The 65,364-nt window shown below is 30.8% G+C and overlaps 3 protein-coding genes across 8 annotated transcripts; all 3 read right to left on the bottom strand.

Moving 5' to 3' along the window:
- Positions 1-23,619: 23,619 nt before the first annotated feature.
- On the bottom strand, positions 23,620-43,997 carry LOC136028139 (uncharacterized). 6 transcript variants are annotated; one of them, XM_065705797.1, is made up of 3 exons: positions 43,387-43,947; positions 35,996-36,054; positions 23,620-30,250 (listed from the first exon to the last, which is right to left on the bottom strand). In XM_065705797.1, the coding sequence occupies exon 3, from the start codon at positions 29,051-29,053 to the stop codon at positions 25,871-25,873; it is 3,183 nt and encodes a 1,060-aa protein (XP_065561869.1). In that variant the 5' UTR covers positions 29,054-30,250; positions 35,996-36,054; positions 43,387-43,947; the 3' UTR covers positions 23,620-25,870. The 6 variants fall into 6 exon arrangements, 4 of the variants coding, with proteins under 4 accessions (XP_065561869.1, XP_065561868.1, XP_065561870.1 ...); XR_010617750.1 differs by lacking the exon at positions 23,620-30,250 and adding an exon at positions 32,629-33,462 and having other exon boundaries at positions 43,387-43,973; XM_065705796.1 differs by lacking the exon at positions 35,996-36,054 and having other exon boundaries at positions 23,620-33,462.
- On the bottom strand, positions 30,347-31,063 carry LOC136028513 (protein angel homolog 2-like). The gene has a single exon (XM_065706356.1). The coding sequence runs from the start codon at positions 31,061-31,063 to the stop codon at positions 30,347-30,349; it is 717 nt and encodes a 238-aa protein (XP_065562428.1).
- Positions 43,998-60,465: 16,468 nt separating the features above from the next.
- Positions 60,466-61,182, bottom strand: LOC136028512 (protein angel homolog 2-like). The gene has a single exon (XM_065706355.1). It carries the CDS (start codon positions 61,180-61,182, stop codon positions 60,466-60,468), a length of 717 nt encoding a protein of 238 aa, XP_065562427.1.
- Positions 61,183-65,364: the final 4,182 nt, after the last annotated feature.

Genomic DNA, 65,364 nt, shown 5'->3' with positions numbered 1-65,364 from the left:
GATTAAAGGCTCTTTTCCTATTTCAAAAGTTTTAGTTTTCGAGGGTAATAGCTACGTATGTTGAAAAATGAAGATATTAGACTATTTTATGATTGCAAACGGTAAAAAATGTGATTAAAGGCTCTTTTCCAATTTCAAAAGTTTTAGTTTTCGAGGGTAATAGCTACATATGTTGAAAAAATGAAGATATTAGACTATTTTATGATTGCAAATGGTAAAGAATGTGATTAAAGGCTCTTTTCCTATGTCAAAAGTTTTAGTTTTCGAGGGTAATAGCTACGTATGTTGAAAAAATGAAGATATTAGACATTTTATGATTGCACATGGTAAAGAATGAGATTAAAGGATCTTTTCCTATTTCAAAAGTTTTAGTTTTCGAGGGTAATAGCTACGTATGTTGAAAAAATGAAGATATTAGACTATTTTATGATTGCAAATGGTAAAGAATGTGATTAAAGGCTCTTTTCCTATTTAAAAAGTTTTAGTTTTCAAGGGTAATAGCTACGTATGTTGAAAAAATGAAGATATTAGACTATATTATGATTGCAAATGGTAAAGAATGTGATTAATGGCTCTTTTCCTATTTCAAAAGTTTTAGTTTTCGAGGGTAATAGCTATGTCTGTGGAAAAAATGAAGATATTAGACTATTTTATGATTGCACATGGTAAAGAATGTGATTAAAGGCTCTTTTTCCATTTCAAAAGGTTTAGTTTTCGAGGGTAATAGCTACGTATGTTGAAAAAATGAAGATATTAGACTATTTTATGATTGCAAATGGTAAAGAATCAGATTAAAGGCTCTTTTCCTATGTCAAAAGTTTTAGTTTTCGAGGGTAATAGCTACGTATGATGAAAAAATGAAGATATTAGACAATTTTATGATTGCACATGGTAAAGAATGTGATTAAAGGCTCTTTTCCTATTTCAAAAGTTTTAGTTTTCGAGGGTAATAGCTACGTATGTTGAAAAAATGAAGATATTAGACTATTTTATGATTGCACATGGTAAAGAATGTGATTAAAGGCTCTTTTCCTATTTCAAAAGTTTTAGTTTTCGAGGGTAATAGCTAGGTCTGTGGAAAAAATGAAGATATTAGACTATTTTATGATTGCAAATGGTAAAGAATGTGATTAAAGGCTCTTTTCCTATTTCAAAAGTTTTAGTTTTCGAGGGTAATAGCTACGTATGTAGAAAAAATGAAGATATTAGACAATTTTATGATTGCAAATGGTAAAGAATGTGATTAAAGGCTCTTTTCCTATTTTAAAAGTTTTAGTTTTCGAGGGTAATAGCTACGTATGTTGAAAAAATGAAGATATTAGACTATTTTATGATTGCAAATGGTAAAGAATGTGATTAAAGGCTTTTTTCCTATGTCAAAAGTTTCAGTTTTAGAGGGTAATAGCTACGTATGTTGAAAAAATGAAGATATTAGACTATTTTATGATTGCATATGGTAAAGAATGTGATTAAAGGCTCTTTTCCTATTTCAAAAGTTTTAGTTTTCGAGGGTAATAGCTATGTATGTTGAAAAAATGAAGATATTAGACTATTTTATGATTGCAAATGGTAAAGAATGTGATTAAAGGCTCTTTTCCTATGTCAAAGTTTTAGTTTTCGAGGGTAATAGCTACGTATGTTGAAAAAATGAAGATATTAGACTATTTTATGATTGCAAACGGTAAAAAATGTGATTAAAGGCTCTTTTCCAATGTCAAAAGTTTTAGTTTTCGAGGGTAATAGCTACATATGTTGAAAAAATGAAGATATTAGGCTATTTTATGATTGCAAATGGTAAGAATGTGATTAAAGGCTCTTTTCCTATGTCAAAAGTTTTAGTTTTTGAGGGTAATAGCTACGTATGTTGAAAAAATGAAGATATTAGACAATTTTATGATTGCACATGGTAAAGAATGTGATTAAAGGATCTTTTCCTATTTCAAAAGTTTTAGTTTTCGAGGGTAATAGCTACGTATGTTGAAAAAATGAAGATATTAGACAATTTTATGATTGCACATGGTAAAGAATGGGATTAAAGGCTCTTTTCCTATGTCAAAAGTTTTAGTTTTCGAGGGTAATAGCTACGTATGTTGAAAAAATGAAGATATTTGACTATTTTATGATTGCAAATGGTAAAGAATGTGATTAATGGCTCTTTTCCTATTTTAAAAGTTTTAGTTTTCGAGGGTAATAGCTATGTCTGTGGAAAAAATGAAGATATTAGACTATTTTATGATTGCACATGGTAAAGAATGTGATTAAAGGCTCTTTTTCCATTTCAAAAGGTTTAGTTTTCGAGGGTAATAGCTACGTATGTTGAAAAAATGAAGATATTAGACTAATTTATGATTGCAAATGGTAAAGAATAAGATTAAAGGCTCTTTTCCTATGTCAAAAGTTTTAGTTTTCGAGGGTAATAGCTACGTATGTTGAAAAAATGAAGATATTAGACAATTTTATGATTGCACATGGTAAAGACTGTGATTAAAGGCTCTTTTCCTATTTCAAAAGTTTTAGTTTTCGAGGGTAATAGCTACGTATGTTGAAAAAATGAAGATATTAGACTATTTTATGATTGCAAATGGTGAAGAATGTGATTAAAGGCTCTTTTCCTATGTCAAAAGTTTTAGTTTTCGAGGGTAATAGCTACGTATGTTGAAAAAATGAAGATATTGCACTATTTTATGATTGCAATTGTAAAGAATGTGATTAAAGGCTTTTTTCCTATTTCAAAAGTTTTATTTTTCGAGGGTAATAGCTACGTATGTTGAAAAAATGAAGATATTAGACAATTTTATGATTGAAAATGGTAAAGAATGTGATTAAAGGCTCTTTTCCTATTTTAGAAGTTTTAGTTTTCGAGGGTAATAGCTACGTATGTTGAAAAAATGAAGATATTAGACTATTTTATGATTGCAAATGGTAAAGAATGTGATTAAAGGCTCTTTTCCTATTTAAAAAGTTTTAGTTTTCAAGGGTAATAGCTACGTATGTTGAAAAAATGAAGATATTAGACTATTTTATGATTGCAGATGGTAAAGAATGTGATTAAAGGCTCTTTTCCTATGTCAAAGGTTTTAGTTTTCGTGGATAATAGCTACGTATGTTGAAAAAATGAAGATATTAGACTATTTTATGATTTCAAATGGTAAAGAATGTGATTCAAGGCTCTTTTCCTATTTCAAAAGTTTTAGTTTTCGAGGGTAAGAGCTTTGTCTGTGGAAAAATGAAGATATTAGACAATTTTATGATTGCACATGGTAAAGAATGTGATTAAAGGCTCTTTTCCTATTTCAAAAGTTTTAGTTTTCGAGGGTAATAGCTACGTATGTTGAAAAAATGAAGATATTAGACTATTTTATGATTGCAAATGGTAAAGAATAAGATTAAAGGCTCTTTTCCTATGTCAAAAGTTTTAGTTTTCGAGGGTAATAGCTACGTATGTTGAAAAAATGAAGATATTAGACAATTTTATGATTGCACATGGTAAAGAATGTGATTAAAGGCTCTTTTCCTATTTCAAAAGTTTTAGTTTTCGAGGGTAATAGCTACGTATGTTGAAAAAATGAAGATATTAGACTATTTTATGATTGCACATGGTAAAGAATGTGATTAAAGGCTCTTTTCCTATTTCAAAAGTTTAGTTTTCGAGGGTAATAGCTAGGTCTGTGGAAAAAATGAAGATATTAGACTATTTTATGATTGCAAATGGTAAAGATTGTGATTAAAGGCTCTTTTCCTATTTCAAAAGTTTTAGTTTTCGAGGGCAATAGCTACGTATGTAAGAAAAAAAGAAGATATTAGACAATTTTATGATTGCAAATGGTAAAGAATGTGATTAAAAGCTCTTTTCCTATTTTAAAAGTTTTAGTTTTCGAGGTAATAGCTACGTATGTTGAAAAAATGAAGATATTAGACTATTTTATGATTGCAAATGGTAAAGAATGTGATTAAAGGCTTTTTTCCTATGTCAAAAGTTTCAGTTTTCGAGGGTAATAGCTACGTATGTTGAAAAAATGAAGATATTAGACTATTTTATGATTGCATATGGTAAAGAATGTGATTAAAGGCTCTTTTCCTATTTCAAAAGTTTTAGTTTTCGAGGGTAATAGCTATGTATGTTGAAAAAATGAAGATATTAGACTATTTTATGATTGCAAATGGTAAAGAATGTGATTAAAGGCTCTTTTCCTATTTCAAAAGTTTTACTTTTCGAGGGTAATAGCTACGTATGTTGAAAAAATGAAGATATTAGACAATTTTATGATTGCACATGGTAAAGAATGTGATTAAAGGCTCTTTTCCTATTTCAAAAGTTTTTGTTTTCGAGGGTAATAGCTACGTATGTTGAAAAAATGAAGATATTAGACTATTTTATGATTGCAAATGGTAAAGAATGTGATTAAAGGCTCTTTTCCTATGTCAAAAATTTTAGTTTTCGAGGGTAATAGCTACGTATGTTGAAAAAATGAAGATATTAGACTATTTTATGATTGCAAATGGTAAAGAATGTGATTAAAGGCTCCTTTCCTATGTCAAAAGTTTAGTTTCCGAGGGTAATAGCTACGTATGTTGAAAAAATGAAGATGTTAAGACAATTTTATGATTGCATATGGTAAAGAATGTGATTAAAGGCTCTTTTCCTATTTCAAAAGTTTTAGTTTTCGAGGGTAATAGCTACGTATGTTGAAAAAATTAAGATATTAGACTATTTTATGATTGCAAATGGCAAAGGATGTGATTAAAGGCTCTTTTCCTATTTCAAAAGTTTTAGTTTTCGAGGGTAATAGCTACGTATGTTGAAAAAATGAAGATATTAGACTATTTTATGATTGCACATGGTAAAGAATGTGATTAAAGGCTCTTTCCTATGTCAAAAGTTTTAGTTTTCGAGGGTAATAGCTACGTATGTTGAAAAAATGAAGATATTAGACTATTTTATGATTGCAAATGGTAAAGAATGTTATTAAAGGCTCTTTTCCTATGTCAAAAGTTTAGTTTCCGAGGGTAATTAGCTACGTATGTTGAAAAAATGAAGATGTTAAGACAATTTTATGATTGCACATGGTAAAGAATGTGATTAAAGGCTCTTTTCCTATTTCAAAAGTTTTAGTTTTCGAGGGTAATAGCTACGTATGTTGAAAAAATTAAGATATTAGACTATTTTATGATTGCAAATGGCAAAGGATGTGATTAAAGGCTCTTTTCCTATTTCAAAAGTTTTAGTTTTCGAGGGTAATAGCTACGTATGTTGAAAAAATGAAGATATTAGACTATTTTATGATTGCACACGGTAAAGAATGTGATTAAAGGCTCTTTTCCTATGTCAAAAGTTTTAGTTTTCGAGGGTAATAGCTACGTATGTTGAAAAAATGAAGATATTAGACTATTTTATGATTGCAAATGGTAAAGAATGTGATTAAAGGCTCTTTTCCTATTTCAAAAGTTTTAGTTTTCGAGGGTAATAGCTTTGTCTGTGAAAAAATTAAGATATTAGACAATTTTACGATTGCACATGGTAAAGAATGTGATTAAAGGCTCTTTTCCTATATCAAAAGTTTTAGTTTTCGAGGGTAATAGCTACGTATGTTGAAAAAATGAAGATATTAGACTATTTTATGATTGCAAATGGTAAAGAATGTGATTAAAGGCTCTTTTCCTATGTCAAAAGTTTTAGTTTCCGAGGGTAATAGCTACGTATGTTGAAAAAATGAAGATGTTAAGACAATTTTATGATTGCACATGGTAAAGAATGTGATTAAAGGCTCTTTTCCTATTTCAAAAGTTTTAGTTTTCGAGGGTAATAGCTACGTATGTTGAAAAAATTAAGATATTAGACTATTTTATGATTGCAAATGGCAAAGGATGTGATTAAAGGCTCTTTCCTATTTCAAAAGTTTTAGTTTTCGAGGGTAATAGCTACGTATGTTGAAAAAATGAAGATATTAGACTATTTTATGATTGCACATGGTAAAGAATGTGATTAAAGGCTCTTTTCCTATATCAAAAGTTTTAGTTTCGAGGGTAATAACTACGTATGTTGAAAAAATGAAGATATTAGACTATTTTATGATTGCACATGGTAAAGAATGTGATTAAAGCTCTTTTCCTAAGTCAAAAGTTTTAGTTTTCGAGGGTAATAGCTACTTATGTTGAAAAAATGAAGATATTGACTATTTTAGGATTGCAAATGGTAAAGAATGTGATTAAAGGCTCTTTTACTATTTCAAAAGTTTTAGTTTTCGGGGTAAGAGCTACGTATGTTGAAAAAATGAAGATATTAGACTATTTTATGATTGCAAATGGTAAAGAATGTGATTAAAGGCTCTTTTCCTATGTCAAAAGTTTTAGTTTTCGAGGGTAATAGCTACGTATGTTGAAAAAATGAAGATATTAGACTATTTTATGATTGCACATGGTAAAGAATGTGATTAAAGGCTCTTTTCCTATGTCAAAAGTTTTAGTTTTCGAGGGTAATAGCTACGTATGTTGAAAAAATGAAGATATTAGACTATTTTATGATTGCAAATGGTAGAGAATGTGATTAAAGGCTCTTTTCCTATTCAAAAGTTTTAGTTTTCGAGGGTAATAGCTTTGTCTGTGGAAAAAATTAAGATATTAGACAATTTTATGATTGCACATGGTAAAGAATGTGATTAAAGGCTCTTTTCCTATATCAAAAGTTTTAGTTTCGAGGGTAATAGCTACGTATGTTGAAAAAATGAAGATATTAGACTATTTTATGATTGCACATGGTAAAGAATGTGATTAAAGCTCTTTTCCTAAGTCAAAAGTTTTAGTTTTCGAGGGTAATAGCTACTTATGTTGAAGAAATGAAGATATTGACTATTTTAGGATTGCAAATGTAAAGAATGTGATTAAAGGCTCTTTTACTATTTCAAAAGTTTTAGTTTTCTGGGGTAAGAGCTACGTATGTTGAAAAAATGAAGAGATTAGACTATTTTATGATTACAAATCGTAAAGAATGTGATTAAAGCTCTTTTCCTATGTCAAAAGTTTTAGTTTTCGAGGGTAATAGCTACGTATGTTGAAAAAATGAAGATATTAGACTATTTTATGATTGCAAAGGGTAAAGAATGTGATTAATGCTCTTTTCCTATTTCAAAAGTTTTAGTTTTCGAGGGTAATAGCTAAGTATGTTGAAAAAATGAAGATATTAGACTATTTTATGATTGCAAATGGTAAAGAATGTGATTAAAGGCTCTTTTCCTATGTCAAAAGTTTTAGTTTTCGAGGGTAATAGCTACGTATGTTGAAAAAAATGAAGATATTAGACTATTTTATGATTGCACATGGTAAAGAATGTGATTAAAGGCTCTTTTCCTATTTCAAAAGTTTTAGTTTTCGGGGGTAAGAGCTACGTATGTTGAAAAAATGAAGATATTAGACTATTTTATGATTGCAAATGGTAAAGAATGTGATTAAAGGCTCTTTTCCTATGTCAAAAGCTTTAGTTTTCGAGGGTAATAGCTACGTATGTTGAAAAAATGAAGATATTAGACTATATTATGATTGCAAATGGTAAAGAATGTGATTAATGGCTCTTTTCTATTTCAAAAGTTTTAGTTTTCGAGGGTAATAGCTATGTCTGTGGAAAAAATGAAGATATTAGACTATTTTATGATTGCACATGGTAAAGAATGTGATTAAAGGCTCTTTTGTCCATTTCAAAAGGTTTAGTTTTCGAGGGTAATAGCTACGTATGTTGAAAAAATGAAGATATTAGACTATTTTATGATTGCAAATGGTAAAGAATAAGATTAAAGGCTCTTTTCCTATGTCAAAAGTTTTAGTTTTCGAGGGTAATAGCTACGTATGATGAAAAAATGAAGATATTAGACAATTTTATGATTGCACATGGTAAAGAATGTGATTAAAGGCTCTTTTCCTATTTCAAAAGTTTTAGTTTTCGAGGGTAATAGCTACGTATGTTGGAAAAATGAAGATATTAGACTATTTTATGATTGCACATGGTAAAGAATGTAATTAAAGGCTCTTTTCCTATTTCAAAAGTTTTAGTTTTCGAGGGTAATAGCTAGGTCTGAGGAAAAATGAAGATATTAGACTATTTTATGATTGCAAATGGTAAAGAATGTGATTAAAGGCTCTTTTCCTATTTCAAAAGTTTTAGTTTTCGAGGGTAATAGCTACGTATGTAGAAAAAATTAAGATATTAGACAATTTTATGATTGCAAATGGTAAAGAATGTGATTAAAGGCTCTTTTCCTATTTTAAAAGTTTTAGTTTTCGAGGGTAATAGCTACGTATGTTGAAAAAATGAAGATATTAGACTATTTTATGATTGCAAATGGTAAAGAATGTGATTAAAGGCTTTTTTTCCTATGTCAAAAGTTTCAGTTTTCAAGGGTAATAGCTACGTATGTTGAAAAAATGAAGATATTAGACTATTTTATGATTGCATATGGTAAAGAATGTGATTAAAGGCTCTTTTCCTATTTCAAAAGTTTTAGTTTTCGAGGGTAATAGCTATGTATGTTGAAAAAATGAAGATATTAGACTATTTTATGATTGCAAATGGTAAAGAATGTGATTAAAGGCTCTTTTCCTATTTCAAAAGTTTTAGTTTTCGAGGGTAATAGCTACGTATGTTGAAAAAATGAAGATATTAGACTATTTTATGATTGCAAACGGTAACAAATGTGATTAAAGGCTCTTTTCCAATGTCAAAAGTTTTAGTTTTCGAGGGTAATAGCTACATATTTTGAAAAAATGAAGATATTAGACTATTTTATGATTGCAAATGGTAAAGAATGTGATTAAAGGCTCTTTTCCTATTTCAAAAGTTTTAGTTTTCGAGGGTAATAGCTACGTATGTAGAAAAAATTAAGATATTAGACAATTTTATGATTGCAAATGGTAAAGAATGTGATTAAAGGCTCTTTTCCTATTTTAAAAGTTTTAGTTTTCGAGGGTAATAGCTACGTATGTTGAAAAAATGAAGATATTAGACTATTTTATGATTGCAAATGGTAAAGAATGTGATTAAAGGCTTTTTTCCTATGTCAAAAGTTTCAGTTTTCGAGGGTAATAGCTACGTATGTTGAAAAAATGAAGATATTAGACTATTTTATGATTGCATATGGTAAAGAATGTGATTAAAGGCTCTTTTCCTATTTCAAAAGTTTTAGTTTTCGAGGGTAATAGCTATGTATGTTGAAAAAATGAAGATATTAGACTATTTTATGATTGCAAATGGTAAAGAATGTGATTAAAGGCTCTTTTCCTATTTCAAAAGTTTTAGTTTTCGAGGGTAATAGCTACGTATGTTGAAAAAATGAAGATATTAGACTATTTTATGATTGCAAACGGTAACAAATGTGATTAAAGGCTCTTTTCCAATGTCAAAAGTTTTAGTTTTCGAGGGTAATAGCTACATATTTTGAAAAAATGAAGATATTAGACTATTTTATGATTGCAAATGGTAAAGAATGTGATTAAAGGCTCTTTTCCTATGTCAAAAGTTTTAGTTTTCGAGGGTAATAGCTACGTATGTTGAAAAAATGAAGATATTAGACAATTTTATAATTGCACATGGTAAAGAATGGGATTAAAGGCTCTTTTCCTATGTCAAAAGTTTTAGTTTTCGAGGGTAATAGCTACGTATGTTGAAAAAATGAAAATATTAGACTATTTTATGATTGCAAATGGTAAAGAATGTGATTAATGGCTCTTTTCCTATTTCAAAAGTTTTAGTTTTCGAGGGTAATAGCTATGTCTGTGGAAAAAATGAAGATATTAGACTATTTTATGATTGTACATGGTAAAGAATGTGATCAAAGGCTCTTTTTCGATTTCAAAAGGTTTAGTTTTCGAGGGTAATAGCTACGTATGTTGAAAAAATGAAGATATTAGACTATTTTATGATTGCAAATGGTAAAGAATAAGATTAAAGGCTCTTTTCCTATGTCAAAAGTTTTAGTTTTCGAGGGTAATAGCTACGTATGTTGAAAAAATGAAGATATTGGACTATTTTATGATTGCAAATGGTAAAGAATGTGATTAAAGGCTCTTTTCCTATTTCAAAAGTTTTAGTTTTCGAGGGTAATAGCTACGTATGTTGAAAAAATGAAGATATTAGACAATTTTATGATTGCAAAATGGTAAAGAATGTGATTAAAGGCTCTTTTCCTATTTTAAAAGTTTTAGTTTTCGAGGGTAATAGCTACGTATGTTGAAAAAATGAAGATATTAGACTATTTTATGATTGCAAATGGTAAAGAATGTGATTAAAGGCTCTTTTCCTATTTAAAAGTTTTAGTTTTCGAGGGTAATAGCTACGTATGTTGAAAAAATGAAGATATTAGACTATTTTATGATTGCAAATGGTAAAGAATGTGATTAAAGGCTCTTTTCCTATTCAAAAGTTTTAGTTTTCGAGGGTAATAGCTACGTATGTTGAAAAAATGAAGATATTAGACTATTTTATGATTGCACATGGTAAAGAATGTGATTAAAGGCTCTTTTCCTATTTCAAAAGTTTTAGTTTTCGAGGGTAATAGCTACGTATGTTGAAAAAATGAAGATATTAGACTATATTATGATTGCAAATGGTAAAGAATGTGATTAAAGGCTCTTTTCCTATTTCAAAAGTTTTAGTTTTCGAGGGTAATAGCTATGTCTGTGGAAAAAATGAAGATATTAGACTATTTTATGATTGCACATGGTAAAGAATGTGATTAAAGGCTCTTTTCCTATTTCAAAAGTTTAGTTTTCGAGGGTAATAGCTACGTATGTTGAAAAAATGAAGATATTAGACTATTTTATGATTGCAAATGGTAAAGAATGATTAAAGGCTCTTTTCCTATGTCAAAAGTTTTAGTTTTCGAGGGTAATAGCTACGTATGTGAAAAAATGAAGATATTAGACTATTTTATGATTGCACATGGTAAAGAATGTGATTAAAGGCTCTTTTCCTATTTCAAAAGTTTTAGTTTTCGAGGGTAATAGCTACGTATGTTGAAAAAATGAAGATATTAGACTATTTTATGATTGCAATGGTAAAGAATGTGATTAAAGGCTCTTTTCCTATTTCAAAAGTTTTAGTTTTCGAGGGTAATAGCTACGTATGTGAAAAATGAAGATATTAGACTATTTTATGATTGCAAACGGTAAAGAATGTGATTAAAGGCTCTTTTCCTATGTCAAAAGTTTTAGTTTTCGAGGGTAATAGCTACGTATGTTGAAAAAATGAAGATATTAGACTATTTTATGATTGCAAATGGTAAAGAATGTGATTAAAGGCTCTTTTCCTATGTCAAAAGTTTTAGTTTTCGAGGGTAATAGCTACGTATGTTGAAAAAATGAAGATATTAGACTATTTTATGATTGCAATGGTAAAGAATGTGATTAAAGGCTCTTTTCCTATTTCAAAAGTTTTAGTTTTCGAGGGTAATAGCTACGTATGTTGAAAAAATGAAGATATTAGACAATTTTATGATTGCACATGGTAAAGAATGTGATTAAAGGCTCTTTTCCTATGTCAAAAGTTTTAGTTTTCGAGGGTAATAGCTACGTATGTTGAAAAAATGAAGATATTAGACTATTTTATGATTGCAATGGTAAAGAATGTGATTAAAGGCTCTTTTCCTATTTCAAAAGTTTTAGTTTTCGAGGGTAATAGCTACGTATGTTGAAAAAATGAAGATATTAGACTATTTTATGATTGCAATGGTAAAGAATGTGATTAAAGGCTCTTTTCCATTTCAAAAGTTTTAGTTTTCGAGGGTAATAGCTACGTATGTTGAAAAAATGAAGATATTAGACTATTTTATGATTGCAAATGGTAAAGAATGTGATTAAAGGCTCTTTTCCTATTCAAAAGTTTTAGTTTTCGAGGGTAATAGCTACGTATGTTGAAAAAATGAAGATATTAGACTATTTTATGATTGCACATGGTAAAGAATGTGATTAAAGGCTCTTTTCCTATTTCAAAAGTTTTAGTTTTCGAGGGTAATAGCTACGTATGTTGAAAAAATGAAGATATTAGACTATTTTATGATTGCAAATGGTAAAGAATGTGATTAAAGGCTCTTTTCCTATTTCAAAAGTTTTAGTTTTCGAGGGTAATAGCTACGTATGTTGAAAAAATGAAGATATTAGACTATTTTATGATTGCAAATGGTAAAGAATGTGATTAAAGGCTCTTTTCCTATTTCAAAAGTTTTAGTTTTCGAGGGTAATAGCTACGTATGTTGAAAAAATGAAGATATTAGACTATTTTATGATTGCAAATGGTAAAGAATGTGATTAAAGGCTCTTTTCCTATGTCAAAAGTTTTAGTTTTCGAGGGTAATAGCTACGTATGTTGAAAAAATGAAGATATTAGACTATTTTATGATTGCAAATGGTAAAGAATGTGATTAAAGGCTCTTTTCCTATTTCAAAAGTTTTAGTTTTCGAGGGTAATAGCTACGTATGTTGAAAAAATGAAGATATTAGACTATTTTATGATTGCAAATGGTAAAGAATGTGATTAAAGGCTCTTTTCCTATTTCAAAAGTTTTAGTTTTCGAGGGTAATAGCTACGTATGTTGAAAAAATGAAGATATTAGACTATTTTATGATTGCAAATGGTAAAGAATGTGATTAAAGGCTCTTTTCCTATTTCAAAAGTTTTAGTTTTCGAGGGTAATAGCTACGTATGTTGAAAAATGAAGATATTAGACTATTTTATGATTGCAAATGGTAAAGAATGTGATTAAAGGCTCTTTTCCTATTTCAAAAGTTTTAGTTTTCGAGGGTAATAGCTACGTATGTTGAAAAAATGAAGATATTAGACTATTTTATGATTGCAAATGGTAAAGAATGTGATTAAAGGCTCTTTTCCTATTTCAAAAGTTTTAGTTTTCGAGGGTAATAGCTACGTATGTTGAAAAAATGAAGATATTAGACTATTTTATGATTGCAAATGGTAAAGAATGTGATTAAAGGCTCTTTTCCTATGTCAAAAGTTTTAGTTTTCGAGGGTAATAGCTACGTATGTGGAAAAAATGAAGATATTAGACTATTTTATGATTGCAAATGGTAAAGAATGTGATTAAAGGCTCTTTTCCTATTTCAAAAGTTTTAGTTTTCGAGGGTAATAGCTACGTATGTTGAAAAAATGAAGATATTAGACTATTTTATGATTGCACATGGTAAAGAATGTGATTAAAGGCTCTTTTCCTATTTCAAAAGTTTTAGTTTCGAGGGTAATAGCTACGTATGTTGAAAAAATGAAGATATTAGACTATTTTATGATTGCAAATGGTAAAGAATGTGATTAAAGGCTCTTTTCCTATTTCAAAAGTTTTAGTTTTCGGGGGTAATAGCTACGTATGTTGAAAAATGAAGATATTAGACTATTTTATGATTGCAAATGGTAAAGAATGTGATTAAAGGCTCTTTTCCTATTTTACAAGTTTTAGTTTCGAGGGTAATAGCTACGTATGTTGAAAAAATGAAGATATTAGACTATTTTATGATTGCACATGGTAAAGAATGTGATTAAAATCTCTTTTCCTATTTCAAAAGTTTTAGTTTTCGAGGGTAATAGCTACCTATGTTGAAAAAATGAAGATATTAGACTATTTTATGATTGCAAATGGTAAAGAATGTGATTAAAGGCTCTTTTCCTATTTCAAAAGTTTTAGTTTTCGAGGGTAATAGCTACGTATGTTGAAAAAATGAAGATATTAGACAATTTTATGATTGCACATGGTAAAGAATGTGATTAAAGGCTCTTTTCCTATTTCAAAAGTTTTAGTTTTCGAGGGTAATAGCTACGTATGTTGAAAAAATGAAGATATTAGACTATTTTATGATTGCAAATGGTAAAGAATGTGATTAAAGGCTCTTTTCCTATGTCAAAAGTTTTAGTTTTTCGAGGTAATAACTACGTATGTTGAAAAAATGAAGATATTAGACAATTTTATGATTGCACATGGTAAAGAATGTGATTAAAGGCTCTTTTCCTATTTCAAAAGTTTTAGTTTTCGAGGGTAATAGCTACGTATGTTGAAAAAATGAAGATATTAGACTATTTTATGATTGCAAATGGTAAAGAATGTGATTAAAGGCTCTTTTCCTATTTCAAAAGTTTTAGTTTTCGAGGGTAATAGCTACGTATGTTGAAAAAATGAAGATATTAGTAATTTTTGATTGCACATGGTAAAGAATGTGATTAAAGGCTCTTTTCCTATTTCAAAAGTTTTAGTTTTCGAGGGTAATAGCTACATATGTTGAAAAAATGAAGATATTAGACAATTTTATGATTGCACATGGTAAAGAATGTGATTAAAGGCTCTTTTCCTATTTCAAAAGTTTTAGTTTTCGAGGGTAATAGCTACGTATGTTGAAAAAATGAAGATATTAGACTATTTTATGATTGCAAATGGTAAAGAATGTGATTAAAGGCTCTTTTCCTATTTCAAAAGTTTTAGTTTTCGAGGGTAATAGCTACGTATGTTGAAAAAATGAAGATATTAGACTATTTTATGATTGCAAATGGTAAAGAATGTGATTAAAGGCTCTTTTCCATTTCAAAAGTTTTAGTTTTCGAGGGTAATAGCTACGTATGTTGAAAAAATGAAGATATTAGACTATTTTATGATTGCAAATGGTAAAGAATGTGATTAAAGGCTCTTTTCCTATGTCAAAAGTTTTAGTTTTCGAGGGTAATAGCTACGTATGTTGAAAAAATGAAGATATTAGACTATTTTATGATTGCAAATGGTAAAGAATGTGATTAAAGGCTCTTTTCCTATTTCAAAAGTTTTAGTTTTCGAGGGTAATAGCTACGTATGTTGAAAAAATGAAGATATTAGACTATTTTATGATTGCAAATGGTAAAGAATGTGATTAAAGGCTCTTTTCCTATTTCAAAAGTTTTAGTTTTCGAGGGTAATAGCTACGTATGTTGAAAAAATGAAGATATTAGACTATTTTATGATTGCAAATGGTAAAGAATGTGATTAAAGGCTCTTTTCCTATGTCAAAAGTTTTAGTTTTCGAGGGTAATAGCTACGTATGTTGAAAAAATGAAGATATTAGACAATTTTATGATTGCACATGGTAAAGAATGTGATTAAAGGCTCTTTTCCTATTTCAAAAGTTTTAGTTTTCGAGGGTAATAGCTACGTATGTTGAAAAAATGAAGATATTAGACTTTTTATGATTGCACATGGTAAAGAATGTGATTAAAGGCTCTTTTCCTATTTCAAAAGTTTTAGTTTTCGAGGGTAATAGCTACGTATGTTGAAAAAATGAAGATATTAGACTATTTTATGATTGCAAATGGTAAAGAATGTGATTAAAGGCTCTTTTCCTATTTCAAAAGTTTTAGTTTTCGAGGGTAATAGCTACGTATGTTGAAAAAATGAAGATATTAGACTATTTTATGATTGCAAATGGTAAAGAATGTGATTAAAGGCTCTTTTCCTATGTCAAAAGTTTTAGTTTTCGAGGGTAATAGCTACGTATGTTGAAAAAATGAAGATATTAGACTATTTTATGATTGCAAATGGTAAAGAATGTGATTAAAGGCTCTTTTCCTATTTCAAAAGTTTTAGTTTTCGAGGGTAATAGCTACGTATGTTGAAAAAATGAAGATATTAGACTATTTTATGATTGCAAATGGTAAAGAATGTGATTAAAGGCTCTTTTCCTATTTCAAAAGTTTTAGTTTTCGAGGGTAATAGCTACGTATGTTGAAAAAATGAAGATATTAGACTATTTTATGATTGCAAATGGTAAAGAATGTGATTAAAGGCTCTTTTCCTATTTCAAAAGTTTTAGTTTTCGAGGGTAATAGCTACGTATGTTGAAAAAATGAAGATATTAGACAATTTTATGATTGCAAATGGTAAAGAATGTGATTAAAGGCTCTTTTCCTATTTCAAAAGTTTTAGTTTTCGAGGGTAATAGCTACGTATGTTGAAAAAATGAAGATATTAGACTATTTTATGATTGCAAATGGTAAAGAATGTGATTAAAGGCTCTTTTCCTATTTCAAAAGTTTTAGTTTTCGAGGGTAATAGCTACGTATGTTGAAAAAATGAAGATATTAGACTATTTTATGATTGCAAATGGTAAAGAATGTGATTAAAGGCTCTTTTCCTATTTCAAAAGTTTTAGTTTTCGAGGGTAATAGCTACGTATGTTGAAAAAATGAAGATATTAGACTATTTTATGATTGCAAATGGTAAAGAATGTGATTAAAGGCTCTTTTCCTATTTCAAAAGTTTTAGTTTTCGAGGGTAATAGCTACGTATGTTGAAAAAATGAAGATATTAGACTATTTTATGATTGCACATGGTAAAGAATGTGATTAAAGGCTCTTTTCCTATTTCAAAAGTTTTAGTTTTCGAGGGTAATAGCTACGTATGTTGAAAAAATGAAGATATTAGACTATTTTATGATTGCAAATGGTAAAGAATGTGATTAAAGGCTCTTTTCCTATTTCAAAAGTTTTAGTTTTCGGGGGTAATAGCTACGTATGTTGAAAAATGAAGATATTAGACTATTTTATGATTGCAAATGGTAAAGAATGTGATTAAAGGCTCTTTTCCTATTTCAAAAGTTTTAGTTTTCGAGGGTAATAGCTACGTATGTTGAAAAAATGAAGATATTAGACAATTTTATGATTGCACATGGTAAAGAATGTGATTAAAGGCTCTTTTCCTATTTCAAAAGTTTTAGTTTCGAGGGTAATAGCTACGTATGTTGAAAAAATGAAGATATTAGACAATTTTTGATTGCACATGGTAAAGAATGTGATTAAAGGCTCTTTTCCTATTTCAAAAGTTTTAGTTTTCGAGGGTAATAGCTACGTATGTTGAAAAAATGAAGATATTAGACAATTTTATGATTGCACATGGTAAAGAATGTGATTAAAGGCTCTTTTCCTATTTCAAAAGTTTTAGTTTTCGAGGGTAATAGCTACGTATGTTGAAAAAATGAAGATATTAGACTATTTTATGATTGCAAATGGTAAAGAATGTGATTAAAGGCTCTTTTCCTATTTCAAAAGTTTTATTTTCGAGGTAATAGCTACGTATGTTGAAAAAATGAAGATATTAGACAATTTTATGATTGCACATGGTAAAGAATGTGATTAAAGGCTCTTTTCCTATTTCAAAAGTTTTAGTTTTCGAGGGTAATAGCTACGTATGTTGAAAAAATGAAGATATTAGACAATTTTATGATTGCACATGGTAAAGAATGTGATTAAAGGCTCTTTTCCTATTTCAAAAGTTTTAGTTTTCGAGGGTAATAGCTACGTATGTTGAAAAAATGAAGATATTAGACAATTTTATGATTGCACATGGTAAAGAATGTGATTAAAGGCTCTTTTCCTATTTCAAAAGTTTTAGTTTTCGAGGGTAATAGCTACGTATGTTGAAAAAATGAAGATATTAGACAATTTTATGATTGCACATGGTAAAGAATGTGATTAAAGGCTCTTTTCCTATTTCAAAAGTTTTAGTTTTCGAGGGTAATAGCTACGTATGTTGAAAAAATGAAGATATTAGACTATTTTATGATTGCAAATGGTAAAGAATGTGATTAAAGGCTCTTTTCCTATTTCAAAAGTTTTAGTTTTCGAGGGTAATAGCTACGTATGTTGCAAAAATGAAGATATTAGACTATTTTATGATTGCAAATGGTACAGAATGTGATTAAAGGCTCTTTTCCTATTTTACAAGTTTTAGTTTTCCGAGGGTAATAGCTACGTATGTTGAAAAAATGAAGATATTAGACAATTTTATGATTGCACATGGTAAAGAATGTGATTAAAATCTCTTTTCCTATTTCAAAAGTTTTACTTCTCGAGGGTAATAGCTACCTATGTTGAAAAAATGAAGATATTAGTCAATTTTTGATTGCACATGGTAAAGAATGTGATTAAAGGCTCTTTTCCTATTTCAAAAGTTTTAGTTTTCGAGGGTAATAGCTACGTATGTTGAAAAAATGAAGATATTAGACAATTTTATGATTGCACATGATAAAGAATGTGATTAAAGGCTCTTTTCCTATTTCAAAAGTTTTAGTTTTCGAGGGTAATAGCTACGTATGTTGAAAAAATGAAGATATTAGACTATTTTATGATTGCAAATGGTAAAGAATGTGATTAAAGGCTCTTTTCCTATGTCAAAAGTTTTATTTTTCGATGGTAATAACTACGTATGTTGAAAAAATGAAGATATTAGACAATTTTATGATTGCACATGGTAAAGAATGTGATTAAAGGCTCTTTTCCTATTTCAAAAGTTTTAGTTTTCGAGGGTAATAGCTACGTATGTTGAAAAAATGAAGATATTAGACTATTTTATGATTGCACATGGTAAAGAATGTGATTAAAGTCAATTTCCTATTTCAAAAGTTTTAGTTTTCGAGGGTAATAGCTACCTATGTTGAAAAAATGAAGATATTAGTCAATTTTTTGATTGCACATGGTAAAGAATGTGATTAAAGGCTCTTTTCCTATTTCAAAAGTTTTAGTTTTCGAGGGTAATAGCTACATATGTTGAAAAAATGAAGATATTAGACAATTTTATGATTGCACATGGTAAAGAATGTGATTAAAGGCTCTTTTCCTATTTCAAAAGTTTTAGTTTTCGAGGGTAATAGCTACGTATGTTGAAAAAATGAAGATATTAGACTATTTTATGATTACAAATGGTAAAGAATGTGATTAAAGGCTCTTTTCCTATTTCAAAAGTTTTAGTTTTCGAGGGTAATAGCTACGTATGTTGAAAAAATGAAGATATTAGACTATTTTATGATTGCACATGGTAAAGAATGTGATTAAAGGCTCTTTTCCTATTTCAAAAATTTAGTTTTCGAGGGTAATAGCTACGTATGTTGAAAAAATGAAGATATTAGACTATTTTATGATTGCAAAAGGTAAAGAATGTGATTAAAGGCTCTTTTCCTATTCAAAAGTTTTAGTTTTCGAGGGTAATAGCTACGTATGTTGAAAAAATGAAGATATTAGACAATTTTATGATTGCACATGGTAAAGAATGTGATTAAAGGCTCTTTTCCTATTTCAAAAGTTTTAGTTTTCGAGGGTAATAGCTACGTATGTTGAAAAAATGAAGATATTAGACTATTTTATGATTGCAAATGGTAAAGAATGTGATTAAAGGCTCTTTTCCTATTTCAAAAGTTTTAGTTTTCGAGGGTAATAGCTACGTATGTTGAAAAAATGAAGATATTAGACTATTTTATGATTGCAAATGGTAAAGAATGTGATTAAAGGCTCTTTTCCTATGTCAAAAGTTTTATTTTCGAGGGTAATAGCTACGTATGTTGAAAAAATGAAGATATTAGACAATTTTATGATTGCACATGGTAAAGAATGTGATTAAAGGCTCTTTTCCTATTTCAAAAGTTTTAGTTTTCGAGGGTAATAGCTACGTATGTTGAAAAAATGAAGATATTAGACTATTTTATGATTGCACATGGTAAAGAATGTGATTAAAGGCTCTTTTCCTATTTCAAAAGTTTTAGTTTTCGAGGGTAATAGCTACGTATGTTGAAAAAATGAAGATATTAGACTATTTTATGATTGCAAATGGTAAAGAATGTGATTAAAGGCTCTTTTCCTATGTTCAAAAGTTTTAGTTTTCGAGGGTAATAGCTACGTATGTTGAAAAAATGAAGATATTAGACTATTTTATGATTGCAAATGGTAAAGAATGTGATTAAAGGCTCTTTTCCTATTTCAAAAGTTTTAGTTTTCGAGGGTAATAGCTACGTATGTTGAAAAAATGAAGATATTAGACTATTTTATGATTGCAAATGGTAAAGAATGTGATTAAAGGCTCTTTTCCTGTTTCAAAAGTTTTAGTTTTCGAGGGTAATAGCTACGTATGTTGAAAAAATGAAGATATTAGACTATTTTATGATTGCACATGGTAAAGAATGTGATTAAAGGCTCTTTTCCTATTTCAAAAGTTTTAGTTTTCGAGGGTAATAGCTACGTATGTTGAAAAAATGAAGATATTAGACTATTTTATGATTGCAAATGGTAAAGAATGTGATTAAAGGCTCTTTTCCTATTTCAAAAGTTTTAGTTTTCGAGGGTAATAGCTATGTTGTGGAAAAAATGAAGATATTAGACTATTTTATGATTGCAAATGGTAAAGAATGTGATTAAAGGCTCTTTTCCTATGTCAAAAGTTTTAGTTTTCGAGGGTAATAGCTACGTATGTTGAAAAAATGAAGATATTAGACTATTTTATGATTGCACATGGTAAAGAATGTGATTAAAGGCTCTTTTCCTATTTCAAAAGTTTTAGTTTTCGAGGGTAATAGCTACGTATGTTGAAAAAATGAAGATATTAGACTATTTTATGATTGCACATGGTAAAGAATGTGATTAAAGGCTCTTTTTCTATTTCAAAAGTTTTAGTTTTCGAGGGTAATAGCTACGTATGTTGAAAAAATGAAGATATTAGACTATTTTATGATTGCAAATGGTAAAGAATGTGATTAAAGGCTCTTTTCCTATTTCAAAAGTTTTAGTTTTCGGGGGTAATAGCTACGTATGTTGCAAAAATGAAGATATTAGACTATTTTATGATTGCAAATGGTACAGAATGTGATTAAAGGCTCTTTTCCTATTTTACAAGTTTTAGTTTCCGAGGGTAATAGCTACGTATGTTGAAAAAATGAAGATATTAGACAATTTTATGATTGCACATGGTAAAGAATGTGATTAAAATCTCTTTTCCTATTTCAAAAGTTTTACTTCTCGAGGGTAATAGCTACCTATGTTGAAAAAATGAAGATATTAGTCAATTTTTTGATTGCACATGGTAAAGAATGTGATTAAAGGCTCTTTTCCTATTTCAAAAGTTTTAGTTTTCGAGGGTAATAGCTACGTATGTTGAACAAATGAAGATATTAGACAATTTTATGATTGCACATGATAAAGAATGTGATTAAAGGCTCTTTTCCTATTTCAAAAGTTTTAGTTTTCGAGGGTAATAGCTACGTATGTTGAAAAAATGAAGATATTAGACTATTTTATGATTGCAAATGGTAAAGAATGTGATTAAAGGCTCTTTTCCTATGTCAAAAGTTTTATTTTTCGATGGTAATAACTACGTATGTTGAAAAAATGAAGATATTAGACAATTTTATGATTGCACATGGTAAAGAATGTGATTAAAGGCTCTTTTCCTATTTCAAAAGTTTTAGTTTTCGAGGGTAATAGCTACGTATGTTAAAAAAATGAAGATATTAGACAATTTTATGATTGCATATGGTAAAGAATGTGATTAAAGTCTCTTTTCCTATTTCAAAAGTTTTAGTTTTCGAGGGTAATAGCTACCTATGTTGAAAAAATGAAGATATTAGTCAATTTTTTGATTGCACATGGTAAAGAATGTGATTAAAGGCTCTTTTCCTATTTCAAAAGTTTTAGTTTTCGAGGGTAATAGCTACATATGTTGAAAAAATGAAGATATTAGACAATTTTATGATTGCACATGGTAAAGAATGTGATTAAAGGCTCTTTTCCTATTTCAAAAGTTTTAGTTTTCGAGGGTAATAGCTACGTGTGTTGAAAAAATGAAGATATTAGACTATTTTATGATTGCAAATGGTAAAGAATGTGATTAAAGGCTCTTTTCCTGTTTCAAAAGTTTTAGTTTTCGAGGGTAATAGCTACGTATGTTGAAAAAATGAAGATATTAGACTATTTTATGATTGCAAATGGTAAAGAATGTGATTAAAGGCTCTTTTCCTATTTCAAAAGTTTTAGTTTTCGAGGGTAATAGCTACGTATGTTGAAAAAATGAAGATATTAGACTATTTTATGATTGCAAATGGTAAAGAATGTGATTAAAGGCTCTTTTCCTGTTTCAAAAGTTTTAGTTTTCGAGGGTAATAGCTACGTATGTTGAAAAAAATGAAGATATTAGACTATTTTATGATTGCACATGGTAAAGAATGTGATTAAAGGCTCTTTTCCTATTTCAAAAGTTTTAGTTTTCGGGGGTAAGAGCTACGTATGTTGAAAAAATGAAGATATTAGACTATTTTATGATTGCAAATGGTAAAGAATGTGATTAAAGGCTCTTTTCCTATTTCAAAAGTTTTAGTTTTCGAGGGTAATAGCTATGTCTGTGGAAAAAATGAAGATATTAGACTATTTTATGATTGCACATGGTAAAGAATGTGATTAAAGGCTCTTTTTCCATTTCAAAAGGTTTAGTTTTCGAGGGTAATAGCTACGTATGTTGAAAAAATGAAGATATTAGACTATTTTATGATTGCAAATGGTAAAGAATAAGATTAAAGGCTCTTTTCCTATGTCAAAAGTTTTAGTTTTCGAGGGTAATAGCTACGTATGTTGAAAAAATGAAGATATTAGACAATTTTATGATTGCACATGGTAAAGAATGTGATTAAAGGCTCTTTTCCTATTTCAAAAGTTTTAGTTTTCGAGGGTAATAGCTACGTATGTTGAAAAAATGAAGATATTAGACTATTTTATGATTGCACATGGTAAAGAATGTGATTAAAGGCTCTTTTCCTATTTCAAAAGTTTTAGTTTTCGAGGGTATATAGCTAGGTCTGTGGAAAAAATGAAGATATTAGACTATTTTATGATTGCAAATGGTAAAGAATGTGTTTAAAGGCTGTTTTCCTATTTCAAAAGTTTTAGTTTTCGAGGGCAATAGCTACGTATGTAGAAAAAATGAAGATATTAGACAATTTTATGATTGCAAATTGTAAAGAATGTGATTAAAGGCTCTTTTTCCATTTCAAAAGGTTTAGTTTTCGAGGGTAATAGCTACGTATGTTGAAAAAATGAAGATATTAGACTATTTTATGATTGCAAATGGTAAAGAATAAGATTAAAGGCTCTTTTCCTATGTCAAAAGTTTTAGTTTTCGAGGGTAATAGCTACGTATGTTGAAAAAATGAAGATATTAGACAATTTTATGATTGCACATGGTAAAGAATGTGATTAAAGGCTCTTTTCCTATGTCAAAAGTTTTAGTTTTCGAGGGTAATAGCAACGTATGTTGAAAAAATGAAGATATTAGACTATTTTATGATTGCACATGGTAAAGAATGTGATTAAAGGCTCTTTTCCTATTTCAAAAGTTTTAGTTTTCGAGGGTAATAGCTACGTATGTTGAAAAAATGAAGATATTAGACTATTTTATGATTGTAAATGGTAAAGAATCTGATTAAAGGCTCTTTTCCTATTTCAAAAGTTTTAGTTTTCGGGGGTAATAGCTACGTATGTTGCAAAAATGAAGATATTAGACTATTTTATGATTGCAAATGGTGTTACGGGGGGGGGTTTCTTATGAAATTTGTTCGACTTCTTATAGTTTTACTGGTTGCTTATAAGGTTTGCTTGATTTCGTATATGGTTTAAGTTGTTTGTAATATGGGAGCCTTATAGTTAATGGATATAGATTGGGAGGGTTCTATTGACCAGTCTCTATAACCCTGGAGACGAACTCATCATCATGACGTTTAGGTTTGCCGAGATGGGCAGATTCCCTTGGGAACGTACCAACAGACAATAGGAACTGTACCTGTACCTTAATTCAAAGACAAACACAATTATTGACAATATTTTTATTTTCTTACTTCATATACAACTCCAGGTAAAACGGCTCCAATAATTGGTATAACAAGTGCATCAAAGAGTGTCTACCAAAAAACTGAATTCTACACCTAACTTTTAGTTCACCTTATATATCCCGAATCAATCCGGATTTCTAAATTAAGCACAGGGTATACTGACCTCAGAAGAGTTGCAACACAACTCTTTTTTTTGACTATACAACATATGGCTTAACCTCCTTGCAAAGATCTATTATAACGAGGGTTTTCACCTTCAGTTTGTTGACCAGACCAGATGTAGAAATCTGGTTTCTAATTGGCTTTATTCAAAAGTTTGAATCTAATTTTGGTAGTCAAAAAAGTATCATTTTTCGCTTGAAGGAAGATTTGTACCAAAGGTAAAAAGTATCGTTTTTTGCCTGTTATAAAACTTGTACTAAAAAAAGCACAAATCCTATGAGGTGATTAACTTTTACTTTAAAATCTTTATATGTATAAGAGATTCTTATTTTAAAACTTTCTAAAATAAATGAATGAGAGATTTGGTTTTGAGTTCTGAAAGGGGGAGGGGGTTTGCTGGTCCATATGTTACATATCCCCTATCCCGCTGTAGATTGACGCCCTCGTCAATCAGAACATTCCCTGTCCTTAAGTTTTATTTTTCATACAGTTTCTTATTGTCAAAATATTTTTATTTTAATTCTTTCACCACAAAAATGATTATTTAAAGAAAACGTATATATTCCTACACCTTTAATTAACCTACACCTTGCACTTGAATTACATTAATACATCACTTGACATTAATAAGGTATATACTTGAATACCTGGTTTCACAAAAAAATTTTTTGTATTTATTTAGTTTTCAACTGATTCCAGGTATTCTTACAATAAAGCTAAAAATATACAACGTTACATAAAAAGTATTTCCACTTGCACTTTTATTAAGTTCCAACTACTCAATACTTGGCACTTTTTAATTGTTCACCATTTACTATTTTTGGAATATTATACACCAATCACAATTCTCGTGTCCTTGCCCTATCCACTGATTGAATTAATATAATGTCACTTCTTTAGTTATCACCCTTAAGTTTTTTTTTTGTTTCTTAAAAATTTTGCATCCGTACAGTCAGTCTTTCTATAACGCTTTTTCAAAATGGGAAGTGCAAGACTAGGAATACCTATCCCCTAGGAGTTTAAGTACAAATGTACGCCTGGTACTACGGTTCTTCCATTCCTTTCCCGCTCCCTTCTGCATTTTAAGCGTTATTGGACTGAGGTAGTTCTTAAAACCTTACTTTGTGGTTGATTCCAAAGTTTATAAGATTAGAATTTTCTGATTTAAATCTTCACTGGGTCTGATGTTGTTGATATCGGGTCTTCGTGTTGTGTTTCGTTACCATCTATGGTGCCTTCGCTGATATGCTGTGGTTGTATTGTGGCTGGATGTTACGCCTTCTCTATTTTGCGATGTCCCATTAAAAGATGAAAATGATTGCAGTATGGTAGATGGCGTTCTCTGAGGTGTTATGTGGGTGATAGCTTTTTGGTTGAATCATGTGTTTTCGGGCATTCCTTGGCGGTTGACGAATCATGATAGGTGTTTTCCAGTTTTCGACCATTATGTAGTGTCGGTCAATTACCAATTTCTGTAATGAAAAAATTTCCAGGCAGAATCATATGGTTATTAAATAGAATAGTAACAACATTATATAATTGTAAAAACGATGGTTATGATTAACATTGATATTGTGACATTTATATGATAGGCATATGATTATGTGATTAAACAAGTAACACTGTTTAAAGGCGTTGATTATGCACAAGATTAATTTGGAGGTTTTTTTTTTTTTTATATTTCTAGTTCTTTATACTCCCAACGCAAGACTTTGTAGAAAAGAAACGTCTATTTCTAGCGTCATAGCCTTTCTATTGCCATGCGTTAGGAATATTTAGTTTAGCAACACAATATCAAAAATTACAAGAGACAACCTCCATTCTCTTGTTTACATTAAGAAGGGACAAGTGATTAAACTTGTCAGAGGTCTAGATCTTACATAAAAATTATCTGCCAAATATTTATATTACTGATGTATTTCCGCCAAAAAGTAATACAATTAAATCGTATCTTAGCCTTCTAGCTGTAATACACCAACAATATTTATTAAAGCAGGGACTGGTTATATGAATATATGGGAAAAGACCTCGATTTTCCCATGCTGTTATAACCTCCCTTTATAATGGCTTAAATATCATCCGGGGCTGTAGGGTTTAGTTGATGCATTTCCTGAGCATCAATCGCATCGTTTTTTATCGTTTTTCGTCTCAAGAGCTTTCCATAATTTACGGTGAGTAGCGCTCTTATTGTTAGAGATATAAGAAATACCAAAAATATGGTTATTATTATATTGTACCAGGAATTTGGCGAGAATAGTCCATATTGACTTTCTACGTACTTTAGTCTTTGGTCTTCTGTCGTGAACAACGGTATTTGTAGGTCTAATGCCTCTTTTATTTTTGCTAGCTGCATAGTACCCTTAATTTTCTCTATTTTGGGCCAAATTGATATTTTTGATTCTTCGTTGTTCATGTTTGGTATCGTAAAAGACAAATTTATTCCTTGGAAATTTATTATTTTTGGGCTCACAACGTTTGTGCTAGTTGTGATCAAAGGTGTTTGTACAGTTGTTTCCTTTGTCACGAGTCGGCAACCTTGTTTTATTGTTATTGTTCCAACGTCCTGTAATAGTATTTCGGTTCGATAACTGGGGTCAATTTTTTCTGTATTGTTATAGCATGAAAGAGTTCCCACTGTCTTTCTAGGTACTGTAAAAAGCCATAAATCATTTCGTAAATTAATGAAGATTTCTCTCTTTGTGCTTCCTACTAAAGCATCACATGAGTTGGGAATATCTTGTTGTTGTGATTCCTTTAGGAAGAGATCTAATATGCAAGATCCGATTTTTACATTATATATAGGTAGCGTTAGTTGGCAGACTAAATTTTTAAAAGAAACGCATTCTTTTAAATCCTGTGAATTGGCGAGTGTATATTTCCTTCTGTCTTGATCAATTAGCATATATTCTGCTTCAGGCGTAATGCTCATGAAGGAATTGGTCTCTTTAATATTAATTGGAAAAGTAGATATTTTGTATAGATCAAATATGGACTGTTGGTTAATTAATGGGATTGTTACGACAGCAAACAGTTGTTCATTAATTTCGGTGATATGTACCTTTAGTTTGGTATAATATAAAAACAAGTTAGCTACTTCTGGTTCTACTGGTAAGTGGAGACCAAATGTTAAGTGAGTTTTTATTTCACTTAGGATGTTTTTAAGGTCAGAGGGATCTACTAAGTCGTAAGAAAGGCTTCCTCCTGTTAACTCAAATAATGCGAATTCAAATTTACTGACATCAGTGGCCAAGTTCAACAAAGACATAATAACAATGTCTAGTGATACCATTGTTAAGCTAGAATCGGAGATTACTCTGTCTACTTCATTTTTCAAATAATTCATTGTGCTGACCGTTCTTGAGATTTTTTTGGAAATGGCCTCAATTTTGTCTTTTTGATAGTTTGCTATACTTGCTTGTATTTTTTGTACATGGAGTGTTGTATTCATGGCTGTATTGAGCCTTTTAACATTATCTCTCAATATATTCAAATCTTCTTCGGTTGACAAACCGAATAATCGAGATGCAAGCTCTCCTACTATTGGGATTAAACTTGTTGACCTTTTATATTTACTCCTACGGAAAAATACTTCGAATATACGTGTTGTGCTTTGTTTAAGTTTTTGTATTTCTGTATTGAATAGTTCAAATAACGCTTCCAATCTCTGTCTATATAATATGAGGAAGGCCTGGTGGGTTGATATTTTATGAGCATTTTCCATAGTTAATTCCGGGAGGGGTTCTAATTCAGTCTTCGCTGGTTCGTCAGCCATTGCTAGTCGTGCGCAAGTTTTTTTACCATCTATAGTCCAACATTCTCTCCAGTGGTTTTCATCTTGGCATTTTTTGTCCCCTTCCATGCATTCTGTTCTACTATAATCGGTGTAGACAAAAGGGATTTGCCATCTAACTTGTATTCTGCCTTTTTTGCTTGACGTCCAAATTAAACTAGTTGACCGATAGGGTTGCCTTACTGTTATTAAAATTTTATCATTCCTACTTGGTACTAGTACACTAGGGACAATTGTTGTAGTTATTTCTGATATCGAAGTGTCTAATTCTATTGGTTGTGGGTCAGTTGTCGTGGGGTTTGACGAGGGGAATGTTTCTTCCACTTCTGTTATTGGGGTATGTTCAGTTTCGATTGTTGTTGGAGTAAAATCAGTTTCTGCCGTTGTTTCCTCGTTCTGAGTATCGTATTTCCAGAAAGTAGTCGTTTCGTATTTTTTTGAGGTGCTTTTGGGGATTTCCATTAATCCTTTCGTGCTTTCTTCGGTATGTGGAATAAGGGAGGTTGTGTTTGATTTGGCAGCTTCCGTTGTAACGTTTATTATTCTACAAAAGTATTGACATTTAAACTTGTATTTCGGTTTGCTGGTACCATTAGTGGAATTTGACCCCACTTCGATGTTTTCTATACCTCTTATTATGTCTGGTATTTTGTTCGTTCGCGTTGCAAGGTTAGATACAATGCTTGTTGTTTGGGTTTCAATTGTGGCGGTTTGCTGTGTGTATGAGGAAATACTGGTTATATCTCTCGTTTCAACCTTCGTTGGTTTTATTTCAGATAAATTTATTTTGTCTTGAATTGGTCTGTTTTCAGCCCTGTTAACTTGTTTTGGTCCATTCCATAGTTCTTTGAAGAAATTCCATACAGTGGGTAATTCGTTCAATAATGCATATTGTCCATCGTAAAATTTTCTTTGTCTAAGTTGGGTCTTTATTGGCTCGATTGTATTTTGGGTCTCTTTATCGATATCCGAGTTTTGGTTTTCGTCAATTGACCTTTTTTTTCTATTATCTATGGCTTTTCCGAGTCCTATAGCTTTATCGATTTCGGCCAGTTTTGCATCAAAATCATCAATTACTTTCTTTATTTTGACTTTGGGATAGGTGGGAGATGGATAGGTAAGGGAAGGTATATCTTTCTTGGAAGGTATATCTTTCTTTTCTTTGTGGTTGCTTTTGCTTGCTTGCAGTCCCTTGTCTGATTTTAGAAATTGAAAAATTGATTCCCTTAAGTCATAGGTGTTCTTCTCTAGCCGTATTACTTGTTGGAATAAAGTTTCGAATGGCTTAGGGTCTAGTTTCATAAATATTTTCCACGCGTTGTTACTGGTCAGAAGTGAGTTCTCATGCTTGAAAATCACTCCATGTTTTATAATATCTTGTGTGTTGGAATGGACGTACAGGGTCATCAATATTGTTATCAACTTCATTATTTCTAGAAGAGTTATTTCAGTGATTAGCATAAATAATTTTTTTTTTTTTTTTTTCCTTTACCACTTCCACCCATATTAGGTGTTAATATTGTTAGTATATAACACAAACCGTCTAAGGTAAATTAATTTTTTCTTCTCCAAGGAAATAAATAATTTGTTTTTTCTACATATTATTTATAATTTACATTAAAGATAGGCCCTTTTTCATCAATTTCTTTAAATTCTGTTTTTAAAGATTCACGGGTCCTAAAATTTACTTCTAGTATATGGTCGCTGTTTTTTATATTAATATACATAAGATAATCAACAAGACATTTTGGTATTTTAAAATTTTCTAACGTATGGTTAATGTTAAATTTTTGCATAATTGTTCGTATTTTATTTCTGCATAGTCCTTTTAGACTTGTTTGATTAGTTGTATTGTAATTTATTTTATATTTTAATAATTTATAACCAAAAGAGGGATTGACACCTTCTACTATAGTTTCCGATACGATGATGTCTGTTCCTGGAAAAATTTCTGACCATAAGTATTGTTCATTTTGGTAAAAACGTACCGTTAGTTTCTTTAACGCATCGTAATCTTCTCTACGTAAAACGGGACAATGAACCTTTAAGGGTTCATTTTCTGTAATGTTAACATATTTGTTATAAACTGAGATAATCCAGTTTGATTTAATATATGATTCTAAGTCTTTTTCTACTATTATTAATATGAAATGTAAGGGCCAGATAATTGTGAAGTTATTTACATCACAAAAAATATCTAGATGTTCGATAATTAGTTCTTCTATTAGGGGGTGATTCTTCTTGGTAATTTTGTCAAGTATTGTTTTAAATGTTATTGATGAGAATTTTCTTATATATTCATAACCCTCCTTAACTACTTCTTCTGAAAATTGACAGTTTAACATTATGTTCATTATATCCCTGATTAAACGGTTTTTAAATATGATTGGTGTTCTTAAAAATTTATAATTTAGATTCTTTACTGCATCAATAATTAAGCTGTTCCACGTTGCTTCGTTTAATTCATAGTTAAACCTGTATAAATCGGGTAAACTATAATAGGTAGTACTAGGTTTTTGTTCTAGGAGGTTATATTGTGTTTCATTTTTTTTTAGATTAGGGTTACTTCGTGTTTTTTTTATAGGCATTTTGTTAGTTTTATTAATTAAGCAGAATATAACAATTTACCTGTTATTGTGGGAATAAGTTGTGGCTTATCTAGAAATAATATTATATTAAATTAGAATTTAAATTAATTTATTTTTATAGGGTTTTTTATTAAAAAAAATTTTTTTTAACAAAGTATATTATTATTTATACGCAATTCCAACGAAATCTTGCTTCAAGATAATAATGGTCTGATCCATTTTGACTATTCGGTAATGGTCCTATTTTTAAGCAGTCCTTGTATGTTGGGAGACGAAGTCTTTCTAATAGTATTAATTCTTGTTTTTCATGTTTGTTGAATTTTTCGTCAATATTACTGTAGAGAATATAGTCAACTAAGTTGTGACAAGTCGAATTCAAACGAACTTTTGGAAATTCATCTGAATTATAAACACTTTTAAAGGCAAATTTATGCGTTAATGTACCGGATGAAAAAAATTCTTCTTCAATGCAGTTATCACGTTTTAGTTCTTGTAAGTATTGACAAGAATCAGAAATATAAAGCTCCTTTGGGAGGAAGGTTTTCCCAATTTTTTGTGAACCACAGTTAGTTAATTTTTTTATATCTAGATGTTCATACTTAAGCCTTCCTTGGCTTAAAAAAGAGTATAATTTGCTTGAAGGGGTGAAATTCAAATCACCACAAAGGATAACTGGAGGGTAGTTAGTTATTTTGCAAGCAACGCGGTTAATTTCTGCTAGAAGTACTTGGAGTTGGGCTAAACGCACATCTTCTCTTTTGCGATTGTATAACAAATGTGTGTTTACAATGCATATCTGTTTGCCCGGGTTCTTAAATGGGGTGAGAATAGAAATAAGTGCAATGTTATCTCGACTAAGTAAATCTATTCCATTCTTTAGCATTTCTAAGGAATGATTCTCTTTTAGACTAAATTTACATTTTTTTTAAAAAAGTGGCACACCCATCAATCTTTTCTTGGGTTTTTTGTTTAAACACTCCGTCATACCCCTGAGATTGAAAATACGATAAGTAGGTATTATAATAGTAGTTAGCATCCACTTCCTGTAAGCATACAATATCTGCATTTGACATTTTGAATTGGTTAAAAAGTCTTTTTTTTCCTATCTGGCCATTTTAAATTTTCTTCGTTACAATTATGGTACAAATACGGCATTGTTTCGATATATCCTTGAGCTAGTACATTATATGACATAATTGTAAAATCTAAAGATTGAGTTTCTTGGTTTTCTTTTGGCCCTTGACAATTTCTTGGAGTTTCCCACTTTCTAATTTCCGTTAGATTCATTTTCTTACAATCCTTCCGTTTTTTGGACTTTGAACTACAAATCAGTACCGTTTTGTTTGAGTTTTACTAATTATTTGGTGTTAATCAGTATTATTATTAAGCAGTATATAAGTTTAAGGTTACCTGTTTGGCTTGGTATTCAGTTGATGATCTGGAAATATTATGGTGTTAATTTATTTATGTCAGAAGGACTCTGCGCGTCGTAACCATTTAATGGACATATTTATTAAGTATAAATTGATGTCTTGAGCTAGTTAATATTTTAAGTATTAACTAGGTTATTAGGTAAACCTAATAGTTTCTATATAATGAATATAAAGTGATTGCACTTTTTAACTTTTTTTTTTTTTAATATAAACAAAATTACTTGACAAAATAATTTGGTATCAGATAAATTTTTAAACCTACCACTGAGTTGGTCTCTGTGATTGGTTAATTCTTTAAATGCCTTTGGGGAACCTTCGTCATAATTGGTTAAATCAAAAGATGGGTGGTAACTTTTTCTCGGTTTGAAATTCGCTAGGCGGTCTTTTAAAATTCTTTTAAAACTGCTACAGGTCTTTTATGTGCAATTACACTTTTGTCATGCGAAAAACGTTTGTAGGGTGTTATAATGCAAGTTCATTTCTTGGTTGTAAAAATTATTCTTACATTAGTAGACGTACCTTAAGGGTTATTTATTATACAATGCATATATTGTATTTTTTATATGTCACGAGTCTTTTAGATAAAACGTCTATTTGCGAATTTCACTTTCACACGTAACTGGCAATTTTGCCTTTCAGAGATCTGTAATTTTGCCAGGTTACAAAATATGTTTCGTTTTCAATGCTAGTACGCGCAGATTGAGTTGTTCATACTTTAAGATTTTAGGATTTATACTATAATAGAATCGGTATTTTTTTTTTTGCAAGACGAAGCTAAAATTTGGTAAGATTTAAATTTTTGTGCTTTTATTTTTTTTTTGTTGCTGTCCTTTATTTTTTTTGTGTTTGTCTGGTGATAAAAATGGATTGAGCTTTAAGTTGATTTCGTAAATATAATTATTTTAAAAGGATAAGAATTTTTATACATAATATAAAAAGGAGTTTAATTTAAAAGATACTTATAATTCTTAAGTTGGTTAGTCTTATTCACAGACATATTTGGTTTGTGAGATGCTTATTTTTATATTTGTAAAAGAAAATTTTTATTTTTGATAAAAGGCATACATAGGTTAGTTGCTTTGCCGTTAGTGGCGTAAAGGGTTATTAAGTTTATAGCAATGATATATTACCTGTTAATTGTATTATCTATTATATATTCTCGTTCTCATTTCTTCCAGATTTCTTTAGTTGGTTTCTTTGTTGAATTTGATTTCGGATAATATTTGGTAATAATTTTCTTCGTTTTTTGGACTATTCATGGAGCAGAACTGAATGCTTTTCGCGGTTTCGAATCCAAATTTCATGTTTTTAAAAATAGGCGTTATTGATGGTGGTAGTTTTTTTGCCATCCTTCTTAGCCTCGCGACTTTTCTGAGATTTACTAACGTCAAATGAGGCTTCCAACATTCCTGGTCTGCGAGTTGTATTCCGGTTTTACTGATTTCTTTAGTAATTCTTTCTAAAAGAGGACTTAAGCGAGCTTTAAATTCTGCCTCATTATTTAACTGGGCATACAAAATTTGTTCTGAAAATTCTCCGACGCCTTGGAAGTCGAGTATTATTTGATCCTCACTGAGTTCCTGTTGAAAGGCAGATATTGCCTTCGCGAAAGCATTTTTTGTTAATTCGATTTCACTATTATTTTTTAGGTGGATGACCATTAGTGTAACGTGAAAAGTACTGTGTTGAATTAGGGCTTGCGATAAACTAGGGTCTATATTAATCATGTAGTTTTGTACCTCTGAGGCCTTTCTTTTTATTTGCGCGCTTTTGACTTGAATTGCGAAAAAATAATTTGGTGGTTGGTTACTCATTTTCCTTGACTTTCTTGGCAGATATCGCCCGGTTTCTAAAAAAATCAAGTTACATTAACTTAATGTTTTTTAAGTTGGTACTCTAATCCAATTCGTCTGAACCTCCAACGCACAATGTGTCGAAAAGTAATACATTTTGTATCATAGCCTTTCTATCATTATGCCTTGGAATATCCCAACTCGGAAATAGAGTAGTAAAATCACAGGAGACAATTTTTATTTCTGCACATTATCAGGAAAGAAACGAGTAAAAAGAAACTAATTTATCGATATTTTACTGTTTAAAAGTGATATTAGTTAGATAAAATTTGAACAATCTAGTTCATGGTCATTTGAAATATTTATTATTGGCCCTTGGCTTGAAAATTGATTTATTTCAGATTTTAACAGGTGTGGAGTCATAAAAGTCAATCGATATTCCTGGTTATTATTTCCACGAATATCTTCTATGTGTAGTAAATACCGTTTTAGGGTTTCAGGGAGTGCTAGGTTAGTTAACGTATAGTGAATGTTGGTTTTTTTCATCATAAAGCGTATGTTTTTTCTACACAATTCCTTTAGACTGGGGTTCTTTGGAGTAATACAAACTCTTTTGAAAATCAGTTGTTTGTGAAAACATAGCGGGCTTATGCAATTTATTATTTTTTCATATATTAGAATATCCTTTCCTTTTACTATTTTTGACCCAATGTTTTCATCTATTGTATAAAATTTAGTAATTAAGCGTTTTAATAGCTCGTATTGTCCTAGATATAAGTGATGAATAGAGTTATTAATCCAGTAATAATTTACATTGTTATTTTTGTAGATTTTAAGGAGTAGATCTTTGTTAAATAGCTTATAATCTACCTCCATTAGCATTTCTAGGAACTTTGAAGGCCAAGGTAGCTCGAAATTTTCTTCTTCAAGTGGTGTTAACCAAAAATTTTCACATATTAGGGACGCGATTAATGGATATTTCTTTTTGGGGATTGAGCAAAGAAGTACTGTAAAATTGTATAGGGCGAACCTGTGCCTGTATCCGTAGTCTTTTCTCATTACCTCTGGCGAAAAAGTACTTATTAGTAATATGACCATTATTTCAATTATCAAACTATCGCTAGGTATAATTGGAACGTGCAGTAAGGAACGAAGTAAGTCGTAACGCAAATTTTTTACTGCATTTTTTACTGCTGATTCTAAGATTTTTTCGTTCGTTTCATGGTTTATTTTTGAAAGATCTGGTAGACTTTGGGTTTTGTTTGGAAGCCAAAAGTTTTGTATTGAGGGTATTTGGTTTATAACGGGTTCTAGGGGTCTTAGAACATTTTCTAAGGTTATGTTACGCGACATTTCCTCCGGTTAGTATAAGCTGTTAGTTGAGTGAATTTTTACCTGATTTGGTTCCCTCTGGTTACAGATCTAAAAAATATTATTTGTACTTTAGAATTTTAAAATTTTTGGTATGCAAGTTGTTTTTGTAAGCGTCTTTTTTAGATTGTTTAGATTTTTTTCGTCTTAAGAATATTTTATCCCCTTTAACGGCATATTCTTGTGTATTCGGGTCGTATAAAAATTTGGCATAATGCCGTATTTCTTCTAATGGGTGGTGAACTCCTTCATATTTAGTACAGTTTTCATTTTCTTCGATTTTATAACATATTTTTGGGTTTTTACATTTATCAATTAGAAGAAGGTCAGTTTGTGTCGGCCCCTTGCAAAACCAGTAACAGATATTAAATTTTTTCTGTAGTTTTCTTATTTTTAACTGTAAACTTGTCAAGTTAGTCCCTTTTTGTCTTTTGTTTGAGTATTTGATTTTTACTTCTCCCCTTGCGGGTCGATATTTTGGGGTATTAGCTAATTTTAACCCAAATTTATACGTGTGGGGTTTAAATTTTGTCAAATCGTAATTTAGGTACCAATTTTCTGCGTATATTTCCTTACCGTTTTCATCTTGGACTAGCATAGCGGCCGAATATATTATATTTTCCTTGGCATGAATAATTGAAATAAATTCCGTATCTATAATTCCCTTTGCCATATTCACGGAGAAAAGATATAAGGAAATAATATATAAAAAAAATATTTAAGTGCGATCTTGATACTGCCGGGAGGATGAAGTAGATTCGATGCCAAGTCTGAATGCCTGTTAGATGTTACAAGTTATAGCTATATTAATGTCGTTTTTTAGTTACAAGTTAATTTATTCGAAGCCACTAAATCTATTCAATAGTAGGGAGGCGAACCAAGAATATGCCTGGAAGGAGTATGATAATTATAAAATTGCAAGGTAAATTAGCACAAGTTTGGCTACGACTACAGTTTACGAGGACGCTTGTTGTTATTAACTATTTGTAATAATATTTTTGTTAAGGCTACTAATGAGTTTTTATTTACTATTATTTGATGGTTATCTCCACCAGCTGTTTTGCAATATTTTAGTCCCTATGGTATACAAAGTGACAGCGATTTCTATAGGGCAGGTGTTAGTTATCGTTGTGTTAATAAGCTCTTGCGTTACGGAATTATTATTGCGGTGGATTATAGTAACAAATTCTTGTTAAATAAAATAGTTTTGTGACTTACTCACAATACTGAGTCCTTTTTGATAAACCAATTCTTCAATCGGAGTTTATTAAACTTTTCTGAAAAGTACCTTTTTTTATTTATGGATTCTTATTCGGAGTGGTCTCTTGGCGAGGAGCAAAAGCAAAAAAAAATTAAGTCAACTTTCTCTGAGTCATAACCCGACGCTATCAAAAATACATCGAGTTACCCCTCAGAAAAAATCAAATCAACTCTTCCCGGTCGTTATTCTGGTATTGTTTTACATGTATATTAAATATTTCTTTAAACTTCTGGGGATTTGGAGATTATCAAGGGTACAGAAAATAATTATTTTTTGAAATAATAGTTAATCATTAGGAGCGGTTTCGCCAACCCATCTAGCGTTATGTGGTTCTAGCTGCAAACGTTAGTTTATCGGATCAATTTGTAATAAGAAAATGGCAATTAAGAACTTGTAGTCTCGATTGCAATTTAGTTTTTAAACCTAAATCTTTTGACTGGTACGCGTAAGCTATGGCAATATTAATCGTTTTGTTCCAGTTAAGTTCTACTTTTGGTAAGATTTATTAACAAAGCGATGGGTTATATTATTGGAGAAAGTAATATATTTGGAATTAAGAAGAGTTTCGTTTACTTACCTGGCGAAACGTTTAGTCGACGGGGCAGTTCTAGTTTTAAGCGCAAACATTTAGAATTTTATATCATAAGCATAAGGCTTATTTTTTTTTCTTCTTTATTTTATCCCGGACTGATAGATTTTTATTTTTCTTTTATTAATAATCTAATTTATCTGGTTTTTTGACAACTCGGCCTGATCTTGTTGTTACCTTTTCTTCGGTAGACTCGGTTTTTTTCTTTGGCTTCGCTAGCGATATCAAGTCAAACTTTTTATATTGTTTTTTAAGAAATTTTTGACCTTTAATTTGTGCCTTTTTAGCCTGGGCAGTTGCACTTTGTGGTCTTGTTCCTTCCACATCTTTGGGCTCAGAGGAACTAGTTGTAGATTTAGTATCTGGTTCTCTTGAAGTAGAGGCTTGAGATTTAGGTGTTGATCCAGCCTGACCTTCGTAAATTTCTTCTCCTCGTGAAGTAGAGGGTTTACTGATTGACTCGTCCTGTTGATCTCTGGGCTCGGGAGAATTGAACGATTCTTGGGAGCTTTGGGAAGATTCAAATGTTTTCTTGGGGTGCCTCCACTGCTTGAAAGCCATGTCCTCCGGAGGGTGAGGAATTGTTTGCATTAAGGTTTCCTTCCAAGATACCCAGTCCTTTGGTTTTGCCTTTGAGACGGTTATATCGTGATATTGTTGCTCATCAGTAACTGGATTAGTATAAAATGTACTCTGTCTAGTCTTAATTGGGTAATTAATGATATCCATTGCTTCTCTCAATGTTTGTTTTTGGGGCTGTTTGTCCCTTTGTGACTCCATGTCCCCAGGTGTCTGTATAGCCTTATTTAATTCATCGTGTAACGATAAAGGTCTGTCTATTGGTGAAATAGGTTTCACTAAATTGTCGGGGAGACGTTTTGGGGGGTAAGGGGTTGAAATTTTATCTGGAAAGAATTGTGACTTTGGAGAAATCGTATAGTCCAATTCTTCTGATTCTTCACTGGAAAATGAATCGCTATTCCTCCGTCTCCGCGTAACGGGGGTACATTTTGGGGGGGTAACCATATTTGTCATGGTTAGAAATTCATTGAATTTTTCTTCGTCACTACTGTTTTCAAAATATCCTTGTTTGAAATTAAAAGGTTTAAGCTCACTTAGTCTAGAGCGAGGTGGTTCATTTTCGTCCTCCGAGGTATTTGATGTTGAAGGTTGAGGGGTCCATGTTTCTGTGAATTTTGCCCTTTTTATACGACTAACATGGGCTTTATAAGTTTTCCCCGTTTGTGGTTTTAATAGTTTGAATGTAACGTCATTATCATATTTCTTAATTATTCTATAGGGGCCAGCGTACCTGTTAGAAAGCTTCTTGCCTTCCAATTTGGTTTCATTTTTTAAATAAACACAATCTCCTACTTGAAAATTGATTTCTCCTTTAACATTTGGAATATTTTTGGCCTCTTGTTGTCTTTTTGATTTTTCTATTTCTTGTTTTACAAGTTTGTAAGTTTTTCTCATTCTATTGATAAATTCTTGCTTATAATCTTGAGAATCATTATAATATTGTCTCGATTCTATAATTTCCTTATAAGGGATTCTAAAGTCTCGTCCGAATAATATGTAGAACGGGTTATCATGAATGACCTGGGAGTAAGCGGTATTAATTACATTTGTTAAATAAGGTAAGGCATTATGCCAATCTCTGCGATTTTCTTTCGTATAAATGCTTAAAATATTAGAGAAAAGTTTGTGCCTGTTCTCGATCTTCCCGTTGGCCTGGGGGTGATAGGGGGTTGATACCAATTTACTTATTTGAAGAAAAGACATTAAATCCTTAGTTACTTTCGATACGAAGTTAGGGCCGTTGTCGCTTAATACTGTATTAGGAATACCGAAATTAAGGAATATTTTAGCGAGAGCTCTCGACGTTGTATAGGCGCTTTGATTTTTTAATGGTTTAGCAAAAGTGAAACCAGAAAAGTGATCAATCACTGATAGTACACAGGTGTGTCCTTCATTAGACATGGGTAGTCCTCCACTAGTACCATATAAATCAAAAGAAACTATATCGAAGGGGAACCGGGCCGTAGGAGTTCTTCCTGTCCCTGGATTAGGGTAGACTTGAGGATTTTTTCTTAAATTACATGTTTCACAACTATTAACGTAATTTTTTAACTTTGTTAAGGCTGAAGCAACGAAAAAGTATTGTTTTAACCTATGGAAGGTCTTCTCTATTCCTAAGTGACCTCCTACGTCAGAATGAAAAAATTCGAAAGCGGGTTTTTCCAAAGTTTGGGGTAACACTGGTATAATGGTCGTTTGATTTCTTTTATCATTATTGGTCATTATTTTACATAGTATTTGTTCATCTAAATCGTAATAATAATTATCAATTTCCTTTTTAAAGGATTTCATTTCATTGGGTAGGTCTCTATCATATAAGAAATATTCTATTAGAGCCGCACAAATATTGTCTTTCTTTTGATGTATTTTTATATTGTTTAAGGATAGTGGGCTGTCTTTGTGTTTTTCTTCTACTAAATTATTGGTCTGCCTTTTTAAATTTTTATTTTTCGGAGCATGTTTTTCTTTTATCGTGTTAATTTCTTCATTTTCATTTTCTAAGGGAGCATTATCTGGAAATCTACTAAGATAGTCGCATGGGGCGTTTTGTTTTCCTTTAAGATGTTCAAATTCATAATCTAAATCTTGAATTTTTAATATCCATCTCGCGAGGATTCCGGACGGTTTTTTGAAAGTCTGTAGATATTGAAGACTTTTATGATCGGAACGTAGTTTGAATTTTCGTCCAACCAAGTAATGTTTAAATTTTTCTAAATGGTGAATAATCGATAATAATTCAAGTTGTGTCGCAGAATAATTACTTTCTCCAGGCGTAAGAGTACGCGAAGCATATGCTATAACTTTTTCTTCCCCGTTTATTATTTGGGAGAGAATCGCCCCAATTCCCTTGGTTGAGGCATCCGTAGTAACAACGAATTGTCCTGTTTGGAAGTCGGGTAAACATAAGATAGGTTCTGAAGTCAAAGCCTTTTTTAAATGATCTAATGAATTTTGAGCTAATTTAGACCATGTAATTTTTTGGGGGTTCCCTCTAGTGAGGTCTGTGAGAGGTTTTGCTATTTGGGCGTAATTTCTTATAAATTTTCGAAAGTAGCTCATTAATCCTAAGATTCCTCGTAACTGTTTAATCGTTTGAGGGGGTTTTATATTTTTAACAGATTCTATCTTTTCAGGGTCTGGGGAAATTTGTCCTTGTGTTACAACTACTCCTAAAAATTTTAGTTTAGTTTGAAAAAGATTTACCTTTTCAGGTCTACATTTTAAATTGCCTTCTCTAAATTTCTCAAATACTTTTGCTAGGGTCATTAAATGGTCCTCCGCGTCTTTGTCCATGGCTATGACGTCATCAACAAAATGAATTATGTTATTTAGGCCTCTTAGTAAATGAAGGAGGGGTCTACACAATGCACTTGAACTAGTTTTTAGTCCAAATGGTACTCTTAAGTATTCATAAGAACCACATTCAGATGTTGAAAAAGCTGTTTTAAAAATATCGGCCGCTTTTATTTTTACTTGATGATAACCTTGTGTCAAATCTAGGGAAGTAAATATTTTATTTTTATTTGATATTGAGTCTAGAATTTCGTCTATTCTAGGTAGGGGAAATTTGTCACTTACTACCTGTTTATTTAAAGCTCTATAATCTACCACTAGTCTAAGATCATTATTCTTTTTCGGGACTAGAATAACGGGGGCAGAGTATGGGCTTATGCTTGGTCTTATGATTTGATTTTTTTCAAGTTCATGTATTTTATTTATTAGCCATTCTTTATGCTTATAAGGAATTCTGTATGGTTGTTTTGCAACTGGCGGCCCCGTGGTTTGTATTGCGTGTTCATAAAATGGGATAAGTCCTATGTCGTCTTCAGATGTCGAAAAGACATCTCTATATTTCCATAATAAGTCGCATAATTTTTGTTTTAATGATACATCGGTTATGTGACTCAGTTCGAATTTTTCAAGAAATTGAGATCGCGTCAGTGAAAATTCTTTGTCAACGTGAACATTAATATTATTCACTAAGTTCTTTTCCAAATTTTTCCAATTATTAATATCGGATTCCGATACTATTTGTATCTCTACTAAACATGTACCTTTACTTAGGGTGATTAGGTCGTTTTCGTGGGTGTTCGTTACCCAAATATAACCTTCACCCTTTTCGTAATTTATAATTTGTTCTTCGCAAACTATATTTTTCGGGAGATTTTCCGACGGCGATGCTACCCAAGTTTCATTTTTATCATTAACTGGTTCTAACATCTGTGATATTTGGACCCTCTGCATTGATTTAGGGGGAATCTTAGTTTTTCTCACTACGAATCCATAATATTTTTCGTTATGACTTTCTTTTATTGAGTTTAGGATATTATCTTCTGGGTTTTTTCTGGGAGTTTCTATATTCGCTAGCTTTTTCCATAAATATGAAATTTCTTGAATTTGTTTTTCTCTATACTTTTTCATGTTGCCTAAGTTTTCCTTTACCTTGTTTGCTTGTATATTATTTATTTCTGATTTGGTTTTTGTCGGATATATAAACTTTGAATTTGCTACATCTAATAATATTTTATTGGCTTTTAAAAAGTTAGCACCTATTATTGCTTCGTATGGAAAATTTTTACAAACTATAAATCGAGTATAGAAATTTCTGTCATCTTTGCGCAAGGTTAGGTACACAGTGCCTTTTACATCCAGGTCGTGTCCCGTCACACTTGATAAATTGGGACATATATTGTTCATTCGTCGTTTAATATAATTGGGTAATTTGTTAAATACGGATGTATTTATCACATTTACTGTTGCCCCTGAATCTATAAGGGCTGAGAAATAAATATTTCCTGCCTTAAAATTTTCGAATACTGGTAACATATTATTATTATTTGCACTTAAAAATGGTATAATCACTGGTGGGGACCTATATATTATTTTGCCACCAAATTTTGGTCCTACGAATTTTGGGGGCTTGATTCGTTTCCCTGGGGTTCCCAGATTTCGGGTGTAGAGTTTTCATTAGTTCTATTTTGGTTTTCTTGATCATTAATTGAAGTTGAGTTGTTATATGGGTTCCGTCAGCTGGTAAAGTTACCTCTTGTATTTCTATTCCAACCATTGTTAGGTTGGTTTAACCTTCTGCGATACCCTCCGCGATATTGATTCGTACTGCGTTGGAAATTTTGGGTTGGATAATTACCTCTTGTGTTCCCTCGATTGCCTCTAGGGGCGTACCCATTATAGTTTGTCCCCCTGGACAAATGGTTGCTTGATCCCCTAAAATTTGTGCGATAATTATTGTTTGTAAAACAATTTCTTGCGATGTGACCTAACCGGTTACAGGAGTAGCACCTTAGTGGTTCATAATTCGCCTGTGCCCTCATTTGATTATTGGGGGCAAAGCGTACTTGTCTTGGAGGTGTGGTGGTTCGAATTTGATTTCGAAGTGGTTTTGGCGATGATTCTCTGGAGAAAAATCGCGGAGAGGGATCTCTTGATTTTACAGCTGTTTTACTTTCTACCGCATTTATTGATAGTTTTTGGTGCTGCAGGACTATGGAATCGATTTCCACGGCGGTCTCTATTTCCTGAACTGCCAGTTCTAAGTCGTCGATTTTTTTGGAAATTAAGAGACGATATAGTTTTGGGTTGAGTCCCTGTTTAAATGCATTTAGTATTATTTTTTCATACAATTCCCCTTCACCTGGACCGTATCGTGCTTCTGTTGCGATTCTAATTTTATTTAAATATTCTCTTACGTTCTGGGTCTGTTCGAATGTGACTAACCCATGTTTTAGTTTGTTCAATGAGCTAGTATCGATGAATCTCTTTTGGAAAGCCTGTTGCAATAACTTTATTGAGTTAATTGTTGAAGTGGTTTCAGTTCCTACGGTATTTTCAATTTGTTTCAAAAATGTCAAAGCCTGTCCTTTTAGTCTTAAGAGTAGCATGTTTTTTAATGCATTTAAGTCAATTTTTGTCATTTCGACAAATTGTCCTAAATGGATGTTGAATTGATCTACATCTGTATCCCCTTCATAATCAGGTAATGATTTTGCAATTTCTACCGAAGTTGCAATGATTTGTTGCGCTTTTAATAATTCATCTTGTTCCTGAGCCATATTTGTTATTTTAATTCAGTTTTTTTCTTGAAGTTATGCGGTATATAAAATTTTAGTTTTCACTTAACGTTTATTTATATTTAACTACGGAAGATTCTAATTTCCTTAAGGTGGGGTACATACAAAAGAATACATAAGTAGAAATAAAATTATACTGCACTTAAATAATGTAAAATTAAATGCACTTAAAATCAAAAAATAATTTGTGAATAATCATATTTGTCTAGGGTAGCAGGTAGTCATGTTGTTAGGCATATACAGTTCCTTTAGTGTCTTTTTTTGATGGCCGCGCCAAATGTTACGGGGGGGGGTTTCTTATGGTTTTTGTTCGACTTCTTATAGTTTTACTGGTTGCTTATAAGGTTTGCTTGATTTCGTATATGGTTTAAGTTGTTTGTAATATGGGAGCCTTATAGTTAATGGATATAGATTGGGAGGGTTCTATTGACCAGTCTCTATAACCCTGGAGACGAACTCATCATCATGACGTTTAGGTTTGCCGAGATGGGCAGATTCCCTTGGGAACGTACCAACAGACAATAGGAACTGTACCTGTACCTTAATTCAAAGACAAACACAATTATTGACAATATTTTTATTTTCTTACTTCATATACAACTCCAGGTAAAACGGCTCCAATAATTGGTATAACAAGTGCATCAAAGAGTGTCTACCAAAAAACTGAATTCTACACCTAAATTTTAGTTCACCTTATATATCCCGAATCAATCCGGATTTCTAAATTAAGCACAGGGTATACTGACCTCAGAAGAGTTGCAACACAACTAGTTTTTTTGACTATACAACATATGGCTTAACCTCCTTGCAAAGATCTATTATAACGAGGGTTTTCACCTTCAGTTTGTTGACCAGACCAGATGTAGAAATCTGGTTTCTAATTGGCTTTATTCAAAAGTTTGAATCTAATTTTGGTAGTCAAAAAAGTATCATTTTTTGCTTGAAGGAAGATTTGTACCAAAGGTAAAAAGTATCGTTTTTTGCCTGTTATAAAACTTGTACTAAAAAAAGCACAAATCCTATGAGGTGATTAACTTTTACTTTAAAATCTTTATATGTATAAGAGATTCTTATTTTAAAACTTTCTAAAATAAATGAATGAGAGATTTGGTTTTGAGTTCTGAAAGGGGGAGGGGGTTTGCTGGTCCATATGTTACAATGGTAAAGAATGTGATTAAAGGCTCTTTTCCTATTTTAAAAGTTCTAGTTTCCGAGGGTAATAGCTACGTATGTTGAAAAAATGAAGATATTAGACAATTTTATGATTGCACATGGTAAGGAATGTGATTAAAATCTATTTTCCTATTTCAAAAGTTTTACTTTTCGAGGGTAATAGCTACCTATGTTGAAAGAATGAAGATATTAGTCAATTTTATGATTGCACATGGTAAAGAATGTGATTAAAGGCTCTTTTCCTATTTCAAAAGTTTTAGTTTTCGAGGGTAATAGCTACGTATGTTGAAAAAATGAAGATATTAGACAATTTTATGATTGCACATGATAAAGAATGTGATTAAAGGCTCTTTTCCTATTTCAAAAGTTTTAGTTTTCGAGGGTAATAGCTACGTATGTTGAAAAAATGAAGATATTAGACTATTTTATGATTGCAAATGGTAAAGAATGTGATTAAAGGCTCTTTCCCTATGTCAAAAGTTTTATTTTTCGATGGTAATAACTACGTATGTTGAAAAAATGAAGATATTAGACAATTTTATGATTGCACATGGTAAAGAATGTGATTAAAGGCTCTTTTCCTATTTCAAAAGTTTTAGTTTTCGAGGGTAATAGCTACGTATGTTGAAAAAATGAAGATATTAGACAATTTTATGATTGCACATGGTAAAGAATTTGATTAAAGTCTCTTTTCCTATTTCAAAAGTTTTAGTTTTCGAGGGTAATAGCTACCTATGTTGAAAAAATGAAGATATTAGTCAATTTTTTGATTGCACATGGTAAAGAATGTGATTAAAGGCTCTTTTCCTATTTCAAAAGTTTTAGTTTTCGAGGGTAATAGCTACATATGTTGAAAAAATGAAGATATTATACAATTTTATGATTGCACATGGTAAAGAATGTGATTAAAGGCTCTTTTCCTATTTCAAAAGTTTTAGTTTTCGAGGGTAATAGCTACGTATGTTGAAAAAATGAAGATATTAGACTATTTTATGATTGCAAATGGTAAAGAATGTGATTAAAGGCTCTTTTCCTGTTTCAAAAGTTTTAGTTTTCGAGGGTAATAGCTACGTATGTTGAAAAAATGAAGATATTAGACTATTTTATGATTGCAAATGGTAAAGAATGTGATTAAAGGCTCTTTTCCTATTTCAAAAGTTTTAGTTTTCGAGGGTATTAGCTACGTATGTTGAAAAAATGAAGATATTAGACTATTTTATGATTGCAAATGGTAAAGAATGTGATTAAAGGCTCTTTTCCTGTTTCAAAAGTTTTAGTTTTCGAGGGTAATAGCTACGTATGTTGAAAAAATGAAGATATTAGACTATTTTATGATCGCAAATGGTAAAGAATGTGATTAAAGGCTCTTTTCCTATGTCAAAAGTTTTAGTTTTCGAGGGTAATAGCTACGTATGTTGAAAAAAATGAAGATATTAGACTATTTTATGATTGCACATGGTAAAGAATGTGATTAAAGTCTCTTTTCCTATTTCAAAAGTTTTAGTTTTCGAGGGTAATAGCTACCTATGTTGAAAAAATGAAGATATTAGTCAATTTTTTGATTGCACATGGTAAAGAATGTGATTAAAGGCTCTTTTCCTATTTCAAAAGTTTTAGTTTTCGAGGGTAATAGCTACATATGCTGAAAAAATGAAGATATTAGACAATTTTATGATTGCACATGGTAAAGAATGTGATTAATGGCTCTTTTCCTATTTCAAAAGTTTTAGTTTTCGAGGGTAATAGCTACGTATGTTGAAAAAATGAAGATATTAGACTATTTTATGATTGCAAATGGTAAAGAATGTGATTAAAGGCTCTTTTCCTATTTCAAAAGTTTTAGTTTTCGGGGGTAATAGCTACGTATGTTGCAAAAATGAAGATATTAGACTATTTTATGATTGCAAATGGTACAGAATGTGATTAAAGGCTCTTTTCCTATTTTACAAGTTTTAGTTTTCCGAGGGTAATAGCTACGTATGTTGAAAAAATGAAGATATTAGACAATTTTATGATTGCACATGGTAAAGAATGTGATTAAAATCTCTTTTTCTATTTCAAAAGTTTTACTTCTCGAGGGTAATAGCTACCTATGTTGAAAAAATGAAGATATTAGTCAATTTTATGATTGCACATGGTAAAGAATGTGATTAAAGGCTCTTTTCCTATTTCAAAAGTTTTAGTTTTCGAGGGTAATAGCTACGTATGTTGAAAAAATGAAGATATTAGACAATTTTATGATTGCACATGATAAAGAATGTGATTAAAGGCTCTTTTCCTATTTCAAAAGTTTTAGTTTTCGAGGGTAATAGCTACGTATGTTGAAAAAATGAAGATATTAGACAATTTTATGATTGCAAATGGTAAAGAATGTGATTAAAGGCTCTTTTCCTATTTCAAAAGTTTTAGTTTTCGAGGGTAATAGCTACGTATGTTGAAAAAATGAAGATATTAGACAATTTTATGATTGCACATGGTAAAGAATGTGATTAAAGGCTCTTTTTCCTATTTCAAAAGTTTTAGTTTTTGAGGGTAATAGCTACGTATGTTGAAAAAATGAAGATATTAGACTATTTTATGATTGCACATGGTAAAGAATGTGATTAAAGGCTCTTTTCCTATTTCAAAAGTTTTAGTTTTCGAGGGTAATAGCTACCTATGTTGAAAAAATGAAGATATTAGACTATTTTATGATTGCACATGGTAAAGAATGTGATTAAAGGCTCTTTTCCTATTTCAAAAGTTTTAGTTTTCGAGGGTAATAGCTACGTATGTTGAAAAAATGAAGATATTAGACTATTTTATGATTGCAAATGGTAAAGAATGTGATTAAAGGCTCTTTTCCTGTTTCAAAAGTTTTAGTTTTCGAGGGTAATAGCTACGTATGTTGAAAAAATGAAGATATTAGACTATTTTATGATTGCACATGGTAAAGAATGTGATTAAAGGCTCTTTTCCTATGTTCAAAAGTTTTAGTTTTCGAGGGTAATAGCTACGTATGTTGAAAAAATGAAGATATTAGACTATTTTATGATTGCACATGGTAAAGAATGTGATTAAAGGCTCTTTTCCTATTTCAAAAGTTTTAGTTTTCGAGGGTAATAGCTACGTATGTTGAAAAAATGAAGATATTAGACAATTTTATGATTGCACATGGTAAAGAATGTGATTAAAGGCTCTTTTCCTATGTCAAAAGTTTTAGTTTTCGAGGGTAATAGCTACGTATGTTGAAAAAATGAAGATATTAGACTATTTTATGATTGCAAATGGTAAAGAATGTGATTAAAGGCTCTTTTCCTATTTCAAAAGTTTTAGTTTTCGAGGGTAATAGCTACGTATGTTGAAAAAATGAAGATATTAGCACTATTTTATGATTGCAAATGGTAAAGAATGTGATTAAAGGCTCTTTTCCTATTTCAAAAGTTTTAGTTTTCGAGGGTAATAGCTACGTATGTTGAAAAAATGAAGATATTAGACAATTTTATGATTGCAAATGGTAAAGAATGTGATTAAAGGCTCTTTTCCTATTTCAAAAGTTTTAGTTTTCGAGGGTAATAGCTACGTATGTTGAAAAAATGAAGATATTAGACTATTTTATGATTGCAAATGGTAAAGAATGTGATTAAAGGCTCTTTTCCTATTTCAAAAGTTTTAGTTTTCGAGGGTAATAGCTACGTATGTTGAAAAAATGAAGATATTAGACTATTTTATGATTGCAAATGGTAAAGAATGTGATTAAAGGTTCTTTTCCTATTTCAAAAGTTTTAGTTTTCGAGGGTAATAGCTACGTATGTTGAAAAAATGAAGATATTAGACTATTTTATGATTGCAAATGGTAAAGAATGTGATTAAAGGCTCTTTTCCTATGTCAAAAGTTTTAGTTTTCGAGGGTAATAGCTACGTATGTTGAAAAAATGAAGATATTAGACTATTTTATGATTGCAAATGGTAAAGAATGTGATTAAAGGCTCTTTTCCTATTTCAAAAGTTTTAGTTTTCGAGGGTAATAGCTTTGTTTGTGGAAAAATGAAGATATTAGACTATTTTATGATTGCACATGGTAAAGAATGTGATTAAAGGCTCTTTTCCTATTTCAAAAGTTTTAGTTTTCGAGGGTAATAGCTACGTATGTTGAAAAAATGAAGATATTAGACTATTTTATGATTGCAAATGGTAAAGAATGTGATTAAAGGCTCTTTTCCTATTTCAAAAGTTTTAGTTTTCGAGGGTAATAGCTACGTATGTTGAAAAAATGAAGATATTAGACTATTTTATGATTGCAAATGGTAAAGAATGTGATTAAAGGCTCTTTTCCTATTTCAAAAGTTTTAGTTTTTGAGGGTAATAGCTATGTTGTGGAAAAAATGAAGATATTAGACTATTTTATGATTGCAAATGGTAAAGAATGTGATTAAAGGCTCTTTTCCTATTTCAAAAGTTTTAGTTTTCGAGGGTAATAGCTACGTATGTTGAAAAAATGAAGATATTAGACTATTTTATGATTGCACATGGTAAAGAATGTGATTAAAGGCTCTTTTCCTATTTCAAAAGTTTTAGTTTTCGAGGGTAATAGCTACGTATGTTGAAAAAATGAAGATATTAGACTATTTTATGATTGCACATGGTAAAGAATGTGATTAAAGGCTCTTTTCCTATTTCAAAAGTTTTAGTTTTCGAGGGTAATAGCTACGTATGTTGAAAAAATGAAGATATTAGACTATTTTATGATTGCAAATGGTAAAGAATGTGATTAAAGGCTCTTTTCCTATTTCAAAAGTTTTAGTTTTCGAGGGTAATAGCTACGTATGTTGCAAAAATGAAGATATTAGACAATTTTATGATTGCAAATGGTAAAGAATGTGATTAAAGGCTCTTTTCCTATTTTACAAAAGTTTTAGTTTCGAGGGTAATAGCTACGTATGTTGAAAAAATGAAGATATTAGACAATTTTATGATTGCACATGGTAAAGAATGTGATTAAAGGCTCTTTTCCTATTTCAAAAGTTTTAGTTTTCGAGGGTAATAGCTACGTATGTTGAAAAAATGAAGATATTAGTCAATTTTATGATTGCACATGGTAAAGAATGTGATTAAAGGCTCTTTTCCTATTTCAAAAGTTTTAGTTTTCGAGGGTAATAGCTACGTATGTTGAAAAAATGAAGATATTAGACAATTTTATGATTGCAAATGGTAAAGAATGTGATTAAAGGCTCTTTTCCTATGTCAAAAGTTTTATTTTTCGATGGTAATAACTACGTATGTTGAAAAAATGAAGATATTAGACAATTTTATGATTGCACATGGTAAAGAATGTGATTAAAGGCTCTTTTCCTATTTCAAAAGTTTTAGTTTTCGAGGGTAATAGCTACGTATGTTAAAAAAATGAAGATATTAGACAATTTTATGATTGCATATGGTAAAGAATGTGATTAAAGTCTCTTTTCCTATTTCAAAAGTTTTAGTTTTCGAGGGTAATAGCTACCTATGTTGAAAAAATGAAGATATTAGTCAATTTTTTGATTGCACATGGTAAAGAATGTGATTAAAGGCTCTTTTCCTAATTCAAAAGTTTTAGTTTTCGAGGGTAATAGCTACATATGTTGAAAAAATGAAGATATTAGACAATTTTATGATTGCACATGGTAAAGAATGTGATTAAAGGCTCTTTTCCTATTTCAAAAGTTTTAGTTTTCGAGGGTAATAGCTACGTGTGTTGAAAAAATGAAGATATTAGACTATTTTATGATTGCAAATGGTAAAGAATGTGATTAAAGGCTCTTTTCCTGTTTCAAAAGTTTTAGTTTTCGAGGGTAATAGCTACGTATGTTGAAAAAATGAAGATATTAGACTATTTTATGATTGCAAATGGTAAAGAATGTGATTAAAGGCTCTTTTCCTATTTCAAAAGTTTTAGTTTTCGAGGGTAATAGCTACGTATGTTGAAAAAATGAAGATATTAGACTATTTTATGATTGCAAATGGTAAAGAATGTGATTAAAGGCTCTTTTCCTGTTTCAAAAGTTTTAGTTTTCGAGGGTAATAGCTACGTATGTTGAAAAAAATGAAGATATTAGACTATTTTATGATTGCACATGGTAAAGAATGTGATTAAAGGCTCTTTTCCTATTTCAAAAGTTTTAGTTTTCGGGGTAAGAGCTACGTATGTTGAAAAAATGAAGATATTAGACTATTTTATGATTGCAAATGGTAAAGAATGTGATTAAAGGCTCTTTTCCTATTTCAAAAGTTTTAGTTTTCGAGGGTAATAGCTATGTCTGTGGAAAAAATGAAGATATTAGACTATTTTATGATTGCACATGGTAAAGAATGTGATTAAAGGCTCTTTTTCCATTTCAAAAGGTTTAGTTTTCGAGGGTAATAGCTACGTATGTTGAAAAAATGAAGATATTAGACTATTTTATGATTGCAAATGGTAAAGAATAAGATTAAAGGCTCTTTTCCTATGTCAAAAGTTTTAGTTTTCGAGGGTAATAGCTACGTATGTTGAAAAAATGAAGATATTAGACTATTTTATGATTGCACATGGTAAAGAATGTGATTAAAGGCTCTTTTTCTATTTCAAAAGTTTTAGTTTTCGAGGGTAATAGCTACGTATGTTGAAAAAATGAAGATATTAGACTATTTTATGATTGCAAATGGTAAAGAATGTGATTAAAGGCTCTTTTCCTATTTCAAAAGTTTTAGTTTTCAGGGGTAATAGCTACGTATGTTGCAAAAATGAAGATATTAGACTATTTTATGATTGCAAATGGTACAGAATGTGATTAAAGGCTCTTTTCCTATTTTACAAGTTTTAGTTTCCGAGGGTAATAGCTACGTATGTTGAAAAAATGAAGATATTAGACAATTTTATGATTGCACATGGTAAAGAATGTGATTAAAATCTCTTTTCCTATTTCAAAAGTTTTACTTCTCGAGGGTAATAGCTACCTATGTTGAAAAAATGAAGATATTAGTCAATTTTTTGATTGCACATGGTAAAGAATGTGATTAAAGGCTCTTTTCCTATTTCAAAAGTTTTAGTTTTCGAGGGTAATAGCTACGTATGTTGAACAAATGAAGATATTAGACAATTTTATGATTGCACATGATAAAGAATGTGATTAAAGGCTCTTTTCCTATTTCAAAAGTTTTAGTTTTCGAGGGTAATAGCTACGTATGTTGAAAAAATGAAGATATTAGACTATTTTATGATTGCAAATGGTAAAGAATGTGATTAAAGGCTCTTTTCCTATGTCAAAAGTTTTATTTTTCGATGGTAATAACTACGTATGTTGAAAAAATGAAGATATTAGACAATTTTATGATTGCACATGGTAAAGAATGTGATTAAAGGCTCTTTTCCTATTTCAAAAGTTTTAGTTTTCGAGGGTAATAGCTACGTATGTTAAAAAAATGAAGATATTAGACAATTTTATGATTGCATATGGTAAAGAATGTGATTAAAGTCTCTTTTCCTATTTCAAAAGTTTTAGTTTTCGAGGGTAATAGCTACCTATGTTGAAAAAATGAAGATATTAGTAAATTTTTGATTGCACATGGTAAAGAATGTGATTAAAGGCTCTTTTCCTATTTCAAAAGTTTTAGTTTTCGAGGGTAATAGCTACATATGTTGAAAAAATGAAGATATTAGACAATTTTATGATTGCACATGGTAAAGAATGTGATTAAAGGCTCTTTTCCTATTTCAAAAGTTTTAGTTTTCGAGGGTAATAGCTACGTGTGTTGAAAAAATGAAGATATTAGACTATTTTATGATTGCAAATGGTAAAGAATGTGATTAAAGGCTCTTTTCCTGTTTCAAAAGTTTTAGTTTTCGAGGGTAATAGCTACGTATGTTGAAAAAATGAAGATATTAGACTATTTTATGATTGCAAATGGTAAAGAATGTGATTAAAGGCTCTTTTCCTATTTCAAAAGTTTTAGTTTTCGAGGGTAATAGCTACGTATGTTGAAAAAATGAAGATATTAGACTATTTTATGATTGCAAATGGTAAAGAATGTGATTAAAGGCTCTTTTCCTGTTTCAAAAGTTTTAGTTTTCGAGGGTAATAGCTACGTATGTTGAAAAAAATGAAGATATTAGACTATTTTATGATTGCACATGGTAAAGAATGTGATTAAAGGCTCTTTTCCTATTTCAAAAGTTTTAGTTTTCGGGGGTAAGAGCTACGTATGTTGAAAAAATGAAGATATTAGACTATTTTATGATTGCAAATGGTAAAGAATGTGATTAAAGGCTCTTTTCCTATTTCAAAAGTTTTAGTTTTCGAGGGTAATAGCTATGTCTGTGGAAAAAATGAAGATATTAGACTATTTTATGATTGCACATGGTAAAGAATGTGATTAAAGGCTCTTTTTCCATTTCAAAAGGTTTAGTTTTCGAGGGTAATAGCTACGTATGTTGAAAAAATGAAGATATTAGACTATTTTATGATTGCAAATGGTAAAGAATAAGATTAAAGGCTCTTTTCCTATGTCAAAAGTTTTAGTTTTCGAGGGTAATAGCTACGTATGTTGAAAAAATGAAGATATTAGACAATTTTATGATTGCACATGGTAAAGAATGTGATTAAAGGCTCTTTTCCTATTTCAAAAGTTTTAGTTTTCGAGGGTAATAGCTACGTATGTTGAAAAAATGAAGATATTAGACTATTTTATGATTGCACATGGTAAAGAATGTGATTAAAGGCTCTTTTCCTATTTCAAAAGTTTTAGTTTTCGAGGGTATATAGCTAGGTCTGTGGAAAAAATGAAGATATTAGACTATTTTATGATTGCAAATGGTAAAGAATGTGTTTAAAGGCTGTTTTCCTATTTCAAAAGTTCTAGTTTTCGAGGGCAATAGCTACGTATGTAGAAAAAATGAAGATATTAGACAATTTTATGATTGCAAATTGTAAAGAATGTGATTAAAGGCTCTTTTTCCATTTCAAAAGGTTTAGTTTTCGAGGGTAATAGCTACGTATGTTGAAAAAATGAAGATATTAGACTATTTTATGATTGCAAATGGTAAAGAATAAGATTAAAGGCTCTTTTCCTATGTCAAAAGTTTTAGTTTTCGAGGGTAATAGCTACGTATGTTGAAAAAATGAAGATATTAGACAATTTTATGATTGCACATGGTAAAGAATGTGATTAAAGGCTCTTTTCCTATGTCAAAAGTTTTAGTTTTCGAGGGTAATAGCAACGTATGTTGAAAAAATGAAGATATTAGACTATTTTATGATTGCACATGGTAAAGAATGTGATTAAAGGCTCTTTTCCTATTTCAAAAGTTTTAGTTTTCGAGGGTAATAGCTACGTATGTTGAAAAAATGAAGATATTAGACTATTTTATGATTGTAAATGGTAAAGAATCTGATTAAAGGCTCTTTTCCTATTTCAAAAGTTTTAGTTTTCGGGGTAATAGCTACGTATGTTGCAAAAATGAAGATATTAGACTATTTTATGATTGCAAATGGTGTTACGGGGGGGGGTTCTTATGAAATTTGTTCGACTTCTTATAGTTTTACTGGTTGCTTATAAGGTTTGCTTGATTTCGTATATGGTTTAAGTTGTTTGTAATATGGGAGCCTTATAGTTAATGGATATAGATTGGGAGGGTTCTATTGACCAGTCTCTATAACCCTGGAGACGAACTCATCATCATGACGTTTAGGTTTGCCGAGATGGGCAGATTCCCTTGGGAACGTACCAACAGACAATAGGAACTGTACCTGTACCTTAATTCAAAGACAAACACAATTATTGACAATATTTTTATTTTCTTACTTCATATACAACTCCAGGTAAAACGGCTCCAATAATTGGTATAACAAGTGCATCAAAGAGTGTCTACCAAAAAACTGAATTCTACACCTAACTTTTAGTTCACCTTATATATCCCGAATCAATCCGGATTTCTAAATTAAGCACAGGGTATACTGACCTCAGAAGAGTTGCAACACAACTCTTTTTTTTGACTATACAACATATGGCTTAACCTCCTTGCAAAGATCTATTATAACGAGGGTTTTCACCTTCAGTTTGTTGACCAGACCAGATGTAGAAATCTGGTTTCTAATTGGCTTTATTCAAAAGTTTGAATCTAATTTTGGTAGTCAAAAAAGTATCATTTTTCGCTTGAAGGAAGATTTGTACCAAAGGTAAAAAGTATCGTTTTTTGCCTGTTATAAAACTTGTACTAAAAAAAGCACAAATCCTATGAGGTGATTAACTTTTACTTTAAAATCTTTATATGTATAAGAGATTCTTATTTTAAAACTTTCTAAAATAAATGAATGAGAGATTTGGTTTTGAGTTCTGAAAGGGGGAGGGGGTTTGCTGGTCCATATGTTACATATCCCCTATCCCGCTGTAGATTGACGCCCTCGTCAATCAGAACATTCCCTGTCCTTAAGTTTTATTTTTCATACAGTTTCTTATTGTCAAAATATTTTTATTTTAATTCTTTCACCACAAAAATGATTATTTAAAGAAAACGTATATATTCCTACACCTTTAATTAACCTACACCTTGCACTTGAATTACATTAATACATCACTTGACATTAATAAGGTATATACTTGAATACCTGGTTTCACAAAAAAATTTTTTGTATTTATTTAGTTTTCAACTGATTCCAGGTATTCTTACAATAAAGCTAAAAATATACAACGTTACATAAAAAGTATTTCCACTTGCACTTTTATTAAGTTCCAACTACTCAATACTTGGCACTTTTTAATTGTTCACCATTTACTATTTTTGGAATATTATACACCAATCACAATTCTCGTGTCCTTGCCCTATCCACTGATTGAATTAATATAATGTCACTTCTTTAGTTATCACCCTTAAGTTTTTTTTTTGTTTCTTAAAAATTTTGCATCCGTACAGTCAGTCTTTCTATAACGCTTTTTCAAAATGGGAAGTGCAAGACTAGGAATACCTATCCCCTAGGAGTTTAAGTACAAATGTACGCCTGGTACTACGGTTCTTCCATTCCTTTCCCGCTCCCTTCTGCATTTTAAGCGTTATTGGACTGAGGTAGTTCTTAAAACCTTACTTTGTGGTTGATTCCAAAGTTTATAAGATTAGAATTTTCTGATTTAAATCTTCACTGGGTCTGATGTTGTTGATATCGGGTCTTCGTGTTGTGTTTCGTTACCATCTATGGTGCCTTCGCTGATATGCTGTGGTTGTATTGTGGCTGGATGTTACGCCTTCTCTATTTTGCGATGTCCCATTAAAAGATGAAAATGATTGCAGTATGGTAGATGGCGTTCTCTGAGGTGTTATGTGGGTGATAGCTTTTTGGTTGAATCATGTGTTTTCGGGCATTCCTTGGCGGTTGACGAATCATGATAGGTGTTTTCCAGTTTTCGACCATTATGTAGTGTCGGTCAATTACCAATTTCTGTAATGAAAAAATTTCCAGGCAGAATCATATGGTTATTAAATAGAATAGTAACAACATTATATAATTGTAAAAACGATGGTTATGATTAACATTGATATTGGGACATTTATATGATAGGCATATGATTATGTGATTAAACAAGTAACACTGTTTAAAGGCGTTGATTATGCACAAGATTAATTTGGAGGTTTTTTTTTTTTTTATATTTCTAGTTCTTTATACTCCCAACGCAAGACTTTGTAGAAAAGAAACGTCTATTTCTAGCGTCATAGCCTTTCTATTGCCATGCGTTAGGAATATTTAGTTTAGCAACACAATATCAAAAATTACAAGAGACAACCTCCATTCTCTTGTTTACATTAAGAAGGGACAAGTGATTAAACTTGTCAGAGGTCTAGATCTTACATAAAAATTATCTGCCAAATATTTATATTACTGATGTATTTCCGCCAAAAAGTAATACAATTAAATCGTATCTTAGCCTTCTAGCTGTAATACACCAACAATATTTATTAAAGCAGGGACTGGTTATATGAATATATGGGAAAAGACCTCGATTTTCCCATGCTGTTATAACCTCCCTTTATAATGGCTTAAATATCATCCGGGGCTGTAGGGTTTAGTTGATGCATTTCCTGAGCATCAATCGCATCGTTTTTTATCGTTTTTCGTCTCAAGAGCTTTCCATAATTTACTGTGAGTAGCGCTCTTATTGTTAGAGATATAAGAAATACCAAAAATATGGTTATTATTATATTGTACCAGGAATTTGGCGAGAATAGTCCATATTGACTTTCTACGTACTTTAGTCTTTGGTCTTCTGTCGTGAACAACGGTATTTGTAGGTCTAATGCCTCTTTTATTTTTGCTAGCTGCATAGTACCCTTAATTTTCTCTATTTTGGGCCAAATTGATATTTTTGATTCTTCGTTGTTCATGTTTGGTATCGTAAAAGACAAATTTATTCCTTGGAAATTTATTATTTTTGGGCTCACAACGTTTGTGCTAGTTGTGATCAAAGGTGTTTGTACAGTTGTTTCCTTTGTCACGAGTCGGCAACCTTGTTTTATTGTTATTGTTCCAACGTCCTGTAATAGTATTTCGGTTCGATAACTGGGGTCAATTTTTTCTGTATTGTTATAGCATGAAAGAGTTCCCACTGTCTTTCTAGGTACTGTAAAAAGCCATAAATCATTTCGTAAATTAATGAAGATTTCTCTCTTTGTGCTTCCTACTAAAGCATCACATGAGTTGGGAATATCTTGTTGTTGTGATTCCTTTAGGAAGAGATCTAATATGCAAGATCCGATTTTTACATTATATATAGGTAGCGTTAGTTGGCAGACTAAATTTTTAAAAGAAACGCATTCTTTTAAATCCTGTGAATTGGCGAGTGTATATTTCCTTCTGTCTTGATCAATTAGCATATATTCTGCTTCAGGCGTAATGCTCATGAAGGAATTGGTCTCTTTAATATTAATTGGAAAAGTAGATATTTTGTATAGATCAAATATGGACTGTTGGTTAATTAATGGGATTGTTACGACAGCAAACAGTTGTTCATTAATTTCGGTGATATGTACCTTTAGTTTGGTATAATATAAAAACAAGTTAGCTACTTCTGGTTCTACTGGTAAGTGGAGACCAAATGTTAAGTGAGTTTTTATTTCACTTAGGATGTTTTTAAGGTCAGAGGGATCTACTAAGTCGTAAGAAAGGCTTCCTCCTGTTAACTCAAATAATGCGAATTCAAATTTACTGACATCAGTAGCCAAGTTCAACAAAGACATAATAACAATGTCTAGTGATACCATTGTTAAGCTAGAATCGGAGATTACTCTGTCTACTTCATTTTTCAAATAATTCATTGTGCTGACCGTTCTTGAGATTTTTTTGGAAATGGCCTCAATTTTGTCTTTTTGATAGTTTGCTATACTTGCTTGTATTTTTTGTACATGGAGTGTTGTATTCATGGCTGTATTGAGCCTTTTAACATTATCTCTCAATATATTCAAATCTTCCTCGGTTGACAAACCGAATAATCGAGATGCAAGCTCTCCTACTATTGGGATTAAACTTGTTGACCTTTTATATTTACTCCTACGGAAAAATACTTCGAATATACGTGTTGTGCTTTGTTTAAGTTTTTGTATTTCTGTATTGAATAGTTCAAATAACGCTTCCAATCTTTGTCTATATAATATGATGAAGGCCTGGTGGGTTGATATTTTATGAGCATTTTCCATAGTTAATTCCGGGAGGGGTTCTAATTCAGTCTTCGCTGGTTCGTCAGCCATTGCTAGTCGTGCGCAAGTTTTTTTACCATCTATAGTCCAACATTCTCTCCAGTGGTTTTCATCTTGGCATTTTTTGTCCCCTTCCATGCATTCTGTTCTACTATAATCGGTGTAGACAAAAGGGATTTGCCATCTAACTTGTATTCTGCCTTTTTTGCTTGACGTCCAAATTAAACTAGTTGACCGATAGGGTTGCCTTACTGTTATTAAAATTTTATCATTCCTACTTGGTACTAGTACACTAGGGACAATTGTTGTAGTAATTTCTGATATCGAAGTGTCTAATTCTATTGGTTGTGGGTCAGTTGTCGTGGGGTTTGACGAGGGGAATGTTTCTTCCACTTCTGTTATTGGGGTATGTTCAGTTTCGATTGTTGTTGGAGTAAAATCAGTTTCTGCCGTTGTTTCCTCGTTCTGAGTATCGTATTTCCAGAAAGTAGTCGTTTCGTATTTTTTTGAGGTGCTTTTGGGGATTTCCATTAATCCTTTCGTGCTTTCTTCGGTATGTGGAATAAGGGAGGTTGTGTTTGATTTGGCAGCTTCCGTTGTAACGTTTATTATTCTACAAAAGTATTGACATTTAAACTTGTATTTCGGTTTGCTGGTACCATTAGTGGAATTTGACCCCACTTCGATGTTTTCTATACCTCTTATTATGTCTGGTATTTTGTTCGTTCGCGTTGCAAGGTTAGATACAATGCTTGTTGTTTGGGTTTCAATTGTGGCGGTTTGCTGTGTGTATGAGGAAATACTGGTTATATCTCTCGTTTCAACCTTCGTTGGTTTTATTTCAGATAAATTTATTTTGTCTTGAATTGGTCTGTTTTCAGCCCTGTTAACTTGTTTTGGTCCATTCCATAGTTCTTTGAAGAAATTCCATACAGTGGGTAATTCGTTCAATAATGCATATTGTCCATCGTAAAATTTTCTTTGTCTAAGTTGGGTCTTTATTGGCTCGATTGTATTTTGGGTCTCTTTATCGATATCCGAGTTTTGGTTTTCGTCAATTGACCTTTTTTTTCTATTATCTATGGCTTTTCCGAGTCCTATAGCTTTATCGATTTCGGCCAGTTTTGCATCAAAATCATCAATTACTTTCTTTATTTTGACTTTGGGATAGGTGGGAGATGGATAGGTAAGGGAAGGTATATCTTTCTTGGAAGGTATATCTTTCTTTTCTTTGTGGTTGCTTTTGCTTGCTTGCAGTCCCTTGTCTGATTTTAGAAATTGAAAAATTGATTCCCTTAAGTCATAGGTGTTCTTCTCTAGCCGTATTACTTGTTGGAATAAAGTTTCGAATGGCTTAGGGTCTAGTTTCATAAATATTTTCCACGCGTTGTTACTGGTCAGAAGTGAGTTCTCATGCTTGAAAATCACTCCATGTTTTATAATATCTTGTGTGTTGGAATGGACGTACAGGGTCATCAATATTGTTATCAACTTCATTATTTCTAGAAGAGTTATTTCAGTGATTAGCATAAATAATTTTTTTTTTTTTTTTTTCCTTTACCACTTCCACCCATATTAGGTGTTAATATTGTTAGTATATAACACAAACCGTCTAAGGTAAATTAATTTTTTCTTCTCCAAGGAAATAAATAATTTGTTTTTTCTACATATTATTTATAATTTACATTAAAGATAGGCCCTTTTTCATCAATTTCTTTAAATTCTGTTTTTAAAGATTCACGGGTCCTAAAATTTACTTCTAGTATATGGTCGCTGTTTTTTATATTAATATACATAAGATAATCAACAAGACATTTTGGTATTTTAAAATTTTCTAACGTATGGTTAATGTTAAATTTTTGCATAATTGTTCGTATTTTATTTCTGCATAGTCCTTTTAGACTTGTTTGATTAGTTGTATTGTAATTTATTTTATATTTTAATAATTTATAACCAAAAGAGGGATTGACACCTTCTACTATAGTTTCCGATACGATGATGTCTGTTCCTGGAAAAATTTCTGACCATAAGTATTGTTCATTTTGGTATAAACGTACCGTTAGTTTCTTTAACGCATCGTAATCTTCTCTAAGTAAAACGGGACAATGAACCTTTAAGGGTTCATTTTCTGTAATGTTAACATATTTGTTATAAACTGAGATAATCCAGTTTGATTTAATATATGATTCTAAGTCTTTTTCTACTATTATTAATATGAAATGTAAGGGCCAGATAATTGTGAAGTTATTTACATCACAAAAAATATCTAGATGTTCGATAATTAGTTCTTCTATTAGGGGGTGATTCTTCTTGGTAATTTTGTCAAGTATTGTTTTAAATGTTATTGATGAGAATTTTCTTATATATTCATAACCCTCCTTAACTACTTCTTCTGAAAATTGACAGTTTAACATTATGTTCATTATATCCCTGATTAAACGGTTTTTAAATATGATTGGTGTTCTTAAAAATTTATAATTTAGATTCTTTACTGCATCAATAATTAAGCTGTTCCACGTTGCTTCGTTTAATTCATAGTTAAACCTGTATAAATCGGGTAAACTATAATAGGTAGTACTAGGTTTTTGTTCTAGGAGGTTATATTGTGTTTCATTTTTTTTTAGATTAGGGTTACTTCGTGTTTTTTTTATAGGCATTTTGTTAGTTTTATTAATTAAGCAGAATATAACAATTTACCTGTTATTGTGGGAATAAGTTGTGGCTTATCTAGAAATAGTATTATATTAAATTAGAATTTAAATTAATTTATTTTTATAGGGTCTTTTATTAAAAAAAAATTTTTTTAACAAAGTATATTATTATTTATACGCAATTCCAACGAAATCTTGCTTCAAGATAATAATGGTCTGATCCATTTTGACTATTCGGTAATGGTCCTACTTTTAAGCAGTCCTTGTATGTTGGGAGACGAAGTCTTTCTAATAGTATTAATTCTTGTTTTTCATGTTTGTTGAATTTTTCGTCAATATTACTGTAGAGAATATAGTCAACTAAGTTGTGACAAGTCGAATTCAAACGAACTTTTGGAAATTCATCTGAATTATAAACACTTTTAAAGGCAAATTTATGCGTTAATGTACCGGATGAAAAAAATTCTTCTTCAATGCAGTTATCACGTTTTAGTTCTTGTAAGTATTGACAAGAATCAGAAATATAAAGCTCCTTTGGGAGGAAGGTTTTCCCAATTTTTTGTGAACCACAGTTAGTTAATTTTTTTATATCTAGATGTTCATACTTAAGCCTTCCTTGGCTTAAAAAAGAGTATAATTTGCTTGAAGGGGTGAAATTCAAATCACCACAAAGGATAACTGGAGGGTCGTTAGTTATTTTGCAAACAACGCGGTTAATTTCTGCTAGAAGTACTTGGAGTTGGGCTAAACGCACATCTTCTCTTTTGCGATTGTATAACAAATGTGTGTTTACAATGCATATCTGTTTATCCGGGTTCTTAAATGGGGTGAGAATAGAAATAAGTGCAATGTTATCTCGATTAAGTAAATCTATTCCATTCTTTAGCATTTCTAAGGAATGATTCTCTTTTAGACTAAATTTACATTTTTTAAAAAAGTGGCACACCCATCAATCTTTTCTTGGGTTTTTTGTTTAAACACTCCGTCATACCCCTGAGATTGAAAATACGATAAGTAGGTATTATAATAGTAGTCAGCATCCACTTCCTGTAAGCATACAATATCTGCATTTGACATTTTGAATTGGTTAAAAAGTCTTTTTTTTCCTATCTGGCCATTTTAAATTTTCTTCGTTACAATTATGGTACAAATACGGCATTGTTTCGATATATCCTTGAGCTAGTACATTATATGACATAATTGTAAAATCTAAAGATTGAGTTTCTTGGTTTTCTTTTGGCCCTTGACAATCTTGGAGTTTCCCACTTTCTAATTTCCGTTAGATTCATTTTTTACAATCCTTCCGTTTTTTTTTGAACTACAAATCAGTACCGTTTTGTTTGAGTTTTACTAATTATTTGGTGTTAATCAGTATTATTATTAAGCAGTATATAAGTTTAAGGTTACCTGTTTGGCTTGGTATTCAGTTGATGATCTGGAAATATTATGGTGTTAATTTATTTATGTCAGAAGGACTCTGCGCGTCGTAACCATTTAATGGACATATTTATTAAGTATAAATTGATGTCTTGAGCTAGTTAATATTTTAAGTATTAACTAGGTTATTAGGTAAATAATAGTTTTTATAATGAATATAAAGTGATTATTTTTTTTTTTTTTTTTTATATAAATGTAAAATTATTGACAAAATAATTTGGTATCAATAAATTTTAAACCTACCACTGAGTGTATCTGTGATTGGTTACTTCTTTAAATGCCTTTGGAGAAGCTTCATTGTAATTGGTTAATCAAAAGATGGGTGGTAACTTTTCTTGACTTCTGAGATCGCTAGGCGGTTTTTAAATTCTTTTAAAACTGCTACAGATCTTTTAAATGCAATTACACTTTTGTCATGCGAAAAACGCTTGTAGGGTGTTATAATGCAAGTTCATTTCTTGGTTGTAAAAATTATTCTTACATTAGTAGACGTACCTTAAGGGTTATTTATTATACAATGCATATATTGTTATTTTTTATATGTCACGAGTCTATTAGATAAAACGTCTATTTGCGAATTTCACTTTCATACGTAACTGGCAATTTTGCCTTTCAGAGATCTGTAATTTTGCCAGGTTGCAAAATATGTTTCGTTTTCAATGCTAGTACGCGCAGATTGAGTTGTTCATACTTTAAGATTTTAGGATTTATACTATAATAGAATCGGCATTTTTTTTTTGCAAGACGAAGCTAAAATTTGGTAAGATTTAAATTTTTGTGCTTTTATTTTTTTTTTTGTTGCTGTCCTTTATTTTTTTTGTGTTTGTCTGGTGATAAAAATGGATTTTTTTTTTTTTTTTTTTTTTTTTTTTTATAAGGCTTATAATTCTTAAGTTGGTTAGTCTTATTCACAGACATATTTGGTTTGTGAGATGCTTATTTTTATATTTGTAAAAGAAAATTTTTATTTTTGATAAAAGGCATACATAGGTTAGTTGCTTTGCCGTTAGTGGCGTAAAGGGTTATTAAGTTTATAGCAATGATATATTACCTGTTAATTGTATTATCTATTATATATTCTCGTTCTCATTTCTTCCAGATTTCTTTAGTTGTTTTCTTTGTTGAATTTGATTTCGGATAATATTTGGTAATAATTTTCTTCGTTTTTTGGACTATTCATGGAACAGAACTGAATGCTTTTCGCGGTTTCGAATCCAAATTTCATGTTTTTAAAAATAGATGTTATTGATGGTGGTAGTTTTTTTGCCATCCTTCTTAGCCTCGCGACTTTTCTGAGATTTACTAACGTCAAATGAGGCTTCCAACATTCCTGGTCTGCGAGTTGTATTCCGGTTTTACTGATTTCTTTAGTAATTCTTTCTAAAAGAGGACTTAAGCGAGCTTTAAATTCTGCCTCATTATTTAACTGGGCATACAAAATTTGTTCTGAAAATTCTCCGACGCCTTGGAAGTCGAGTATTATTTGATTCTCACTGAGTTCCTGTTGAAAGGCAGATATTGCCTTCGCGAAAGCATTTTTTGTTAATTCGATTTCACTATTATTTTTTAGGTGGATGACCATTAGTGTAACGTGAAAAGTACTGTGTTGAATTAGGGCTTGCGATAAACTAGGGTCTATATTAATCATGTAGTTTTGTACCTCTGAGGCCTTTCTTTTTATTTGCGCGCTTTTGACTTGAATTGCGAAAAAATAATTTGGTGGTTGGTTACTCATTTTCCTTGACTTTCTTGGCAGATATCGCCCGGTTTCTAAAAAAATCAAGTTACATTAACTTAATGTTTTTTAAGTTGGTACTCTAATCCAATTCGTCTGAACCTCCAACGCACAATGTGTCGAAAAGTAATACATTTTGTATCATAGCCTTTCTATCATTATGCCTTGGAATATCCCAACTCGGAAATAGAGTAGTAAAATCACAGGAGACAATTTTTATTTCTGCACATTAGAAGGAAAGAAACGAGTAAAAGAAACTAATTTATCGATATTTTACTGTTTAAAAGTGATATTAGTTAGATAAAATTTGAACAATCTAGTTCATGGTCATTTGAAATATTTATTATTGGCCCTTGGCTTGAAAATTGATTTATTTCAGATTTTAACAGGTGTGGAGTCATAAAAGTCAATCGATATTCCTGGTTATTATTTCCACGAATATCTTCTATGTGTAGTAAATACCGTTTTAGGGTTTCAGGGAGTGCTAGGTTAGTTAACGTATAGTGAATGTTGGTTTTTTTCATCATAAAGCGTATGTTTTTTCTACACAATTCCTTTAGACTGGGGTTCTTTGGAGTAATACAAACTCTTTTGAAAATCAGTTGTTTGTGAAAACATAGCGGGCTTATGCAATTTATTATTTTTTCATATATTAGAATATCCTTTCCTTTTACTATTTTTGACCCAATGTTTTCATCTATTGTATAAAACTTAGTAATTAAGCGTTTTAATAGCTCGTATTGTCCTAGATATAAGTGATGAATAGAGTTATTAATCCAGTAATAATTTACATTGTTATTTTTGTAGATTTTAAGGAGTAGATCTTTGTTAAATAGCTTATAATCTACCTCCATTAGCATTTCTAGGAACTTTGAAGGCCAAGGTAGCTCGAAATTTTCTTCTTCAAGTGGTGTTAACCAAAAATTTTCACATATTAGGGACGCGATTAATGGATATTTCTTTTTGGGGATTGAGCAAAGAAGTACTGTAAAATTGTATAGGGCGAACCTGTGCCTGTATCCGTAGTCTTTTCTCATTACCTCTGGCGAAAAAGTACTTATTAGTAATATGACCATTATTTCAATTATCAAACTATCGCTAGGTATAATTGGAACGTGCAGTAAGGAACGAAGTAAGTCGTAACGCAAATTTTTTACTGCATTTTTTACTGCTGATTCTAAGATTTTTTCGTTCGTTTCATGGTTTATTTTTGAAAGATCTGGTAGACTTTGGGTTTTGTTTGGAAGCCAAAAGTTTTGTCTTGAGGGTATTTGGTTTATAACGGGTTCTAGGGGTCTTAGAACATTTTCTAAGGTTATGTTACGCGACATTTCCTCCGGTTAGTATAAGCTGTTAGTTGAGTGAATTTTTACCTGATTTGGTTCCCTCTGGTTACAGATCTAAAAAATATTATTTGTACTTTAGAATTTTAAAATTTTTGGTATGCAAGTTGTTTTTGTAAGCGTCTTTTTTAGATTGTTTAGATTTTTTTCGTCTTAAGAATATTTTATCCCCTTTAACGGCATATTCTTGTGTATTCGGGTCGTATAAAAATTTGGCATAATGCCGTATTTCTTCTAATGGGTGGTGAACTCCTTCATATTTAGTACAGTTTTCATTTTCTTCGATTTTATAACATATTTTTGGGTTTTTACATTTATCAATTAGAAGAAGGTCAGTTTGTGTCGGCCCCTTGCAAAACCAGTAACAGATATTAAATTTTTTCTGTAGTTTTCTTATTTTTAACTGTAAACTTGTCAAGTTAGTCCCTTTTTGTCTTTTGTTTGAGTATTTGATTTTTACTTCTCCCCTTGCGGGTCGATATTTTGGGGTATTAGCTAATTTTAACCCAAATTTATACGTGTGGGGTTTAAATTTTGTCAAATCGTAATTTAGGTA

Source organism: Artemia franciscana, chromosome 6 (genome assembly GCF_032884065.1).
Source record: "Artemia franciscana chromosome 6, ASM3288406v1, whole genome shotgun sequence".
NCBI lineage: Eukaryota > Metazoa > Arthropoda > Branchiopoda > Anostraca > Artemiidae > Artemia > Artemia franciscana.
This window is presented reverse-complemented; position numbering and strand designations above follow the sequence as displayed.

What these genes read in the sequence shown, in the direction of transcription:
- LOC136028139 (XM_065705797.1), bottom strand. Translation starts at nt 29,053, where the DNA reads ATGCTAATCACTGAAATAACTCTTCTAGAAATAATGAAGTTGATAACA.
- LOC136028512 (XM_065706355.1), bottom strand. Translation starts at nt 61,182, where the DNA reads ATGCTAAAGAATGGAATAGATTTACTTAATCGAGATAACATTGCACTT.
- LOC136028513 (XM_065706356.1), bottom strand. Translation starts at nt 31,063, where the DNA reads ATGCTAAAGAATGGAATAGATTTACTTAGTCGAGATAACATTGCACTT.